This window comes from Miscanthus floridulus, chromosome 5 (genome assembly GCF_019320115.1).
Source record: "Miscanthus floridulus cultivar M001 chromosome 5, ASM1932011v1, whole genome shotgun sequence".
Taxonomy (NCBI): domain Eukaryota; kingdom Viridiplantae; phylum Streptophyta; class Magnoliopsida; order Poales; family Poaceae; genus Miscanthus; species Miscanthus floridulus.
This window is the reverse complement of record NC_089584.1, coordinates 86074015-86145759: the sequence shown is the minus strand read 5'-3', so window position 1 is coordinate 86145759 and position 71745 is coordinate 86074015. Positions and strand designations below refer to the sequence as shown.

Genomic DNA, 71745 nt, shown 5'->3' with positions numbered 1-71745 from the left:
TATTTGTCCCTACAAATATTGCAAAAACCTTATGGCATGGACAGATGTGAGTATCATCAGAGAACATTTGATTGTGCAAGGATTTGTGGAGGACTACATAGTGTGGATTCATCATGGTGAAACAACAATTGTTGATAATGACGATGATAATGAAGAAGACGATGCCGAAACCCTAGAATACATGTCCCAATACTTAGAAGAGCTTGATGTACAAATGGATCCTGAGTTTGGCAATGAACAAGGTGGTGATGCTGGTGGTTGGGATGGTAACGACTAAGCTGGTGCCAATAATGATGAGGGAGCACGTGTTGGTGATGCAGATGATTTGGAGGAAATGATTCGGGTCCTTAGACCAGAGATTTTACTAAAGAGCCCGAAAGGTCTAGAAAATTTAGAAAGGGTGACAAAAGCATCGAAGGAGGCTATGTATGGTGTTGAAAAGAGTTGTCCAACACATTAGACATTGCTACGTTTTGTGCTTGAGCTACTCATCCTGAAGGCTAAGTACGTCTGGTCAGACTGTAGTTTCAATGATCTATTGTGTCTCCTGTCATGGGTGCTGCCACAACCAAATTCAATTTCCACCAACACATACCAAGCGAAGAAGGTCATAAGTCCATTGATAATGGGGGTTGAAAAAATCCATGCATGCCCCAACCACTATATCCTTTTTCATGGCGAAATGTTCAAGTCACTAGATAAATGTCCCCGATGTTGGGCCAGCCAGTACAAGAACAATGATCTTTACAGTGGAGATGAAGCCTCCATGGGGAAAAAGAGGAATAAGAAGGGTATGAAAAGGTGGTACAAGAATCTCAGCCCCTAGAGGACACTCTATTAGGTAATGATGCAAAGTAGAGAAGAATTCCTGCCTTGGTAATGCGGTACCTGCCAATGATCGACCGCTTGAGATGTATCTTCCTAAACCCTAAAGAAGCCACACTCATGACATGGTGGGATGATGAGCGCAAGGTGGATGACGATAAGATTGCACACCCGGCTAATTGTAGTCAGTGGCAAAGGATCGATGAGAAGCACAAAGAATTCAGCGATGACCCAAGGAATGTACTGTTTGGCTTGAGCACCGATGGAATGAATTCCTTCAATGAGAGAATGAGCGACCACAACACTTGGCTAGTGATCATGACCATGTACAAGATCCCAACATGGTTGTGTTAGAAGAGAAAGTACCTTCTCCTCACTATTCTTATTTCTAGCCCTAAACAACCAGGCATTGTTATAGACGTGTTCCTCGAGCCTTTAATGCAAGAAATGGAGAGGCTATGGAGGCATGGGGATCCGATGTACGATGCGTTCCGAAAGGAGGACTTCATATGTAGAGCAATAATATTTGTTACTACCAATGATTACCCCACGTTGTTTGCTTTGTCTAGACAGATCAAACGGAAGACGGGATACTTAGTTTGCTTGGATGGTACTACATGGGTGTTCCTGGATGCATCCAAGAAAATAGTTTACCTACGGAACCGAAGCTTCTTAAAGACGAGTCACAAGTACCGTAGCAAATTGTTCTTTACATTTTATGACAACACCCCGGAGATTGAACCCCCTCCGGAGAGACGTCGTAACGGAGAACACGTGTACAGAATGGTGAAAAACATACGCATCGTCTATGGAAAGAAGAATCTAGATGGGACGAATAGAGATAGAAGCACACCTCCTATCGAAGGCGTACCTTTCAAGAAACAATCGATCTTCTTTCAGTATCTGCCTTATTGGCTAGACTTGGAGGTCCCCCGTGCCATTGATGCTATGCACGTGCAGAAGAATGTCTTTAAGAATCTCATTGCTACCTTGATGGACACAAGCAAGTCAAAGGATGGTCTGAAATCACGAAAAGACATGGTGTAGCTAAACGTGATGCCACAGCTTCACTAGGTACCTAAGGCTAATGGAAAATACACTCTACCCATGGCATACTTCAACCTAACACCAAAAGAGAAGAGAGCTATATGCACTTTCCTAAGGGGGGTCAAAGTCCTGATTGGGTTTTCAGCGAATGTGAAGAAGCTAGTGTCAATGAAGGACTTGTCAATAACACACTGCAAGGCTCACGATTGTCATGTGACGCTGACAGTGTTTCTACCTATTGCAATCAGGGCTATAAAGCTAGAGTTCTTGAAAATGGCCATCACCCGCATGTGCTACTTCTTTTTGAAGATCTCACAGAAGACGATTGGCGAGAAAGAGCTAAGTGACCTACATGAATTTGTGGTGGAGACACAAAACCAACTAGAGATGTGTTTACCTCCTGCTTTTTTTGATATAATGCCACATCTTATGATTCACATGGTTCATCAGATACAGGCGCTGGGCCCTTGCTACTTGATGAAATGTGGTCCTAAGAGCGGTTCATGTTGGTTCTAAGCCGATACGTGCATAATTGAGCATACCCAGAGGGCTCCATGATAGAGGGTTACAGTACTGAAGAAGTCATCGAGTGCTGTCAAGAGTACCTAAATGTACAGAAAGGGATTGGTAAACCTGATTCTCGTCACAAGGGTAGGCTGGTTGGGAAGGGCACCAGTGGTAGAAAAGTGTTCATCGACCATGATTATAAAAAAGTGAGTTGGGCGCATTACAGTGTCTTGCAGAGTACACAACTGATGCAACCATACATTGATGAACACTTGGCTATCATTATGGTGGAGAGAAATGGTCGTTCAGATGATTGGGTCATGAAACAGCACAAGCAACGACTAACTACATGGTTGAAGGACCAAAACATACCGCCTAGAGAAACCATAGACTCTATTACCATCAGTAGGTTGGCGGAGGGGCCATCGAGACAAGTGACATCTTGGAAAGCTTATGACATCAATGGGTACACGTACTATACTCACGCAAAGGATAGTAAATATGTGAACCAAAACAGCGACGTTCAAATACAAGCTCTCGATGGAGTGGGGCGAAAGATCCAATTCTTTGGCATCATTGAAGAGATATGGGAACTTGACTATGGAAGGGATATAATGGTGGCCCTGTTTCGATGCCGATGGATCAAACAACACCAACTAAACGAGATCAGATTGAGAATCCTAGACCTCGAGAATCTAGGCTACCAAGATAACCCTTGGGTGCTCGCTTCACGTGTCGCACAAGTTTTCTATATGCCTGACCCACAAAGTAACCTCTCCCGAAGAAGAAGACAAAGCACGGATTGCCTCTAGGAAACATCACATTATCGGAGTTGATGGCGTGGACGATGTTGAAGCTTACAATAACTACGATGAGATACCGCTATTCATAGACTTTCCTAAGAAGATCAGTGTTGTGGAAAAGAACCTGCCCAAAGACATATTGCCATGGGAACGAAAAGGTGTCAAGGGAAAAGTCGTTACAGCGGGCTAGCTAGTTGTTGAACGTGGAGTGTTTGTATAAGTGTGTGTTTGTAAGACTTTATTTATGCATGTGTGTGAGACTATATATTTATATATGTGTGGTAGACTATATATTTATGTATGTGTGTGAGACTACCCTTTGCAACATCTAGATGAACATATTGCAACATCCACTCTATTACTGCTAAAACAGCTGTAACACGCAGACACTTGAAACATGCACTTATTACTACTGCAACATGTTCGGACTACTATTGAAACACTTAAAACAAGCACTTAACACTTTATGAAATGAAGAAATGACCAAAATAGAAGTTGGAGATCTTGACGAGTTATACAACTTTTATATTCATCACTTTTACAGCTGAAAATTGAAAATCAGGTTTGAAGTTGTCATTTTCTAAAATTCAAAATTTGAATTATCCAAAATTAGTGACAAAGATAGATGACCAGACTAAAATGATAGAGCATGATTCTAGAAAATTTTAGGAAAAAAACCATCACATTTAGAGTTAGTATGAGGGAGAAAAACTAGTTACAAGTTTCAGCCACAGATTAAAAAGAGAAATCACACTTGTTCATCATTAATCATCATGAACAGTTGTGATTTTTTTTTATCTCTGGGTACAATTTGTAACTAGTCTTTCTCCCTCATATTACTATATTCATCATTGTTCATGACTTTTCTAGTTGAATCATCTTTTTCTTTATCTACATGTTGTAGAGTTTTCTGTGTTTTATTTGAGTGAATCTCTAGCTTAATGTTGGTTCTGTTTTCTGGCTAGGTCTGGTTCTGTTTTCTGGCTAGGTCTTGAGGTTGTTGGTTTTCTGCTATTGTCTTGCTTAGGATTCTAACATTTAACATAGCTGATACCTGACAAGTTATTGGATGATGTTGTTTTTTCGCTTCTAACATGTTCTTTTATTGGGGGCAAGTTCTTGTCATAAGGTGGATGTTTGCTCAACTGTGTGGAGTTCAATCATTCTTCGATGCCAATTTGTTATTTACTTCTGCACAAGCTTTGATTTGGACCTCCTAAACTGCAAGCTAATTTGGATTTCAACTTTGGCTTCATGGACCCCATGGTTTGGCTTATGTTATCTATCTTCTCCTGGTATGTTCATTCCGATGTCAAATGGGTATGTTCATTCCGATGTCAAATGAGTCTTTAACTTCTGTAGGGTCATATAATTTATGTGGCCAGCTAGTTCTGATTGTAAGCATTCAGGAGCTTTAGTTAATATGGACGTTGTGTAGAAGCATTATTTAGTTAATATGGATGTTGTGTTGAAACATTATTGCAACTTATATGACTGGATATAAAATTAGTCAAGTAAAAGATTAGATTAAAAACAGAAGTGCAACTAAGCATCCTTGGTTCTGCATCAAAGTAGACATATCAAGTTTTTCTAGACTCCTATGCTTGTTAATCCTAATTTGGGATATCATGATCTTTATTGTGTTCTTTATTAAGTTCAACTACAGTAATTAAAGTGTTGAAAATATCTGCCTGGAGCTGTAATTATTATATGATATGGATAGAAATTGGCATGATCCTGCTTATTACAATTTACTTATGACGTGTTCTATGGATCAATCGAATTATAGCAATAACTGCATATATATTGTTTTCTCTCATTCTAATCGCTTGGATGTCGTAATCTTGAATCCATGCGAATACTAGGTTTATTTTGGTACCGCATAAACTTGTTGCTTCATTCTTATAGACTGGTGTAGTTTTATTTGAGATTCTAGTCTGCAACAGATTAAATTTTAAATGTGTTTGTACATTCTCCCACTTTGTTTTTGCTGTTAATGTCATCTGTAGACTTTTGGTATTAATACCGTATGAATGTGTACTATTTTTTAGTTACTCTCTAGCCCATAAAGGTCATAGTTTTCAAGCCTTGTCTCTAACAAGCGCACACAATGTTTATTGAACATGTTATGTTGGTACAGCTTCACAGTTGAAGTTTGCTTTAGTTCTCAGCCTGTCATGCTGATCTAGTTCCATCTTTCTATTCATTGAACTGAAGTTATGTGGTCCCTCTTTTTTTGTATCTACATGAAGTAGAGACCTAGTTCCCTTGTCTTTCTATTCATTTAACTGAATTAACATGGTCCCTCTTTTTTCTGCATCTACATGCTGTAGAGACCTAGCTCCATATTCTTTGTGTTTGTTGAACGTAAGATGAAGTCTTATATTTCAATATCTACATGGTGTGGAGCTTGTGTTTTATTATTCCAGTGCATCTTTGACTTAATGCAATCTGGTTTTGTTCTCCTTAGAGTTAGAATTCTTCTTTCGTTGCTTGGCTTATGTTATTACGCCATTTCTTGGTATGTTTATTCTAGTGCCAATGAGTCTTTGACTTTTGTACTATGCTGTAATTTATGTTGCATACTAGTTATGATCGTAAATCATTTAGGAGCTGCTGGTAATGTGGAAGTTGTTGTAGAAGCATGTCCTTTGTTGTGTTCTCTCAATTCTATTGTCTTGCATGTTCAATTTTCATCCTCACTCGGGTACTAGGCTCTTCAGTCTTCTTTTTGAGTAAGCTAAACCATGGCTAGATTTTGCCATATATTTGTGTAGTTGCATCCTCTGTCTCCCTTTCAGACAGTACTGATCACATATGATTTATTTTTAAAACATACAACAAAGTAAAGTAATCAATGTCTGTTTATTTTATTTTGTTGACACATGAGTTTTGGAGTCTTAACTAAACTCTTATGGTACGTAGTATTACTTGTGGTTTCTAGTGTTTAGCTTGATGTGCCTAATCAACATTTGTGTTTAGCTCGATGTGCCTAATCAACGTTTGTGTTTTGTCCTTTATTTTATTCTTTTAACCTTGAATAACAAGGTTAATCTAATATTTTGTGATAATCTATGGTGTATGGTTTCTGCTAATAATGAGATCAATGCTGTTGCTTTTTGGCTATTTTTGCCATCAGCTGCTGCTCTATGTTTGCTAAGCAGCTGCTACTTTTTTTTTACCAAATCTCCCCTCTCCACTCCTTTGTTTTGCTGATAATGAAATTGTCCAAGTCCATACATTATATGGAATATGAGCTGATGATCAAGAACTTGTGAGGAACTTGGCATCATTATCAGCCGCCCCTACATTACCTTCTCCTAGTGCACATTGTAAAATAAATGCCAAATATGAAAGTTGGGTATATAAACGCTCAAGCTATAGCATAAACAATTTTTAATTACCCTAAACAGTGGAAAAAGATGGCTACCATACATTGCCCTTCGGGAAAAAGATGGCATCCGTGCGAAGAAACTAAGGCAAGAGTCCCTTAAGGTTTCGGCATACATTGCCCTAGCTTTTAAAAATCTTTAACAGCACTCTACTATATGGCTACCATACAACTTCGAATAAGTTCAACTCTATACTTAAAGCTTTGTTCGATATATTTTATTCGATGCAAAAGAGCTTATCTAGTTCTATGATTAAATTCATGTAGCGACCACTAGATTTGTATAGGCGTCGATGTCGGGAGGAGCATGGCATGGGTCTTTGATTCAATAGATAGGGACCCGGTGACATACAAAGACTTCATATCGATTCTCAAGACATATACATATCGACAATCCTCATTAGCTTATATATTTGTATACATACTTGTAACGTTCACTTTTGATACTAACAAGTTGTATTTGCTAAAATAATTCGAATAGGGCATTCAGGTTCTATGTCAATAAACATCACGGAAGGCATGATCCAATAAGTAAGGAAAGGCTAGCTATAAAAACACTATGTGCGGTAAGTGTAACTTACTTTAGTACTCCACTACATGGCTGTCAAAAGCATTACTTAATATTTCTATATGCAAAACACACAGTGCCCCAAGCAGAAGCCTAGGCGTGTACATTGTGGATACTATATATGTTCTATGATGAGTAACACCGGTGTCTATAGGAGACACCCCTTAAGGGTAAGTTTGAACCTCTTCACCCGTAGTATAAAAACTTCGCACATGATATGAAATACTAAATCGAAACTTGTTCTCTTGTAGTGGAAAGAAGAGAAAGAAATGAAAAGAGACCCATACAAGGATGACCAACTCTTAGAGCTCGTCGGTGACCTTTGCAACTTCATATTGGACTAGATTGTATACGTCAAAGGCACCTACCATGACCGAGATTCTGACTTACGTAGAAATCCTTAGTACCAACACCTTCATGAGACTGAAAGGCTAGCTCTAGGCCGTTGATAACAATGTGTATGGAATTTGACATTGGTCTTACCTTGTGGGGCGGTTTGGACTTGTGGAACGAATTAGACTTGTGAATTATGTCTATTTAATAATGGATTGTATATATTCTTATGAATTGAACTTATAATGGTAGTTTATATAATGATCTTGTGCTTGTGGTCAAATTTGAATTATATATGTGTGTGTGTTCTGGTTGAATTTGAATTGTAAATTTGATTTTTTTGAAAAAATGTACTGTAGGAGCGGTTCTAGACTGAACTGCCCCTACAAACAGGTATTATAGGGGCGGCTGGTATGGCTGGTACTACAACCGTCCCTACAAATTGATTTGTAGGGGCGGCTGATAACACCAGACGTCTCTACAAATCGATTTGTAAGGACGGTCTAGGAATCGCCCCTACAAATGTATGATTTGTAGAGATGATATGGTAGGGGTGGTTGGTCGAGCCGCCTCTACAAGGCCTCACCGGCCGCCCCTAGAAACCATTCATGTAGTAGTGTGCGCGAGCGGAAGCCCGAAGCTAGCGTGGTGGAAAGGGCAAAAAGAGGAGTGTGGGAAAGAAGTGAAAAGAATGAGCCGGGGCACGTTGATCGATCGGTGCTAGGTCTGGCATATATCAGTGCACTAGTATAGAAACAAGATGTACTCCCGGTTGGGAAACCCCTTCAGTCCCGGTTTCCCAACCAGGAGCACGAATCCGAGACTAAAGTGCCCCTCATTTAGTCCTGGTTTCTCGCCCGGGAATAAAGGTCCACCTTTAGTCCCGGATGGTAATACCAACCAGGGCTAAAGAGGCCTCCCGGCCTGGCCACGTGGGCCGGCCCTTTAGTCCCGGTTGGTACCGGTTGGTATTACCAACCGGGACTAAAGATTTTCTTTTTTTTCTTTTTTTTTGTTTCTATTTTCAATTGATGATTCGTTTTGGTTTTCGAATAGGTTTTCGAATATGCATTCTACGCTGCTAATAATATACGTATTCTACACGCTTGTAATGTTCGAACATTTTGTACAAACTAATGTATGAAACTAACATATATATTACATGCATATACATATATTGTATGTTATTTTATGTACATATAATATGTATGTATATATATATATATATATATATATATATATATATATATTACAAATAAAGCTTGCATTGTATATTCTATCATATCCTTGGGATAACAAATTCACTCCATCGGGTTTTGCTTCCATGTTTCGTTCATGTTATTGTAGAACTCGCCGGCGGGGTTTAAGACCTGGTCATTAAGAAATCCTGCTATGGTCTCTTGAATTGCTTTTAGTTGGTCACGTCGTATGACTTTTTCCTTCAACCATAGAATCTTCAATAAAAGTTAAAGGAAAAGTATTAATATATATATATATATATGTGTGTGTGTGTTGGTCACATGATTACTTATATATATGAGCAATAAAAGAAATTGTGAATATATGAATATATTTATATAACGTACTTTGAGGATCTCTTCAGGAGTTCTTTTTTAGTACGCCATGATGAACTCGCAAACATAGTATCCGCAGTAGTTGGTCCCCTGTTCTTGCCTCAGAACCCACTTTTACGAGAAAAAAGATCCGGTGAATTGAAAGCATGCATGGTGTTAATTGAATTATATATATATATAAATGTAGCTAGTACTTACTTTGTGTGCGATTACATCCAGTGGCGCTTTGCAATGTTTCATGTGGTGTTCCTCAATGAAACTTTTCCAAACACTGTGCCCAATAAAATAAAAAAATAATTTGGCCTTTAATAATTGTTGCAGTTAAGAGATCAGGGTATATATAGTTTCTAGAGAGACCAAATTACCCTTGGATAATATCTATCATATCTTGGTACTCTGTTTGCTCTTTTCTTAATGAGTCTAAGATGCCCAAACGACTATTGGTCATATCGATGACCATCAATATCTAGTGATTGTTGTATATGTTTTTATACACAAATATGATCGACATTAACTAGAGTCAACATATATATATGGGAGATAGCTTAGCTAGTAAGCAAATAATTGAACAAATGTCCATATGATCGACATTAATTATTTAACACTCACTTGAAGTTGTAGGGGAAGAGTATGTCCTTGTTTTGTTGGTTCACTAAGAACCTCATGAGATTTTTCTCGAGTTCAGCTTTCCATTCAGGCGGGGGATTAGGGTGTTTGAATACGACATTTGGATCAACGAAACCAACATCATTATCCTTTCTCTTTCTAAGTTCTGTCATCTCATATCTGTATATATAAAAATATAGTGTAAGGATATATAATTTATATATATACATGTAGCTTTATATATATATACTTTAATAGTAGAAAATAATCACACTTACAGACAACAGCAGCTAATGAGACTTTTGTCGAGAGAGTCCAGTTGGCATAGTTGGTGTAATTCTAAAAACTCGACATATATAACGTCATCACCACGGAAGTAATGTTGGTTTATAACTCTGACAGAAATAAAGGTCGTCCCTCCCCGTTCACACGCCGCCATGTACCACTTGTTTAGCAGGTACATTTGCGTACCCAGTTCACCTAAGGCCTCAGGGTTGTATAGACTCTTTCTATGTTCAAATTTCTTCCAAGGATCCATTTCGGAGTGGATGGTCCTTCAGCAAGCACTTGGGCAAGGTCCAAACCAGTATCCTCGTAAAACCGAACCAGGTCCTTAAAATCGACGTCTAGTAAGTCTAAGTTTGAACCATATTCATTACGAATGACAAGAGGGGGGACTAATTGTTGCGATTGTTGTCCGAGTTGTGCAACACTTTTCCCTGCTCTAGTCTTTTTCTGTGCCGCCTCAAATAACTTGGTGAGAGAGCGGTCGTAGTCCGATTTTGGCAAGGTCGTTTGAGATTCCCACTTTTTCTGGTCCACCTTCTTTCTTAGAAGATCTAGAGGTAGGTAGAAGTACGGTTTCTCTGGGTTCTCCCTCGCTTCTCGTTGCTTTCTTACTTTTTCAAAGAAATTGTTCACATCTTTGTGTACTGCAGCATTTAATTTGTTTTCACTTTTCTCGTAAGATAGTTTTTGGGGAATAACTGGATTAGAGGAGGCTTTCTTCTTTGCCGACTGGTGGGCCAACGGCTTTGTTTGTGGGGCGGACCTCTTAGGAGCTGGCTGCTTCTTGGTCATCAAGGGAGGCGGGGCAGCCATTGGAGACCTCCTTGGAGGCATTGGAGACCTCCTTGGAGGTGGCGGCGGTGGCAGCGTTGCATAATCATTGCCCGGAGCACTATGATGATCTAGAGATTGACTAATTGGACTTAGGTTGGCGGAGGCCCTGCTGTGTGAGTATAAAAAAGAATAATTAGGTATAAGAAATTATTATTATTAATCATGCATGTCAATAAAAAATTAGTGAAAAAATTGTTTCGTTCACTTTTGTCCGCACCTTTTGGAATATGTAGCTCACATGATATAAACGGTGCAGTGATGTCATCCACGGCGAAACGTAGCATTGCGTCATCTTGATTTGGCAACTCCGTAGAAGCGCAGCTGTTTTTCAACTGATCAGGGAGGCTAATATTAATGTTGATTCCTAGATCTGATGCCTGCCTTTGGGCACTCATTGCTATTTGCACTTGCTTTATGATTTCCTCCTGCATTCTAGCTTGCATGTCTTTTTCATGCTCCTGTGCTTGAAGCAACGCCTCCCGTGACTCACGAACATATTCCTCCAACCTGCTGATCCACGCTGCTTCCTCATCCTTCCTTCTATGTCGGCTTCTGTAGGTATCTCTGTCGTTAGGGAAACCATGCTCCCAAGAAATGTTCTGTTCTAAACCTCTCGTTCGGCCACTGTGTTCAGCAGTCCCGATGGCATACGTCAGTTCATCCTTCTCTCTATTGGGCCTGAATGCACCAATAGCTTTAGCATGTAGAGCATAAGAAAATCTTTGTGTTGCTCTTTCGAGTTTTGGGCCATGAACTAGCTTCCTGGTCTCTAGGTCCAGTCTCCTCCCATGAGTGAAAAACCAATTCTTCGCGCGTTTGGGCCAATTGAGTGATTCTGGTGTGATATCCTTGGCAAGAATGTCCGCTTCCATTTTTTCCCACTTGGGAATGGCAGTCGCGTAGCCACCTGATCCCATGCCATGGTGGTATACCTTATGTCGGGCATTCTCTTGGTTCCTTCTCACTCGTTCCTCACCCTCTTCCGATGTCTTGTACTGTATAAAATCATTCCAGTAGGGCCTCAACTTCGCGAGTGGGCCCCTAGTATTGAAATTGGATGTTAGGTTCTTCTTGACGTATTTCGTGTATAGGGATTTCTTCCAAGTCTAAAATTGTGTGGCCATCTTCTTCATAGCCCACTTTCGAACTAGCACCTTCAATTCATCATCGTTGATATCATCATAATCATCCGCTTGCAACGTGAAATATTGAAGGATAACATCCCAAATTAAATTATTATCAAGATCAGAGACAAAACTAACATGAGGCTCGTTGATCTTTTGCTTCCATTCACGAGCACTGATCGGAAGTCTGTCCCTTACAAGGTAGCCATAGTGTTGCATGAATTTTCTTGCATATGGACCAAGTGGTTCGCCTGTCTCGATATTGAATTCCGATATTATGTAGCGCCCCTCCAATGGCTTTTTCGGGCCTTGAATATTTTTGCTTTTCGCCGTTGTGGTCGTCGATCCAGAGGGCTACGTATAAAAAAAATAATAAATAAATATCATGTGTACACATAATAGATGATAGATATTCAAATATATATATAATATTCAAATATATATAAATATATATACCTTGCCAGTATTTTCTTGCACAATATTTTCTTGCTCATTTTCAAAAGCCAGGTATTGACTCCCGTCATCTACATCCTGCTGGTCACCATCGGCAAATTGAGTGCCGGTGTTGATAATATCCATTATTTCTTCATCCATGTTGTCTCTCGGGGCAGCCATCTAGCTTTTACACAACTAGATATATCTATTAAAAAATAAAAACCATATATCTATAAAATGGATCGAGTCATGTGCTTAAAATTAATTAAATAACTACACTCGAAATTCAAGTCTCCAAAACATAACTTTGATTTTTTATTTTCTAGAAATATTTATTGGCAAGTGATATATATAACAAATTTATATATATAACAATATAAATTTAAAACTCTCTAATATGTATAACTACACTCGAAATTTATTGGCAAGTCTTCATTTCGTCGTATTTTAGGTCTGACGCAATGACATAGACATAATTTTTTTCAAGACTACTAATTCAAAGTGATGAGACCATCTTTCGACAATGCCCATTCAAAGCGATGGGACCATCTATATTATGTATCATAATAGGGTGTTTTAGTTTTGTTAAAGTCTCTTAATTTTGACTAAGTTTAAAAAATATATCTTAAAATCTGTACCAAAAAATTATTGACAGTACACTAGTTTAAAATTGTAGCGGATGGTGCACTTATCTAGTATTGCAGTTGATGGTGCACTTATTCAATATTATAGATGTTAATGAGATATTTCATAAACTTAGTTAATTTTAAAATAGAAAAATATGACTTGCAGCAAATTAAAACAACAAACGCATTGACCATGGGCCTTTGGAGTTGCCTTCAAAATCTTGTCAGCACTTGGCTTTTCAATCAAACATCACATAAAACAAACATCCAAACACAGCGATTTCGACAAGACATCAAATACCATAAAATGAATCAGCGGCCAATTTCATACCTACAAACTGAAGCAACGCTATATTTTAAATATGATTTTCATACCTACAGTACAAAGCAGTGCATCGATAGTCAAATTTGACAGAGACGTGAAGACAAAAATAAGAGTACAAGACATTGAAATTGACGACATTGGCATGTAAATTTAGAATGCAGTGTTTCAATTTTTTTGGGGTTTTTTGAGACATGAAAATAAACACACACACATATACATATATATATATATAGACCATAGAATCTATCTAGACCGATGAAAGAAAACTTCTCCGATGACAACAAAATAGACTAAACTCTTCTAGACTAACTTTTTTTAACCAATTTCTGCTAATTTTTCTTATACCGATACACAACACATCAACAGACTGGAACTAGATACGAGTAATAGCATTAAGGTGTAAAACAGATGAACCATGTGCAAGGACGAAGCTAGTCAGTCGTCCTCGTTGGGCCTGCTTGCTAGGCAGAGCTCATGTAGCTCGTTCAGTATCCATTCCTCACCTATGTGGCCTCCGAGAACCAGGACCTTGGTGCTGCCAACCACGCAGGTGCTGTGCCCCCAGGCGAACTTGGGTGGCTGGCCGGGTACGTTCTGCGGCGGCGGCGGCTCACGGAAGAGGCGCACGGAGACGCATGGAAGAGGCTTGCGGAAGAGGCGCACGGACACGAGCGACGGTGACGAGGGCGGCGGCAGCGGCAGTGGCGATGGGCGACGAAGACGAAGAGTGAGGAGGAAGAAGAAACGGCCGCCTTATATAGGGGAGGGACCTTTAGTCCCGGCTCCTATAAACCCCCGGGACGAAAAGACCTTTAGTCCCGGCTGGTAATACCAGCCGGGACTAAAGGTCCCGGCTGGTAGTCCCGGCTGATTTTATGAGCCGGGACTAAAGGTGTATTTGGCAGGCCGCAAAAAATGCAGCACACCTTTAGTCCCGGGTGGTAGATCTACCCAGGACTAAAGTTGGGCTACAGTTTCACTTCCCGCCCGTTTCAAGCTCCATTTGTTTTTTTATATATTTCTTTCTATAAAATGTTAAAGTCTTGTTAATTGCACAGTAAATTAAATACAAGGCATAAAATTGTTTTAAAAGAATAAGGATTTACTTTTGCTTTATTGCACACAGGAAAATTGTGTGACCTAAAGTTTTTTGTTTTTTCTTATAAATATTGAAACATAATGTCATTAATAATTACTATTTCGTTAATGCGAAAATGTAGTGTTTAATTTAAATCATTAAAACTTTTGTTTTCGATTGGAAATTTGTTTTCACATCATTTTAACGTAAATCTTTTTATTTTTTTATCACTCATTGTCCAAAAGCGACATGGAAATCCCACCATCAAACACAAATTTAATCTGAACATAGAAAAAAAGAAAACACCTAATAAACATCTCTGAATTCACAATTATTAAATAATATCTCTAATACACACTATTAAACATCACTATATATATCAAGCGGGCACAGTAGTGAACTTCTTCTTAACGTATATCCCTTGGTTACGATCGCGCCGTAACCATAGAGTGTCCTCATTATTTAGCTGGATGCTTGGGTCTTTGTTCACTGTGAAGGGTGAAATTCGGTCATCCTTTTTTATAATCTTCTGATATGTCTGACTTGTCTTCCATTCCGACGATGTTTCTTTTCCCTGAAAGAACTATGTGGCGCTTTGGCTCATTGATTGGGTCGTTGTTGTTTTTCCCTCTCTTCGGTTTTGTAGACATGTCCTTGACATAGAACACCCGATTCACATCCTTGGCAAGGACGAACGGTTCGTCTTTGTACCCAATATTGTTGAGGTCCACGGTTGTCATTCCATACTGGTTGTCGACTGCTACCCCGCCTCCAGTCGCCATTACCCATTGGCACTTGAACAAAGGTACCTTAAAAGTAGATGCATAGTTTAGTTCCCATATCTCATCTATGCGGCCATAATATGTTTGCTTATTTCCATTAGGGCCGGTGGCATCTATGCGGACACCATTGTTTTGGTTGGTGCTCCTTTTATCTTGGGCTACTGTATAAAATGTATTCCCATTTATCTCATACCCTTTGTATGTGAGGATATGCCACGATGGCTGTCTAGCCAACAAATATAGTTGCTCATCAATACTCTCATCACCCTGACATTCTTTTCGCAACCAGTCGCTGAAAGTTTCCATGTGCTGACGCATAATCTAAGCTTCAGACTTCCCTGGAAACTTGGATCGGAGCAACTCTTTATGTGTCTCGATATACGGATCCACCAAGGTGGAGTTTTACAGAACTGTGTAGTGTGCTTTATTAAAATAATTGTCCTGCGTACCAATATATGGTTTCTTCCCTAGTGTCCCGTTTCCACTTAGTCTCCCCTCGTGTCGCGATTTAGGAACACCAATCGGGTCAAGGTCGAGAATAAAGTCAACACAAAACTCAATGACCTCCTCTGTTCTATAGCCCTTGGCGATGCTTCCTTCTGACCGAGCACGATTGTGAACATATTTCTTTAGGACTCCCATGAACCTCTCAAAGGGGAACATGTTGTGCAGGAACACAGGACCGAGAATGCTAATCTTCTTGACCAGGTGAACTAGGAGGTGTGTCATGATATTAAAGAAGAAAGGAAGGAACACCAACTCAAAGCAGACAAGACATTGAACCACATCATTCTGTAGTTTAGCTAGATCCATTAGATCGATTGCCTTCTGAGAAATTGCATTGAGAAATGCACATAGCTTCACGGTGGCTAGACGTACATTTGGAGGTAGAATTCCTCTTAAAGCTACTAGAAGCAATTACGTCATGAGCACGTGGCAGTCATGGGACTTTAAGTTTAGAAATTTCTTCTCTAGCACATTTATTATACCCTTTATATTCGAGGAGAATCCAGATGGTACCTTGATGCTTGCTAGGCATTCAAACATGCTTTCCTTCTCTTCTTTGCTAAGAGTGTAGCTAGCAGGACTTAAGTAATGGCGTCCATCATCTGTCTTCTCTGGATGCAGGTTGTCTCGTTCTTTCAAACACCGCAGGTCCTATCATGCTTCAAGTGTGTCCTTAGGCTTCCCATACACACCCATGAAGCCTAGCAGGTTCACACAAAGATTCTTCATCAGGTGCATCACATCGATCGCGCTACGGACCTCTAGGACTTGCCAATAGGGTAGCTCCCAAAATATGGACTTCTTCTTCCACATGGGTGCGTGGCCGTCAGCATCGTTCAGAACAGGTTCGCTGTCATGTGCCTTTCCAAATACTACTTTCACATCCTTGACCATATTGAGTACATCCTCACCAGTTCAGTTGCCCGGCTTGGTCTAGTGGTCTGCCTTACCTTTAAAATGCTTGCCTTTCTTTCTTAGGGGGTGATTCATAGAAAGAAATCGACGATGGCCAAGGTACACGACCTTTCGACATTTTTTCAATAATATACCTTTAATGTCATCAAAACAGTGCGTGCATGCATTATATCCCTTATTTGATTGTCCTGAAAGATTACTTAGAGCAGGCCAATCATTGATTGTTACGAACAACAATGCTCGCATGTCAAAGTTCTCCTGTTTGTGCTCATCCCACACACGTACACCTGGTCTGTTCCACAAAAGTAGAAGTTCTTCAACTAGTGGCCTCAGGTACACATCGATGTCGTTGCCAGGTTGCCTTGGGCATTGGATGAGCACTGGCATCATAATAAACTTACGCTTCATGCATAACCAGGGAGGAAGGTTGTAGATACATAGACTAACAGGCCAAGTGCTATGACTACTGCTCTGCTCCCCGAAAGGATTCATACCATCCGTACTTAAAGCAAACCTTAAGTTTCTTGCGTCATTTGCAAACTCTGGGAATTCTCTATCGATTGCTCTCCACTAGGACCCATCAGCAGGGTGTCTCAACATATTGTCTACCTTACGGTCTTCTTTGTGCCATCGCAACAACTTTGCATGGTCTTTGTTTCTGAATAGACGTTTCAAGCGTGGTATTATAGGAGCATACCACATAATCTTGGCAGGGATTTTCTTTGTGGGACATTCGCCCTCAACATCACCAGGGTTATCTCGCCTGATCTTATACCGTGATGCATGACATACCGGGCATGCATCTAACTTCTTGTACTCCTCGCCACGATAGAGGATGTAGTCATTAGGACATGCATGTATCTTTTGGATTTCTAATCCCAAAGGGCAGACTACATGTTTTGCTTCGTACGTAGTGGCGGGCAATTCATTATCCTTCGGAAGCATCTTCTTTTGGATTTTCATTAACTCCCCAAATCCCTTGTCAGATACACCATTCTTTGCCTTCCATTGTAGCAATTCCAGTGTGGTACCCAACTTTTTCTACCCCGCATCACAAGTTGGGTATAGCAATTTCTTGTGATCCTCTAGCATGCGCTCGAACTTGATCTTCTCCTTTTTCACTTTTGCATTCTCTTTGTGCGTCACGAATGGCCTGACCAAGATCATCAGCGGGCTCATCTTTTGCCCCTACCTCTTCTTTAGCTTCTCCCATTGCAGTATCATTGAAGACACCATATTCAGCAATAATGTCATCATCGTCCCATTGTTCTTCTTCACCTTCTTCCATTGCAACCCCGGTTTCTCCGTGCTTCGTCCAACAAATATAGTTTGGTATGAAACCTGACTTCAACAAGTGTGAATGAAGACTCCTTAAGCTAGCATATTCCTTCAAATTCTTACATATGGCACATGGGCAGCACATAAAACCATCGCGTTTGTTTGCCTCGGCCACACGTAAGAAAGAATGCACGCCCTCAATGAACTCTTGGGAGTGGCAATCAGCATTGTACATCCAATGCCGGCTCATCTGCATTACATGACATACATACCATATTAGTTAATTATACGACATGCATGCCACCACACAAGGTATTCATTTATGAAAGTCTCGCTACAATGTAGACAATCCCAACTACCACTAAAAAACTAAAGCTAAAATACACTTCAGCAGCATAAGGATTTCGCGACTAATCCCAACTAAAACAGACAGATCATGCATTTGTTCAACATCTATGGGCTTCTTCCGCGGGATCACTGCCTCATCAGCCGCCTGTGCAAGAGAGTTTTGCACGTGTTCAACATACTCTTCCTCCCAATACCAGCCTGAACATCCAGTGCCATCCCACTAAAATTAAAACAAAAAATTAGAACTTTAATCACAATCATCATGAAAATAAGTATAAATTAACCATAATCATCAAATGCAACAAAATAACTCACATTGCGATCCGGACACTTGTAGAAGATACAGCCCTTGTTGGGACACTCCTTCCTCACCCGGTACTCTATCACAATCTTTTCCTCATACTTGCCGCATGCAATGAGAGTGAGGTCCGGCCTCAGTCGCTTTGGAACCCGATGAGAGGCCGAGGACCTGCAAGCAGTTGTCATCTACTCTCTATACTCATTTTTAATATAATATAAATTTCTCATTTTATAAACAAATAAAATTAAAAAAACTCTAAAATTCTCTATATCTCTAAACCATGAAGTGTGCTATGCATGCTAGAAATGAAAGTTGAATACTAGTTTTGAATAACTACTTTAACCTTCCTTCATCCAAATATGCAAACTTAAAAGTGATTTTGAGCTTAAATGGCTTAGAAATAAAAAAATCCACCATTAAAAACCACATATATCTAGTCCACAAAATGAGATATGCTACTGATGAAACATGAGAGTATAAAGTTGGTAACATTTAGAACTGAAGAATCGATGGTGGAATCGAAGAAATCTTGTGATTACCGGCGATGAGTAAGAAGAGAGGTCGGCGATGAAGCAAGAACACTGAGCTTGAAGTGGCTCGGGCTCGGGGAGGAAGAATGGGTATATAGGAGGGGATCTTTAGTCCTGGTTGGAGACAGCAACCGGGACTAAAGGTCCCTTTCTAGTCCCGGACGGAGCCTCCAGCTGGAAGTAGACTTTTACTCCCGGTTGGAGGGACCAACCGGAAGTAAAAGTTAACCTTTAGTCTCGGTTGGTAGCTTCAACCGGGAATAAAGGTCTCCTGCAGCAAAAGCCTGCCGCAGTAGCCGTTGGGCAATGACCTTTAGTCCCAATTAAAACTATCAACCAGGACTAAAAGTTTCTCTAGTCCCGAACACAAAAAAATAAAAACTAAAGCCAAATTTCAAAGTGGTTCAAAAGTCGACGTCCCATGCATCGCGCCCGTACGAAGGCGAACTTGTTGTACTGCGTTCCTATGTGACCGATCACTGATGCATGCATGGAGTGTGAAATTTTTGTATTTTGGTCTCTTTTGAAAACAATTTTTAGAAAAATACCAACGCCAAAACATTTTCTGAAAATAGACCATTTTTAGGCGTCTTAGCACATGACGCCGAGATATGAGGCTCGGCGTCGTGTCACACGACGCCGAGGTATTGCCACGTCACGGACGACCAGGGTCGTCGTCGACACATTGGCGCGTGGGTCCGAGACGTCGGCATCGTGTCAGCCAACGCCAAGTCCCCAACCTCGGCGCGGTTGGACTGCGCGCCGAGCTACTGGCCACATCCGAAGCGCGGCCCAGGTGGCCCAACAAAGCACGGTGGCCCAGAAGCTCGGTGTTGGGTCACTTAACGCCGAGCCTCCAGACCTCGGCGTGGCCCGACTCAACGCCGAGGTCTGGACCCTTTAGGCCGCGCCGAGGCCCCTTCTTCTTCCTCCCTTCATTCTGAAACCGCCGGCCTCCCTCTCTTTCTCTTCTCCCCCGCACCGCCAGCAAACCCTAACCTCCAAAATCGACCCCCGGTGCCACGATCTCGGCTCCCGAAGCTTCCTCGAGGTAATGGTCCCTCCCCTCCTCCATTCTATCCGCGTAGATGTGCTTACATTGTCCCTAATCATGTGGAATCATGGTTGTTTGGTGATTTGGTATATTTGTGTTTGCATTTGCAAAATGTATGGCTTAGGATGATTGAGTGCATTGTTGTTTAACTGTTTTATGTGATGAACATGTTAGGTTAGTTTGGTTTCTAGTTATTTTGGTCATTAGGGTTATTTGTTTATTGTAGGTGTCATTAGGGTTAGTTATTTGTTGGTCATTAGGGTTACTATGTATTTTATTTATTTGTCGGTCATTACATTTCAATTTGTTATGACTAGAAATGATTATGTTGTTGGGGTTGAAAAACGATGAAATGATATATTTTAGTTTCTACTTATTGGATTGAAATATATTCATATGTTACACTACTTGTTGTGTGATGGTTGTAGATGGATAAATTAGTGAGGTTGCATCATGGAGGCCGTATTGTTAAGACAAGAGATGATAGTTTGGAATTTCTGGACATGTGTGAGGAGTTGTTGATTTTTTCTGAAACACCATCTTTGACCCAGTTAGTGGAGCGAGTGAAGGTTATGTTAGGCTGGAATGAAGGAGATGTGCATGTTCAGTTTGAAGGTGTCATAGATGTTGGGTCATCGAAGGGTCCTCGGATCAAGCGGTTGCTCAAAATTACAAGCGAGACTGAATGGAATGATTACAAGGCAGTTGTATTGGCCTCAGAAGTGCGATCTTTGGATTTAGTAGTAAGTAAGGAGTCCGGCTTAGGAAATGATAACTTCGATGCATGGCCATCTTCCCCCGCTCACATAGGTTATGGTCCTTTGCCTGAAGAAGAAATACTTGTCACACAACTAGGCTACGGTGGAGATGAGGAAGAGAATCCGGTTGCCGATGGTGAGGCCAATCATGATAGTGATGAAGAGGATGATGATTATGTAATTGTTGATGCAAAAGAAGGTTTGGACGACGCTAGCGGAGACTTTTCTATTGAGGATGAGCTTAGCGACGAAGATGATCTTAGTAGTGAAGAAGACTTTGGTGATGCTAGGGCTACGAACCGTTTTGACATGGAGATAGCTGGAGATGATGAGTCCTTCGTAGAGGAGATAGCCGAAGACTCTGATGACGATCGCCCTGTTGGTCGTCTGAATTTTAGGGAAATAGAGATATTGTCTAGGGTCTTGCCTTGGAGAGATCCACTAGTTGGTGATTTCGAGGACCTTAGCCATGGTCATAGGGCAGTAGCTGATGGTGGGCCAAGTGATACAACTGTGCCTGATGTTAGCGGTTGCCTCATCATACGGAAGGGCATATTGTTTGCTACCATGGATGAGTTGAAATCATGGTTGCAAGAGTACTCCATTGTACACAACCGACCTTTTAGGGTCATCAATTCATTCAAGGAGAAGAGGTACACTGTTGCTTGTGAAGAACAACAGTGTGGTTGGAGAGTATGTGCTAGGAAGACGAAGGCAGGCAAATGGAAGATACCTCAGTGAAGCAACCACATGTTTGTGCCACTGCTGAGGCAGAAGAGAACCATCTGCAGCTCAATTCTAGGTTCATTGCAAGGCAATTATGCCCCGTGGTGAAGCATATGCCAACCATTACGGTGTCTGCGTTGGTTGAGATCATCTTCCAACAGTACAATAACTATGTCAAGTATGGGAAAGCATGGAGGGCAAAGCAGCGTGCACTGGAAATAATATTTGGAAATTGGGAAGAAGCTTATGAGCGCCTCCCTGTAATGTTGAACGCAATGAGGGCTGTAAATCCTAGGATGCACTTCGAGTATTTACCTAAGGAGGGTGAAACAAGGAATGGTAGCCAGGTATTTGGAAGGGCGTTTTGGGCGTTCGGGCAGAGCATCGAAGCATTCAAGCATTGCAGGCCCGTCGTCTCAATTGACAGGACCTTTCTTACAGGGAAATTTGAAGGCACAATGCTTATTTGTATTGGGACAGATGCAGAGGACCAGCTTGTGCCATTGGCCTTTGCGATTGTTCGGAAGGAGGACACGGATAGTTGGTGTTGGTTTCTCAGGCTAGTAAGACAAGTGGTAATTGGTCTGGGACGTGATGTTTGTGTGATATCCGATAGGCATGCTGGCATTCTGAATGCCGTAGAACAAGAGATTCCTGGTTACGGCCAAATACATCACCGGTGGTGCACCAGACACCTTGCTCAGAATCTTATAAGGCATGATCACACAAAGGACAACTTCAAATTATTTGAGGAGGTTTGCAGGCAGCAAGAGGTTCAATTATTCAAAGACAAGTTAGATGCCCTGAAGTTAGCCACAAATGTTGATGGCAGGCAATTCTTGAGCGAGTTGATGGCGTCGAAGGATAAGTGGTCACTTGCATATGACACGGGTGGTTGGAGATGGGGCTTCATGACTAGTAACATGGCGGAGATGTTCAACAGCCTTCTAAGAGGTTGTCGTGGTCTGCCTATGACTGCTATTGCCTCATTCACCTTCTACAAGTTGAATTCTTGGTTCATTTCGAGGAAGAAGCATGCGAGGTCTCTATGGACAGCAGGCAAAGCTTGGCCACTTTTAGCATCTCAGGAACTAGCTTTCTCAAAGAAAAAGTCTAAACGACAGAAGGGTTCATGTTTCGATCCGATCAACCATGGATATGAGATTCTAGAGGGTGGCGGAACTAACATTGGTGGTGAAGACCGGGGTGCTCGAAAACATAAAGTAGTGATCAATGAGAACAAGTGTACGTGTGGAAAACCGATCATATACCATAGGCCTTGCTCCCACATGATTACAGCCTGTCGCCTTAGACGTGTTGACCCTGAGGTCCCTCCCCGTATGGCCGCGGAGTTCTCTTTGAGGAACCTAATGAGCACCTGGAATCCTCAGTTCGAGCCATTTCTTGACGAGAGTCAATGGCCTACTTATGATGGCCCCAAGTATGTGGCTGATCTTGGTTTACTCTGGAAGAGTAGAGGACCTAGGCGGCGGAAGCGGTTCAGGATGGACATGGACCGAGCCACGAAAGGTAGATCAACCACGAGTAAGGTTGGGAGACATTTTGTAGAGGACACCCAAAAGAGCCGTTGCTCTGGTTGCCATAAGTCGGGCCACAATAAGAGAAAATGTCCTGAACTACTTAGACAACAGGTATCCACCAAGCTAGCTACTAGAATTGCTTTGTGCAATGGTACATTGGTTTACTTTTATTTTTTTTATTTTTATGTTACTTCGTACCACATACACATGCTTTAACTTATACTAATGGTTTGGCATTGCTTATGTTGCAGGATGGATCGGTTCCCCCTTCTTGATCCAAGGTTCGATGAGCACCACCGGGCTCGGAGGATCGAGAACGGAGAGGTATATTCAATAATTCGTATGAAAACATTGCATTGTTCATGTTTTGCTCTATAGTCCATGCTCTTTATAAAGTGACATGAACTAATACTTTTTCATGCTTGTCTTTTTTTTGCAGGTTTTGAATGTGCTGAGGCCAATGACACATGAGGCCTCTACGACCATGGTCTACGACGAGAGGTACACACCCCTCCTGAAGCTGGCGAACCTTGCTACCATTGCTCGTGTATGTCGTCGAGGCACGCCACCTTTCAACCCAGCGGCGCTGACGGCGTTGATAGATCGGTGGCGTCCGGAGACACACAGCTTTCACCTACCATGCGGGGAGATGACGGTCACTCTCGAGGACGTTGCCATGATCCTTGGAGTCAAAATCCGAGGATTCCCAGTGACAGGAGACACGGAGTCTGAAGGATGGCAGCAGCGGGTTGAGCACTTCTTGGGACGGCCCCTAGCGGCAGTTGAGGCTGGCAAGAAACGGCGCAGCAGTGGGGTGTCCCTGAGGTGGCTTCGTCAGCAGTTTCAGGAGTGCCCACCCAACGTAGACGCCGAGACCGTGACATACTACTGTCGGGCCTACGTCCTCCACATGTTAGGTACGGTTCTCTTCCCTGACGGCACTGGAGACACGGCATCCTGGATGTACATCCCGTGCCTTTTGAACTAGGAGGATGCCGGCAATAGGAGTTGGGGCTCGGCTATACTTGCCTTCCTGTACCGTCATCTTTGCGAGGCTTGCTGCCGTCCTGGAGGCGCGCACGCTACAATGTCAGGGTGCATCACACTGTTGCAGGTAATAAAGCAAAGTTGTACAAGTTTCCACTACAATTCAATGTTTTTTCTTAACAAAAGTGATTAACATTCATGTTTCCACTCTTTTTTTATAGATTTGGATGTGGGAGAGGCTTCCAGTTGGGAGACCGCATCAGCTTGATCCCCCACAACCTTGGTTTCCTCAAGGAGACGCAGTTGTCACCCCTACCGTGGCACACCTCTACGAGCGAGCCCACGGAACATACCACGTGTCACGCCACGCGTACATCAGCTTCACCAACGAGCTGGACACCCTTTTGCCACAGCATGTAAGTTTCCCACCCTTTTGTCCTAATCGAGGATATGTGCACAAATTGAGCGTCAACTAGTTGATGACGACGTTGTGTACAGGTTCAATGGCGCCCATATCAGTGGAGGCAAGTAACGGATCTCAACTTGAGCGCCTTGTGCATGGCAGACAAGGACGTCTGGACGATGAGGACCCCCCTTATTTGTTTCTATGCAGTGGAGTACCATCTCCCTCACCGTGTAGCACGGCAGTTTGGTAGGCTGCAGCCTTCTCCACCCGATGATTTCTCCACCGGTTGGCAGCTCCACAAGTACGTAACATGCAATATTTTGTTCGTTTCACATGAAAGAATCATTGAGTAGGCCTTCATATTGCCGATTTGGTGTAAAATTTGCAGGTTCAACAGACAAAAAAATAAGAAGATCACCAACTGGCAGCTGGAGCACCAGCGCTACATTGATGAGTGGATGTTGATGGAGCAGAACAACATGGGCATCCACGCCATCCATCGTGACAAGGCATTCCATGATCACCTTGTTTGGTTTGGTCAATGAACAAGGCTTCAATTGAGGCCCGCTTGGACGAAGCAAGACATTGCTGACATTGCGAGCGAGGATGAGGGCAACAACCCATATGACCAAGCTACCCGAGAAGGCAGGCAAGTTGAGATCGCCCCTGCGTTAGCCAGAGCTGTAAGTGATACAACTATTTCCATCTCTAAGGTCTTTACTGTGATGGAGACTTAAATTATTGTTTTTGTTGCATAGAGCATGGAGATAATGAGGACAGTGGCCGACCAAGGAAGGGCATTGATGATTCCTGTGGGCGATCCTGATGAGGCCTCCATGTTACGACAGCACATTTAGGTAGTCTCCTCTCATTCAGTTGATGTTACATCTTTATATAGTTTTGCGACCAACCCCACTTACTAATAGTGCTTTCAAAATGCAGCGTGCCATGCATCGCCTACGAAAGGTAGCTGCACGCCTTGGATGTAGACGTTCCCCGGATGTGGCAGTCCCACAACAGCTTGGTGCTGGACCTTCTACTGCACATGTTGGAGGGACTTCATCTTCACATGGTGCACATGGTGGCAGGACTTCTTCTTCACATGGTGCAGCAACTACTGCAGAGGGTGGTCAAGGACATGGTCATTATGATGATGAAGATGATGAAGGACAGGGAGAGTACTATGATCATGAGTATGATGAGATTGGCATGTCCCAGCTTGGAGATGCACCCCAAGGAACTCAAGGCCCCTCCGGTTCTGGACGTCCATAGAGGACGCTCAGACCAGTGGACAGGTACACTCCAGGTACCTATCCGTTTGGGAGGGGAAAGCGTTACGCTCGCCGTCCACGTTAAGGTACAAGGAGCGATAAAAGATCCAAAGACTTCATATGCTTTATTTTGTGCATGGACTATGTATGCATTGGACCTTGTACTATGTTTGGACTATGTTTGTTGATTGATGAAGCATATGTATGGACTATGTTGGATGTTGAATGTGTTGGACTATGTTGGATGTTGAATGTGTTGGACCTTATGTATGTACGGATGTTGAATGAATGTGTATGTCGGTGTGGTCATGTGTTATGTGAATGTGTGGAACGTCGCCATGTTTCATGTTTCCAGCTATTAAGGGCCTCCGTCGCAACTCACAAGGAAGAAGGGGTGTCATCATCCCCATCCTCCATGTTACGATCAACCTCTATTGGATCCACGGTGACATGGCAAGCACGCAAAGGGGACAAAGCAGCTTAGGAGAGTCGAGGAGCTAGTGAGCTCAGGTCCGTTGTTGGCACAAGGTCATCGTCGGCTGATTAGAGTAGTGGGCAATAGTGAAGCAAATCGAAGCAAATCGTCGGATGATATATTTTGGTGAACCCAGGAGCTCGGCGTTTAGTCATTTGACGCCGACCCCTGGTACATACTGGAAACCATTGCATCAAAGCGCCGAGGTGCCCAACCTCGGCGTTTAGTCATTTGACGCCGACCCCTGGTACATACTGGAAACCCTTGCATCGAAGCGCTGAGGTGCCCAAGCTCGGCGTGCGGTAAATTGACGCCGAGCCATTAACCTCGGCATGGGACGACTAGGCGCCGAGGTTAGGCCCAAACCGGGCCACGGCCGTTGCCAAACCCTAGGGTTGGCGTGGGCCAACTCGACGCCGAGCCTCAGCCCAACTCGCAAACGGCCGAGCCAAACCCTAGGGTCGGCGTGGGACGACTCAACGCCGAGCCTTAGCCCACCTCACACAAGGCCGAGCCAAACCCTAGGGTCGGCGTGGGCCGACTCAACGCCGAGCCTCCCAACACGTAAACGCCGACCCAAACCATTTGGTATATGTTGCGATCCTATTTGCATGATTCAAATGAAAAATCTTTCTCAACGATTCCTCTTCGACTAACACGAGTTATACTAATAAAAGTAGACATGCTATATTTATGTTTGTATGTTTGTTCCTGCAGGAAAAACCAAATGTTGGTTCGATTTCAATCCCCTATTTTTAGAGAGACTCAAATCTTTTTTTCAGTTTGGGAATCAACCATAGTACATGAAACTTAGAGGTAGGTAAACTGCAATTTATGAAATAGCGAATGCACAACGATTACACTCACATCAAAAGTAACAATGGCATGTCGCAAACTAAACCTAGCATGCCTTAGGGGATTGAAAGAAACAAGTGATACAGACATTGCAAAGGGTACACACTCACATAAAAACTCATACAAGCATTCCACATTCGGATTGACTAACAAAGGTTGGTCCTAATAATGCTCCCACATATTGAACTGAGTTGCGCCTTCCCCATAGTATCCTCCAGTTGACGGAGGCGGTGGTGGTGGCGGTGGCGGTGGAGAAGGAGGTCCGTCCTTCTTATGGTACGGGCACTCGCAGTTCGGATTATTGCATAGTGCCTCCTCTGCATCATTGATGTTGTCGTCGTCCGACTTGTCCCTGTTACCACTTCCAGGGCCATACTCTAGGTCAAAGATGCGTCCCTGTAGATATGTGATGTACTGTTGATGGGTATAGATAGGAGGAGGGTCGACCCATCTAGTGAAGCCACAGTTATCTGGACAGCTTGAATCCTGAAAACCCATCTACCAATAAGTACTACTAGAAACCAAATGCAAATCTAAAAAAGGAGAGAGTTCAAAGGCAATACAAATCCTCGCGGGCATCTGAAGAAACGACGGCCTCCACCGTCACAGTCGTTGTACATCTGCACAACACAATCCAAACCGTGGCGGCATTTTGGCCAATCTTAAATGCGCTTCTCGTATGATCTAAGAGGTCTCTCACGGGTGAAGTCACTCTTCCTCTCCAAAGGAAATTCCTCTATTGGTTCTTCAAAAGAATCAGGACCCAGAGAACCCTCCCACACAATCGGAGGTCCCTTCCTCACCCCCTTTCCTCTCCCTCCGCCGAAACCCTTTCCACTCGAGGAACCTCCGCTCGACATTTGCTAAAACTAAACCAGAAAACAAGTTATGTGGATGTGGAGCAAGACATGGAGCACTATATATAGAGATGAAGGCAGGGTCACCATGAATGCTACTTGACAAAAAGCATGTGTGCGTACTCATTTATTGAATCTGCAAAGGCTAGATGCTTCATCTAAAAAGCCTACAACCATGACTGGTCATTTCATTTGAAAAGGCTATACCTGTGTTTTGTCACTTCATCTAAATGCAGTACATCACTCTGATATTAATTCATTGCGTATACGGATACAACAGTAAATGAATCTAGGCTTTTCAGTGAGTTTTCAAATAGACTTGTAGCCCTTTCAGTGACTGCAACAGTACTTGTAGCCCTTTCAGTGACTGCAACAACACAAGTAGTCTTTTCAGTGATACAAACAGTACCACTACAGTCTTAGGATAGTTAACGAAGTACAGGGCATAAGACCATCTGAAATAAAATCATAGTGCATTACAACATAATAAAAAAAAGTCCAGGGAATAAGTTCATCTAAAATCAAAGCAGAGTGCATTACAACATAGTAAAAAAAAGTCCAGGGCTACACGACATCGCTCGTGAATGAACCAAATACCTACTGAGTGCAACGAGGCCACTTTCCCTTCCTCTCGGCATCGGGATTCTCCTCCATCGCTGCCTTCGCTCGGCGCACACGCTCAAGCTTCTTCTCCCTCTCTGCCCTGTACACAGCAACACGCCTCCTTTCCTCCTCTTCCTTATGCTCCTTTTCTATAGCCTCCAGTCTGCGTCTCTGCTCAAACCTCTCCTTAACCTCCGTATCCCACTCCTTCAGGCCTTCTAGACGCTGCTTGTCCGACTCCTTGATCTCAGTGTCAATCCACTGCTCAAAGTCACAGTGGTGGAACGGTCTGCAAGAAAAACAAATTGTTACAAAACAAATAAATAAGCAATACTTAATATCACAAGAAAATTAATTAACACAATAAAAATTCCTCACAAACGATGCACGGCGCTGTTGCTTTGTAGGTTCCCATGCATAATTGGGACACATCCAGTACCTCTGTCTATATGTTTCCTCATCTTCAGAGATATCTACCTTGCAAGGATCACCACAAAAGCACATTGGTCGAGGAACACCTTCAGGGAGAGGCTTTAGGTCGTAGGGATTTGCCCTCTGGCGACCATAGCTACAATTGAAAGAATTTAGTCATATTAACGGAGAACCAAACCTAAACCTAGGGTTTTCTATTTGTTGCACAGATAATGAATAAACATTGGGATTACCTTGGAATACGAGCTTTACCACGCATTGGCATCCTAACATTACGTAGAAAAAAAATCAATCCAAAGTACCTTGCAACGAATGTAAAGGTACTAACACTAAATCACCATACCTCCCAAATAAGCTTTTCATTACAAACCCTAAACAAATTTGAATCCCAACAAACATAAAATTTAACTCAATGATTATAAACCATAACATATACAACAACAACACCAACAACCATACATTTGGGTCATTCAATCATTTGAACCACCATACATTGCACGAATGACATGAACATGAACCAAACCTATAATGCCAAGTTCAAAAACAAACGAATCTAAATGGATGAATTGAAAGAGGGGAAAGAGGAGTACCTTGGCAAAACGCCTTGGTCATAACAAATTGAAATGTAATGACCAACAAATAAATAAAATACATAGTAACCCTAATGACCAATAAATAACTAATCCTAATGACACCTACAATAAACAAATAACCCTAATGACCAAAATAACTAGAAACCAAACTAACCTAACATGTTCATCACATAAAACAGTTAAACAACAATGCACTCAATCATCCTAAGCCATACATTTTGCAAATGCAAACACAAATATAACAAATCACCAAACAACCATGATTCCACATGATTAGGGACAATGTAAGCACATCTACGCGGATAGAATGGAGGAGGGGAGGGACCATTACCTCGAGGAAGCTTCGGGAGACAAGATTCGGGCACCGGGGGTCGATTTTGGAGGTTAGAGTTTCGTGGAGGCCGTGGGGGATTTGGGAGCCAGCGGGGGAATGGAGGAGGGGAGGGAAGAAGAAGAAGGGGGCCTCGGCCTAAAGGGTCCAGACCTCGGCGTTGAGTCGGGCCACGCCGAGGTCTGGAGGCTCGGCGTTAAGTGACCCAACGCCGAGCTTCTGGGCCACCGTGCTTTGTTGGGCCGCCTGGGCCGCACTCCGGATGTGGCCAGTAGCTCGGTGCGCAGTCCAACCGCGCCGAGGTTGGGGACTTGGCGTTGGCTGACACGACGCCGACGTCTTGGACCCACGCGCCAACGTGTCGACGACGACCCCGGTCGTCCGTGACGTGGCAATACCTCGGCGTCGTGTGACACGACGCCGAACCTCATATCTCGGCGTCATGTGATAAGACGCCTAAAAATGGTCTATTTTCAGAAAATATTTTGGCGTTGGTATTTTTCTAAAAATTGTTTTCAAAAGAGACCGAAATACGAAAATTTCACGCATGGAGTCGACGTCCCATGCATCTCGCCCGTACGAAGGCGAACTTGTTGTACTGCGTTCCTATGTGACCGATCACTGATGCATGCATGGACAGATGTACTGCTAGGATTGGATACATCGATGCCCAGCATTGTCCGTGTCCGTCCGCCCATCTATCACAGCCAGCCTCGTTTGATAGCTATGATTATGAACTGGCATGTTCTTGTGTTGACGAGCGAGTACGGCATGGAACATGAGGATCGGACATTCGGCCCTCCTCCTGCAGCTAGCTCTGTGCGTTTCACAGGCCTCGAGGGCTGCGCCTGCAAGATCAGGGCCGGGACCAGACCAACGGTATCCATAGAGTTCAGGGCCTGTTTGGAATGCGGGATTTTTTTTCTATTCCTGCGTTTTTTCTGTGAAATTGAACTGATTCCTGTGAAATTCCTGTGTGATTCCTATGAAATTCCTGCGTTCCAAACAGGCCCTGAGTGGGACATTTTACGTACTGGCATGCATGATTGTGGCTGCTCTTGCTCTAGGCCTTGTTTAGATTGCAAGTTTTTTCACTCTCTCTTCATCACATCAAATCTTTGGACATATGCATGGAGTATTAAATGTAGATAAAAAAATAACTAATTACACAGTTTGATTGTAAATTACGAGACGAATCTTTTGAGCCTAGTTAGGTCATGATTGGACAATAATTGTCAAATACAAACGAAAGTGCTACAGTGCCAAATACTGATTCCTGACCACCATCTAAACGAGGCCCTAGAACTCTTATTAGTTGGTACCGGTACTTTGTAGTACTATATATAAACCGCGGTGGTGCTGTGAGAACTCCGATCCGTCCAGTGGCGGAGCCAAGCGGGGGCTGGCAGGGGCCATGCCCCCCCCCCCCTAATATTTCACAACAAGAAAAATTAGTAGTATGACTTAATATTTTTTATTTATATTAAGAGAGAGATTATATAAAATTCTTGTCATTTATACCTATTAATATCTCCTAGATAATATAATCATACAAAACATAATTAGATAATAAAATTATCGCAATGAAAAAGACCGAGTCGGTACTCAAGATTTACAAGTCACCATAAACGTCTTGCTGTTAACGGGCATGTCACTTGCTACTGAAAAAATAACGCCTTAGATCCTAGGATACATATAAGAAATTGCGAGCACATGTTCAAGCCAATGAATTAATTCCGACAGTCATCACAAGGAATCTAACGAGTTGAGTTGCACTTAGTTTTTACATGTTGTCTCTTTTGACCGGCCCTCCCTAAGTATAATTCCTGACTCCGCCACTGGATCCGTCCATCGCTTTCGTACACGTTTTGCTAAGGTATGGTCGATCGTGCGTGCCGACCCGATCGATCCGCTGTGTGTGGTTGCGCGTCTCCTCATCAGTGACAGTGTGCTTGCCATCGAGAAAAGCTCACTTATTTTCCGCCGGGCAAGGGAAGGGAGAGCGCACTTTTCGTACCGCCGGCCATCACAAGCTGGCGCGCGGGCTGCATCGCATCGCACGATCGATCAATGAGGGCAAAATGATGGAGCAACGCGCCAAGAATCCAACGCGTTCGATCGCCGAGTGGGAAGAAGCTACGTAGTGCGACGTGATCGAGAGCTGCGTGCCGCTGTTATCTCTTCCCACCAAGAGCCGCCGCCCGGGGCCGGGCGCGCTACCTTGTACATGCTGTGCATTGCAATTGTGCCTGACATCTGTCTTCAACTCTTAGCTTGCTTCACTGTCGGCACGCAACGGCCAGATCGATCGATTAATCTGCAATAATAATGTGGATCGATCGCGCTACACACCCGGCCATTGGCCGCCGGTCCGCGATCGCCTGCGTTATCTTGTGTTACCTACGTAAAAGTACAATATATAAAGCCACCCATCGCGTGCACCCTTTTTTGCCAACAAAGCGCGCGTACATGCTGTAATTAATGTGTGTATGTACTCCTACTAGTAGCTAGCAGCTCAAATATATATATATATATTGGTCCATGGAAAACGTTGCATGCATGCGGCCAAGAACACGCCTACACGTGTATGTACTTTCCCGGCAGCAGGCGTCATGCAGCATGGTAGGCCGTAGGCCAAAACGCAGAACGGCATATACATGCATATCCGTTTCGTCTCCACCAGATTGAGGCCGGGATCGGGGCTGAATGAAAAGCGCTAGATGCATCCAGCTACTTAATTACCTGATAAGATCAGGTACCGTATCAGATAGGCCGGTCAGAACGTTCGGTGCAGACATAGTAGTATATGCATGCATGCGTCAATGGTCACCCGCTTATGCATGGTACCGAACATTCGCATTACCAGCAGCTCGATCGAAAAGAGGCTTCTAGCTAACATCATCATATCGATCACCAAGCTCGCCCGGCCCTATGGTGGCTCTTCCGATCGCTATGGATCGACCCATGGCAGGATATGATATGCATGCACACGTTTCCCTTTAGTGTTTAGCACGGTTTCTTTATTGTATCCATCGGATCTCCATTTCCAAATTAAAAGGGTTAGCATGGTTAGGAGTAATTAACCCCAGATGCGATGTTCTTCGGATAGAATAGTCATGTACTGTGTGACTAAATAAACAATACTCTTGTGTGATAGCAAAAGGATGTGCAGTATTCGTACAATATCACAATTAATATTACTAGTAACTCCTAAAAAGGGTTAGCATAGTAACTTAGGAGTAATTAATACTAATCCAGTTGCCATGTTGTTCCTATAGAATAGGCATTAAGTAACTGTCTGGCTGGCCTTTGATCTTTCGGTCGGTTTCGGTACATGTCTGGTTGAAGAACGTATTGCGTCGCCCACTTGGGAAGATGAATCTCGCCGCTGGACGCTAGTAGTAGCTTTACCGGCTTTGGATGGATGCCCCTGGAACCAGTTGTCGCGCAACGCAATGCCAATGCGACGCCATCCAATCATCCGACCATCAGGCGCTAGCTGCGCATGCAACTGCGCCTGCAGATCGACACAGTGTTGGACTGTTGGTGTTGGGCGATACAGAGGCAGATACCGCCGCCACTAGCTGCCGCCTTCCTTCCTTCACGGGTCGGGTCGGGTACTCGGGTCTGGTCTCGGGTGCAAGTGCGACGACGACGACGCGGTGGAGTCGGACTCGGACGGCTCTTGTGGTTGTGGAGTGCGGCATGCAGCAGCGCGCCGTCGGTCGCGAGATCTCCTGGCCTGGTAGAGTAATCGTTCGTTGGCGCGAGGGCGCGAGGCAGCTCGTCAGACAGGTCCAAGAATTGCGACCAGAGCAACAAGAAGCTAGCGATGAGCTGTCGGAAAGGTGCAGTCGAGTGCGTCGGTCGCGACTTGCGAGTCTGCGGATCGGTCGTCCGGCGATCATCGAGTCGAACGCATCATGCAGATTACAGGCGGCTCAGCAGCCAGCAGGGAGAGTCTCGGTCCAAACATTGCAACCGAGCTAGCTAGTGGTCTGTTGGAAAAGGTCGAGCGTGCACCTTCAGCCTGCAAAGCAGAGCGCATTTTCACACTGTTACTATCTCCAACAACGGAACCCAAATACCACCAGACTCATTTCACGTTTGGGTAACGCTACAGGCAAATGTTTCAATACCTATTTTTTATCTTCTTCGACAACAAGACTCAAAAGAAAACCCTTTCTACAAATTGGTCTCCAGGAGAGAGGATATTCATATTTAGTTCGTGCCTCTCCTGACACATAAAATTGGTCTCCTATATAGGTACTCTGTTGGAGACCGATAAGTACTGTTGGAGACCCATTTTACGCTTGGGTGCTCTTATGCGTCTCCTATTGGAGACGGTCTAAAGATAGAAGAAAGAGAGTGCATCAGCTGATGAGAGAATGCGATTTGTCAGGTAGAAAGAGCAATGCACTACTCGAGTAGAGGGCCGGTTCCTTTAATTTGTGTGGTGTGAAGCGACCGTGTCAAACATGCATGTTCTGTGACTGTGTCGATAGATGGTTGGATCCATTTTGGTGTGCATGTGTTTGCCGGGTCGGAGCAGAGGCACTAACGGGCTGGGGGTCCATGGTGACCACCGCCGCGTCGTCGCACCAAACACAAGCGCCTAGTGGCGCCTTTTGGTGCATGCGCTCATTGCTTCCTCTCGTCCAGGAAATAGTGGCCATCCATGGCAACAGACCATGCACAACGCACCGAGCCCTGCCGCGCCAGCCATACTAGCTGCCAGCTTAGCTCGGAGCTAGCAGCACCTCGTAGCCGTAGCCGTAGCCTTTTTTTTCTCTCGTCGACGTCGCGCGTCAGGAGAAAAAATCTCTGGCCCGGAGGCACAACGACCGCTCACAAATTAAAACTTTTTACTGGCACGGTCCTAGCCGAACGTACGACGAAAAAGAAGATTAAACCAACAACAACCAACCAAGCCCTCTTTTTCCCCCGCCGCGCGATCGACGACGACCTAGCTAGCCGGCCGGCCGGCCGGCGGGGTCTAGATCCTTCCTACTATCCTACTTGGCGCTCACGAACGAGGAGGACCCGGCGGCCAGGCACACTGGCCGCTGACAAAGATACACACACGCGCATGTGGCGGCCACCACTCGCCCGCCCGCGCTGACGTCGTGACCCCGTAGCAGAGCACTCGCCCTGGCCGCTGACAAAGATACACACACGCGCATGTGGCGGCCACTACTCGCCCGCCCGCGCTGACGTCGTGACCCCGTAGCAGAGCACTCGCCCATGTCGCGCGCGCGCACGTACACCTCGTCGCCGGCCCGGCTGGCCCGGCGGGCCCATCGATCGTGCGTGACCTAAAAATCCTTGCTAGCTAAATCGCTCGGTCGTCATTGCCCATTGCCCATTGCCCATGTACCTGCATACATGAGGCTCTCCTGTTATTCGTTCCCTATAAAAAGCGCCTGGGGGGTCATGGCTCCCGAGGCGTGAGAGTGCCTGACGCACTATAGCTAGCTAGCTAGGAGTACTAGCCACACCGCCAGCAACTTGCTGCATTGCCTGTTGCTCGCCCCAGCTCCACCACCAACCAACCGCCGCCGGCAGCGGCAGCGGCAGCCGCAGCCGCGAAAGCTCCCTCGCGCAGCCCGGCACCGCCGGGTGGCCCGGCCGTCCGGATATCCCGCGATCTTGTGTTCCTCGCTCATAACAATATATTTGATTTGACCACACACATTCTCCGGCGCCGTTTCCGCACGCCGCGGCCGCGGCAACGTACCGCAGCTCCTCCCGCGGCGGGCTGGGCCGCGCTAGCTTGGACTTGCTGGAACCAACAGAACGTACGCCAAGCTACCAGCGCGCGGCGGCCGAGCTTGGAGGCTAGCGAGGCAGGTACTACTACTGCGGCTACTAGCAGGCGGACCTGGCCAGGTATCAGGTATGTACGCACGTCATATGCACCCCTTTCTTCCTTCCACCAGATTTTGCCGTGATTCGTACTGCTTTGTTTGTTTATACATGCTCCTCCGCAGCGCTATTCTACGCCCTAGCACCACAAGTCAAAACTGATAAAAAAAAATATACAGAATAGTACTGAACCGCCTTCAGTATCACTCAGTACTACACCCAGCACCATGAAATACTGAATAATACTGAAACACGACTACTGAACATACACCTAGGGTAGAATAGCGCGTGTAAATTAACCATATATATATATATAGGGTAAGGCTATTCTGTAGCTGGCCATAGAATAACTTATTCTATAGCCATCTTGATTTACGATAATATTTGTACCAATTTACGATAACATGAATATGCATTTACGATACTCGTGTTACTACAACTCACGGTGATATTTACGATAATGTTATAGTAAATCACTTAGTAAGGAATTACTGTAATCTCGTAAATTAGCATGGTAATTATCGTAACTCAAAGTGGCCACAGAATAAGTTATTCTATGGCCAGCTGCAAAACAGTAGTTATATATATATATATATATATATATATATATATATATATATATATATGGTTGATTTATTGTGAGAGAAAAACATTGTTCCGACTAAAAAAAACAATCTAAAATGTATGAGTATGGATTATAACACAAGCGAACAAAGCCTTAGTGACGTGCCATTGTAGGATTGTGTACGTGTTTCTTCTTCTCCAAATAAATTAAAGGAGTTTGGTCGAGCTGTGTACGTATCTTCTCCAAACAAATTAAAGGAGTCTAGTTCGCTCCAGCTGAGGTCGATCGGTTGGGTTTATTAATTTCGGTAAGCACTTGATCGACCTGACGCTTAGTTAAGTGCGTCGTACGTACGGCAGGTACCCGGCCGTGTGATTAAGTAAGTTACTGATGATGATCGCGTGTTTGTGTTTATTAGCTGTCCGCAACTAAGGAGCGCCGCCGATAGATACGTCTCGTGTTCTGCACTGCAGTACTGTACTATATTAGTACTAGGCTAAGGTGATACATATGCACAGTTGTACACTGAATGTACCGGGTAGTCATGGTTCACAGGTTCAGATACGTCCCGTTCGTTTGACTTATAAGTCGTACTTTTTCAGTCAACAAATAATATTTTTCTCTCATAACAAATTAGTCAACAGTATTTTTAGTCATGGCTTATCAACCAAGCGAATCGAGATAGTTGACACAGGAGTATGCTGACACACGAATTGCTTGGACGCACTCTGGTTGCGCCAAAGGCAGGGGATAGTTGTCACCTGAGAGTGCCTGATTGATTGTGACAGATGGAGTTACCAAAGTTATCCAAAAATACAAAAGATGGGCTTAATTTCCCTAATTTGGGATAAAAGAGTAGCATACATCTCGCCGGTAAAGAACCTACTTATACTATAGCTTAGTCAAACTATCTCTAGTTTGATCAGATTTATAGAAAAAAGAGCGACAGGTATATTATAAAAGTATGTATACATATATGGCAAATCTAATAATACTCATGAAGCACTCCTTCCGTTCTAAATTATAAAACGTTTTAAATTTTTTAAATACATTATTTTATTATGCATCTAGACATAGTGTATATTTAAATACATAGCAAAAGTTACGTGTCTAGAAAAAACCACAACTTCTTACATATAATTTAGAACGAAAGAGTATATCTCATAAATACTTTTTTATAGATGGTTTGACTTTGACTTGATACTATGTTAGAATTGTATTTTTTTTCCAGACTGAACAAAACCCTTATGGTTCGACTAACGTTGTTATTGTGGCGAAAGGAGCATATCACATATCTAGTATATCACATAGGAGCATGCTCTTTGTTATTGTGGCGGTATATTGGGTATTTTTTATTGGTGCCATTGCAATTTTAAAAGTTTGGAGAAATACCATTACTGTTCACCTATTTTAAAGGATGCCATTACAATTTTTTGATTCATTCAAATACGCCACAGTGTACGTTTGGGAAAGGCTTGGACCCCACCTGCAGACGTACCAGACATACTGGTATTTTCGTCTAGACGATATTGCCCTCAGCTACTCCCCTCCTTGCAGTCACTGACGCGTCGACCCCACTTGTCATCCCCTTCCTCTCCTTCTCTTACCAATAATGGCCGTCGCAAGGGGCTGCACATTCAGGCCAGCTGCTTGCCTGCCTCCTCACCGGCGCCGCCGGCGTGCCCGTACCCATGCCGGGGCCAGCATCGGTGCGCTCCGAGGCGTGCTCATGTAGGCCATGCTCACCTTCGCGCGGCCATGGCGGAGCGGAGCTCCAGGCGCACGCGCTCGCCGTTGCCATGGCTAGCCGGGGGCGAGGTCGACCACCATCTGCGTGACAGCAGCCCCACGGCCCCTGCGCGCGAGACCGGCGGTGGCTCGGTAGCTCGCTCGCACGCTTGCCCGGCAGCATCGCGGCGGCCTGCCCGCGCGTTCGCCGGCCATGGCGCGGCTGCCTTCTCGTCCGGTGGTGGCGCAGCAGCACGCAGGCGCGAGCCTGAGAGTGGGCGAAGGATGGCAGCGCGTCGCAGGCGAGCAGCTTCTTTTTGGTTCTCTCTCTCTCTCTCTCTCTCTCTCTCTCTCTCTCTCTCTCTCTCTCTCTCTCTCTCTCTCTCCGAGCTCGCGCGAAGCGCCGCCGAGCAGCAGCAGAGCTCCGGCCAGCCGCTGCCATTCTGCGAGCGCCGCCACAATCCCGGCCCAAGCACGCCCCCATGATCCACCTCGACCTCCCTTAGGTGTCGGCGCACGTGCACCTGGAGCTCCGCCCCAACATGGTCGCGTGGGAGCTCCGCCCCGCCATGGCTGCGCAGGAGCTCCAGCGAGGCCCCTTCCCGACTGCAATTTTCACGGAGCTCACCTCCTCATCGGCGCCACCCCGCCTCGACCTCACATCCACGCTCCTAGTCCTAGCGGCGAGCGTCGACGCAGCGGCACTGTCTGTGTCCATGTCCGTGCAGAACTCGTGCTCGGTGTTCGGGCGCGCCGATGGCCACGCGCAGCTGTGGCAGTCGAGCGTGCAGGTGCCTCAGCTGCTGGGGAGCCTGCTGGTTCCTGGTCATCGGCAAGCACGGAGGTGAGACCGAGGAGGCAGGGCGGCGTGGACGGGAAGGAGAACCACCATTGGTACGAGCAGAGGAAGGGGATGATGAGTGAGGCCTACACGTCAGTGACTAGGATGAGGGAAGTAGTTGAGGGTAATATCGTCCATATGAAAATACTTGAATTCCCCATATGCTGTAGGTGGGCCCAAGGGTCCCAAAGACGTATAGCGTGACATTTGTCAATGAGAGGAAGAATTATAACGGCGCCCTTCATAATAGGTAAATAGTAATGGTACTTTTTCAAACTTCAAAAATTACAATGGCACTAATTCAGATAACCCTATATTAAAATCTATGACGGCGGGTGATTCCGCGGCCTCCTAGCGTGTGTTGCACGATGACTTCTTCAATAATTATGTGGCCCTCGCGCTGTGCTGGCAGCCAAAGCAAAAGCCTCTCGCTCGTTTCGCTAAGGACAATTTTAGCGTACAAGATTTTGATACTAGCAATATCATAAACTATTTCTTGAGCTCAAATTGCTCCAACACTTTAGCTAACTAAAATTTCTAACAAATGATCACTAAAGATAAATACTATTTCCTATTAGTTACTCCTTCCATCCTATAAAAAATATCCGAGGAATCAGACATTTTTAACTTTGACCAAATACATATAAGAGACAATTAATATTAGTTAAAAAAAGACAATTAATATTTATTATGTATAACAAATATTATAAGATTAATAGTTGAATATATTTTCATAATAAGCTCATTTGAAGATACAAATATTGTTAATATTTTTTACAAATTTATTCAAACTTAAAAACGTTTGACCTATACAATACCCTAGGCAACTATCTTTCTGTATAGAGGGAGTAGCATGCATGATAACATCTACCACCCAAACAGCAATGAAAACACGTGCAAGGATAAAATCAGTGTAGCGAAGTGCGCTTATCCTTTAGTATTCATTCTGTTAAGTTTATCTATGACGACGTTGATATTTGGCACACCAAAATGGTAACTTTCAATCGTGTAACATGAGTTTGAATAAACATAGAACGATGGAAGGTATCCAGCTGAGATTTGCATGCTAAATCTTCCTGGTTTACTCAGTCGGGGGGAGATCTTAATTCCAGGTCTACTTCCATGACAGTAGCACTGACAGAGACAGTGATGGCAGATGCGCTGCTGGGTCACTCTATTTGCTCATGTGTGTGATGACAGTTTTTCAATTAATTAGAAATCTGCATGTAGCAGTAGTTTACTTGCTCGCTGGAACCGAAAGTGAAAAATTAAAGATGCTAGAAAGTAGAAAGACAGGGTAAGTACTACGCGTATACGAGGCTAATTGGTCCCATGTGCTCTTTGTCGGTTAAAATAGCCACCAGGCAACAATATTTAATCTACATATTTAGCTTTTCTAAAAATTGCATGCATGCATATTCGTTCCTTGGTTTTTTTTTTTTTGAAATCCTACGCATGTGCTCGATCACCACATTGTCGAAGACTGGAATTATCTTAAATTTCCTTATTGGGCCTGACTCTTTCATGCATCATGATGCCTAGCGTTCCACTCTCTTGTCTTTATATACGGTCTGTTTTGTTTTCAACCTTGTGGTCAAACAAATTGTTTGCGTGTGGTTGGTCGGAGGGCTACTTTTGCCATCAAATTCAAACGAAAATCAAATGGATGTAGTCCTCCGTTCATATAGTATTTAGATTTTTCTAGAGAGCTTATGTATCGCTTTCCGATGGATTTAGTTTATTTGGTCTCATACATTTCCCTGGTGAGTGGTGACTGGCAAGATCTTATTCTAACACGGCTAGCTTCCGAACACGCACCAGTAGCTTTCATGTTCCAAAATGTTTAAAGCATTTTTTATATATATGTTGGTTAGCCACCAAGTACACAGAGCCACTGTTTCTTCTCAAGATCGATAACTAGCAGGGCATCTATCTATAATCAATCTCCTATTTTTCGATAGATTACATACATATTTTGATCACTATTGGCGCGCGGTGTTGCTGATTTTATTCAGTTTAGTTATTCCCCTATTCCTTGTCAGTGCATTATGTTAGCATCGATCGATTCCGAGAGCTCAGTATGGAATTTATCTAGATACATAAGTAATTGGTTCAGATGCCAGCAACCGACTGCGCGCAGGCGCAGCCGGTCTTCCAGACAACAATGCATGCATGGTTTAATTCCTTCTTCGGCATATTCAAGATTCGAATTTGGTGGGGAAAGAAAATTGCTGGAAATTCGTTCCAGGAAGCTCCTAGCTAGCTCAGCTCGTAGAAAAGAAAGCATGCATGATTGCGCTGGAAATTCCGAGATCGATTCTCTTGAAACAGTGAATTTAACTGTCCATGCATCATTCAAACTAGTGGTACGGTTTTGAGGAATTATCGGAATAATAATATATAGATATGCTTTTGAGTTCTGACTGATCATGGGCAATGGCAGTGTGTACGTAGCTACCTAGCAGTAGCAGCAAGTACGTTGTACGTAGCACGTACTAAGCTAGTCGTCCTGGTTTAAGGAATTATTGGAATAATATAATGTATTAGAAATGCTTCGGTGTTCATTGCCAATTTGACATGGGATCAGTGTATGAGCGTACTTGTATAGCGTATTAAGGCCCATGCTCCGTATCCAAGAGGAATATGTGGCGTGAACTAGAAAGCACTATTTAAAAAAAAGAAGAAGAAGAAATAACTGAAAGCTCTAGCTAGAGCCCCTGTTAAAAAAAGAAGATAAAACCTGCTTATTTCCTCAAAAGTTGATCAGGGGTTTCTCTATCTAAGTGCACCAAAAGATTCGACGTCCCTCGAAGTCGAAACCTGTTTAATTTCTTATAACACTACTTAAGAGGAAAGATAAGTTTGATCACGGTCGTCACACGGTCAATCCACTCATTTCACCTATCATCTTCAAGTTTTTACACCCTAGCTAGTGTCACGGAACGTACGGCATGCTTAACCAGCCAATACTTTTGAATCTATCACCATAGGCGCATAGGCCCGTGCACATTTTGTCGCTTTTGTTGACATTCCGTCCCTTTTCAAATATATATATATATATATGATCTTAGAAAAAAAAATATACGCTTACTTGTCTACGATCGCAAACTGGAAAATAGTGCAGCCTACCGAATCTAATGTTCCTGGTTTTTCAAAAAGTTCCAAAGAAATAGGGCTCACCTCCTTCACATCGCTCTCGCGAAGACCCCGATTTTCCTTCCGGTAGATACCGCCAATATGGGACTGTTAGAAAAGAAAAATAAACCCGTGGGTATATAGTGGGAAAACAATTCTCTTTATGTGTTGTGGACTTGTAACCGTGTGTTTGGTTTGGGAACCAAGTGGGTTGGGTTGGATCCAACCTAGTTTTCTGGAATGGGATGAACCTATCTCGTGTTTGGTTAAAGGGTTGGGTTCAACCCAGTTTTTTGTTTGGTTGGAAGGGTCGAGAGGTATGGAATGATGACATTTTGACACCGTTAACATTAGCCATTAGTGGGGCCCATCTGTCATCCTCTTAATTTTCTTTTTTAATCCCATCACGTTATCCTCTTCCCTGGGCCACGCCAGAACACATCACTAAACCTACCATAGCCGCCACCGCCACCGCCCCGAGCCTACGTCCCCGAGCACATCACCAGCTGCCGCCAACTCCCCGAGCCCATGCTAGCCCACCGTGGCAGCCACCGTCCCGAGCTCGCCCGCCACCGCCCCGAGCTCCGAGCTCGCCTGCCATGGCTGCCACCGCCCTGAGCCCGAGCTCGCTCGCCATGGCCTCCATCGCCCCTAGCCCGAGCTCGCCTGCCATGGCCGCCACCGACCTGAGCTTGAGCTCACCTACCATGGCCGCTGCTCGCCCAGATCCAGACGCTGGAGGAGCGTATCCGCTGGGGCCGCGAGTGCCGAGGACGGGAGAGGTCGCGACGAAGGGAGGGAGAAGGAGACGGAGGTCCACGGTGTCGACTTGGGTTGAGCTCGTCCGCTCGAATTGAGGGGATCGTTCCAACCCACCAGTGCCGGTCCTAAGATTTTAAGGTCCCTCTGGCGATGTCGTCGCAATGGTCCCTCTTGATCATGTATGAAATCTTATAATATATAGGCACTAATTTTACTTGCAAAACAAAAGCAAATTCAGTAACATATTTTGAATTTAACATGTCTGATAATTATCGAGGAACAATGTAAATTAAGCAATGTATTTGTAGGTGTATGAAAATTCCAGGAACAATGTAGACTAAAAAACAATATATTCGTTTTCTTTTCTCACCCATGACAAATGTTTCTTAGGTAACATTCTAAAATTCTAACACCTAAATTAAAAGAAAAATATGCCTATATGGGTACAAAGTACTAGAAGTCTAGAATACTATACAAATAATTAATTTGGATTAAAAATAAAAAGAAAAAAATATCTTGGGCCTAAACAACTGATCAATGATCGCAATTCGTAAGAAGCCAAAAATCAAGATGTCGTCGTCGTGGAGCCTTGTCTGGTTGCCGTCCTCGTGCGCCGTGTTCATGTCTCCGATAGTCTAGCTCTTCGCGGAGGCGCGGCTCGCCAACTCCGCCTGTGTAAGGCGCACATCGTGAACTCACGATCAGAGTGTGTTGTGTGCAGAGTGACTCCTCGCCTCCTCTCTATCCGAGGGCCGTGGAAAAAGGAAACTAGGAAAGAAATGTCGATGTTGTCTTTTGGGGCCGTCTAGCCAGTTTTATGCATCTATTCTCATTAGCTTGCTAATGCCTAATGGACTATAAGATCTAGAGATTTATATATCTGGGCTTGAGCCCCTCCTCCACGTGGGCCCTCGGCCATCGCACCTGATGCCCTATCCATAGGGCCGGCACTGCAACCCGCATCTAAAGATATATTCTCTCCTGGGTTCGACACAAACCTACATGGCTCCTCAACCAAACAGCAGACCATCCGGGTTCAACCCGGGATATCCCACTCCAACTCACAATCAAACACACGGTAAATGAACCAAATCTCTCCTATGAATTCGTGGCGCTAGCTGGTATTTTCAACTCTGCATTCCTAGAGTCTCCCGGCCCTAGCACTCCGTACCGTACCACTGCCAACACTGCCGCAGGAAAGCAGAAAACACGTGGCTTTTTCGTGCGGGCTGAACCTTTCCTTTGGTTCGCGCCGCTGGTCAAGGTGATGGTGGGGGGTGGGTGGCTGGAAGCGGGACCTGGACCCGGACCCGGCCACACCCTGGCTGTGGCAGGGAGCCCGTGTGGAGGAAGAAGACCCAGAGCGCGGTTTGTTTGACTCGCCACCTTTCTGGCACGGTAGAAGTAGTACTATTTCCCAGCGAGTTCCACCCCTGTCCTCCATTCCATGGCAACGGACAGCGGAGCCATTTCCGTCGAATCCCATGTTCCGTTTTTCTTTTAAGAAAAAAAAAGGAACACAGCACTCGGCCTTGGCCTGCTTGCCGTCTATATATGCTCCTACTCTCCAGGCAAGGTCATTAGCAGCTCATTCCTACTAGCTTCCTTGCATAGTTCCATCCACCCGGCCGGTGCTAGCAAGCTAATTAATTAGGTTTGCTGGCTGCTGCTAGTGGTAGATCTCCTCCCTCTCATCATATCTCTCGTGGCTTCTACTCCACTTCGTTCCCCTGCCGACCACGTCCAGCTTGGGACCTCGAGCGAGGCCACCGTGGAGCGACGCTGCTCAACTGATGACCTGAAACACCAAGGTATTGTTGGGGATGAGCATGCATCTGTCCGCGTGTGTAATTTCTGCATGGTAACATGGCATGTGTTCAATCGGTTTGAGTTTTCGCTAGAGAAAAGGAGCAGTATGCATGCAGGATTGCAGAGACAAGTCCATGTCCATCCGTAGAAACTTTAGAGGGGATCTTAGCATCCGCACGGCTGTCCTGGTGAGTTCCGTGCGTGCGTTGTTGCATGGCTTCATGGCTGTATAGGAGCTAGCGTACGCATGAGCACGGACGGAATAGCTAGCCAGCATTCCAATTCCATGGCTGTGGGGTGTGGCTGGCATCGAGTCCAGGCAAGATTGTGCGGGTCACACCTGGGGGCGGTCCAATCCGTCAGTGGACACTGGACAGGCACACGTCAGTCGCTGCCTCGCCGCGGTGGACGGCGACGTGCCCCCTGTATAGCCTCTGCCTGTAGAAGCTGTTAGGTTTACTGGTTTGTGTGCACTAGGACACTCACTGCTATAGCCACAGCGTTTAACAATCCTTGGAGACTGCGACTCCTGCAACAGAGGAGGCAGCCAGGAGAAGCGTACAAAACCACCAACACGTCGTGACGCATCGATCCCATGGACGTCACTTCGTGTTTGTCTGCGTAGATACGAGAGGTTGATGCGGGGCAGGTCAGGGCAGGTGAAAAATAGCTGTCCGTGATTGTACTTGTTCGGGTTCTGCACGAGTCCGTTCCGAGCCAGCCATTTTTTCCCCTCCTGTCTACCTCTCGGGATTGAAAGGACTGCCATGTCAAGCTCCCGCACTATTCCTCAACCCAAGCGCGTCCCATCCGGCCATCCGGCACAAGGAATTCACTGAAAGGCTCCCTCGCCGCCCGTACGCCCCTCTGCCGGCCTCTGTTTGGGCCAAGCGGAGCGCATGTCACTGGCTCTTTTACGGCCACTGCTCACAGAGTCACAGTACTGTGACATCGGAGACCAATTTGATCTTTTGTATCTATCTAAGCGCCGGGGAGGTAGTGTCGAATTTTGACAAGAAATGTGTGGTGAAATTTTGTAATATTCAACACCAGATGGCGACAAAAGCCCCGGTCGGCAAGGTCTCCTCTCCTCTCCGCGCCGAAAAGGAGTGCCCACCTGCTTTGCCTCCTATAAAACCGGCCGCCCTCGAGCCCCGCCGAGCTGCAGTTTCTCTTGCAGCGGCCTGCTTCGCTCGTAGGGAACCCAACCCCGGTTGCTTGCTCATTACTAGAGTACTCCAGAAACCGCTGGAATTTTACCTAGTGAAAAACAACAAGGTGAGCACCGCTAGGAGTGAGTTTCGTACTAGACTAACTAGATCGATCGAACCGTAGATATGGCAAGCATCGCCGTACGGGATTGCCGAGCCGTGCTTTGGCCGAATTGGTGGATCTGGTATTGCGATACTAGCTTGATGTTCTTTCTTCTTCTTTCTCCCGCTATTATTCTTGGATTTGACGACACATGCACCTGTCGTGTGTGATTGCTAGACATGCATCTCATGAATGGTGTTTGTGTGTGCGCTGCAGGTGCCTTGAGTTTCGGTACGACGATGGAGTTCATCGGCAGCAAGGACGTGCAGATGGCCGGGCTGAACACCGAGCTGTCGTCGAGAGAAGACGACGCGCTCCCGGCGCTCCTGATCAAGGTTCCGACCCAGACCATCGCGGGCTTCGACTGCGTCGGCGCGGACGCCGACGCCACCGTCTCCCTGGACGAGCTGGATGACAAGGTGGAGGAGCTGCAGGGACGCTCGGGAACCACCAAGGATATTGTCATCAGCATCCCTGCTGCGCCGGCGAGCGCGCCACCGCCACGCGTCGCCGTCGCTCCCGCGAGAGCCTACGACGACGACGCGCGCGTCCCGTACTCCGTCTCGCTCAGCATGCCGGCGTCGCCGTCGGGGTTCCACCTATCGCAGTTCATGTGCGCGGATCACGCGCGCGCGGCTCCGGCCGACGACGTCCACCACCACCCGGTGGCGGTGGAGGAGCAGCAGGTGGCGGAGGCGCACTCGCCGCGGCTGATCAAGCAGACGCGGTTCCACTCGCAGCCCATCCTGAACCTGCACCCGTCGTCCAAGAACGCCGTCGACGAGGCACGGCGGTGCGACAGCAGCAGCACGCGCGACAAGCGGTTCGACCCGTTCAAGACCTTCTCGGGCCGCCTCGAGCGGCAGCTGTCCAACCTGCGCGGCCGCCGGCAGGAGCCCGTCGACGGCATATCCCCGGACTCGAAGATCTCCGAGGAGGAGACCGACCAGGTCCCCGCCGCTGACCGCTACTTCGACGCCTTGGAAGGCCCCGAGCTCGACACGCTAAGGGTAAGCAGCCCTTTTCTTTTTCGTTCATTTTGATACACAAGTAACACAAGCTTCAAGCTTGACGACGACGTGTGGATTTCGTTTCTGGACGACTGGTGGAGTGGAGAACAAAAGATCTGAGCGACGCGAGCTTTCGTCGTGTGTTGCAGGCCACGGAGGTGCCGGTGCTGCCGAAAGACGAGAAGTGGCCATTCCTGCTGCGGTTCCCGATCAGCGCGTTCGGTATGTGCCTGGGCGTGAGCAGCCAGTCCATCCTGTGGAAGACGCTGGCGTCGGCGCCGCCGATGGCGTTCCTGCACGTGAGCCCCGTGGTGAACCACGTGCTGTGGTACGCGGCGCTGGCGCTGATGCTGCTGGTATCCGTCATCTACCTGCTCAAGGTGGTGTTCTACTTCGAGGCGGTGCGGCGCGAGTTCTACCACCCGGTCCGCGCCAACTTCTTCTTCGCGCCGTGGATCGCGTGCCTGTTCCTGGTGCTGGGCGCGCCGCGGCTGGTGGCGGAGATGCACCACGGCGTGTGGTACGCGGTGATGGCGCCCATCTTCTGCCTGGAGCTCAAGATCTACGGGCAGTGGATCTCCGGCGGGCAGCGCCGGCTGTCCAAGGTGGCCAACCCGTCCAACCACCTCTCCATCGTCGGCAACTTCGTGGGCGCGCTGCTTGGCGCCAAGATGGGCCTCCGCGAGGGCCCCATCTTCTTCTTCGCCGTCGGGCTGGCGCACTACATGGTGCTCTTCGTGACGCTCTACCAGCGGCTCCCCACCAATGTGACGCTCCCCAAGGAGCTCCACCCCGTTTTCTTCCTCTTCATCGCCGCCCCCAGCGTGGCGTCCATGGCGTGGGCCAAGATCAACGGCCAGTTCGACACCGGCGCTCGGATCGCCTACTTCATCGCGCTCTTCCTCTACATGTCACTGGTACGTGTCGTACTCCGGTTCATGACGCATCCACCACGTACCTAGCACATTTGCCTCTGTTGCCGCCCGTTGATATGTTGATGATATCCCACTATCCCAGGCGGTGCGCATCAACTTCTTCCGGGGTTTCCGCTTCTCGCTGGCGTGGTGGGCGTACACATTCCCGATGACCGGCGCGTCCGTGGCGACCATCACGTACGCGACGGAGGTGACCAACGTGCTGACCCGGGCGCTCTCCATCGGGCTGTCGGGGATCTCCACCGTCACCGTCGCCGGGCTGCTGGTGACCACGGTGTTCCACGCCTTCGTGCTCAGGGACCTCTTCCCCAACGACGTGTCCATCGCCATCACCAGGAAGAAGCCCAAGTTCAGCAAGATCCTGGCGCACTTCCGCTCGTCCAGCTCCGACATGAAGGAGCTCGTCTTCTCCCTCTCCAATTCCAAGACGGCGGCGCAGTCCGACTCCGGCGACACCGAGACCGACCCGTCCGTGACCGCCAAATCCCGAGCCGAGCCGTGACTAGCGGCTCAAGCCAACTAGGAGCCGCCTGCTCGCGGTCTCAACTCTCATTGATAGCTGCTAGATCCCTTAGCTAGCTGTACATAGCGGGGTTTTTTTTGGATTCTGTTACGAAGGAGAAGGAGAGGTCGTCGCCGGTGAGCAAGTGCGCAGGCACGCACGCATCGATCGGCCTAAAGCTGATGCAGCAGTTGGTCGGCGTGCAGTGGATGGAATGATCGGACATACGAAGGGTATCCTTGGAGCATTTTAGTCGTGATGAGGATATAGCATGAGGAAAAACACTACTCCTACTAGTAGTAGATTGATTAATTAGTTTGTGTGTGTGTATATATATATATATATATATATATATATATATATATATATATATATATATATATATATATATATATATATATGCGCAAGTGGTGTGAACTTAAGTAAGAATAAACCATGCATGAACATGTTCTGTCCTTTAAAGATTTGGACCTTCAACTGTGGGGCACTCCGCGCACTGCTTTTGCCGTTCTGCGAGGCTAGCTTGGCCCATGCATGAGTGGATCACTGGAGATCAATGCCCTGTTCGTTTGGTTGATAAGTCATGGCCGAAAATACAGTTGACTGATTTGTTGTGAGAGAAAAACACTATTTATTGACTGAAAAGGTACTGCTTATAAGCCGCAAACGTGGCGCAAGTGTTTTGCTGACTTTAAAGATGTGCATGCAGCCCGTGGGCCAAAGGCCCGGCCTAAAGCACGGTTATTGGGCCCGATCCGAGCACAGCACGGTCCGAACCCTAACTGGGCCCGTGCTGGCCCATAGCCCGTAGCAGGCCGGGCTTGGGCTGAGGCCTCGGCCCGCTGGGCGGCACGACCCGGCCCGTTTTACAAGCGCCGGCCCGGTGGAGGCCCGGCAGCCGGAGGGGCTATATAACCCCAGTCCCCACCTCACTCCGCCAGTCCGCCCGCAGCCGTTCCCCCTCACTCCGCCAGTCCGCCCGCGTCCCGCAGCCCTTCGCCCGCGACCCTCGCCTCTGAGCTCTGTAACCCTAATCCCCACCTCGCCTCGCCTCTCGCCGCCAGTCGACCACCTCCCAGGCTACCGCTGCCGTAGTCCTGCACTCTGGTGAGGTCTCCACCGCCAGATCTTGGAGATACCCTCGCCTCTGAGCTCTAAAACCCTAACCCTAATCCCCACCTCGCCTCGCCTCTCGCCGCCGGTCTCCCCCGCCGTCCACCGTCGACCACCTCCCAGGCTACCGCTGCCGTCGTCCTGCATTGTGGTGAGGTCTCCACCGCCGGATCTTGGAGATACCTCGCCGAATCCCACCACTGTTGTCTCCTTCATCTTCATCTTCCCCGTCTTCGGCGATGATGGTGACCGCCGACGCCGGATGTTGAGATCTCCTCTTCTCTGATCTCTCCCCCCTCCTCGTCTCACTTCTTCCTCCCTACCTCTCTGACTAGTTCGACTCTCTGTCTCTCTCTGACCGGATCTTGGGATCTCCTTTTGTCTCCCCCCTCTTCTCCGTCTCGTCTTCGTCTTTTTTTCCATTTCTCCGGCGCCGGGCTCCGTCTCCATGCAGGCAAGTACCTCTAACCCTAACCCTAACCCTAGATCTAGTAGGCAATCACACGAACCCTAATCCATTTCTCGGTGTTTTTGGTTCGCAGGTCGCCGGTGTGTAGCTGGTGCCACAGGAGGCGTTGAGGGACGGTGCCGGTTGGGTGGGTGCCATCTGCCATGGCCGGCTCTGAGTCCGCTAATGGTGACGATGGTCCAACCATCAACGACGAGCTCAGGGCCACAGGGCAGATCCCCGATGACGAAGACGACATGGGAGATGCTGCTCATCTCTTGTTCGGTAGGAGTGCTGCTCCGACCAACCGAGACGATGCAGCGGCTAGTGCTGCGGCCACCAGCGATGCAGCATCTCTGGCTTCGTCCACCACTAGTAAGCGCCGATCCCCTGTCTGGGCTAACTTTGATGAAATCAATGAGATAGTGGACGGTGAGGTACGTGTTGTTGCTATTTGTAAGCTCTGTAAGTCTCGTTTGTCTAGTAAATCTGCTAATGGCACTGGTCATTTGAAAAGACATATGATCTCATGCAAGAAGAAAACAGAACATGCTAATTTGGTTCAAACTAGGCTTGCTTTGAATCCTGATGGGTCTTATAGGAACTGGGAATATAGTCCTGATGTTGCTAGAGCTGAGCTTTGCCGTTTGATTGCTAGATTAGATCTGCCTTTATCTATTGCTGACAATGATGCTTGGGATGATTACATTCAGCGTGCTCACAATCCTAGATACAAGAGAGTGTCTAGATTCACCACATCTAGAGATCTTTCTAAGCTTTTCAATGAAAAACTGCATCACCTAAAAAATGAAGTAATGCCTGGTGTGTCTTCTGTTTGTTTGACATCTGATATCTGGTCTGGCAATGCTAAGGAAGATTATATCACTGTTGTTGCTCACTACATTACTTCTGAGTGGGAACTGAAAAAAAGCTGTTATTGGCTTTAAACTGATTGAAGTGACTCATAGTGGTATTAACATTGCTGAAATTATTGCTGGTGTGCTTGGAGATTGGGGCCTACTTGACAAAGTTTTCTCTGTTAGCCTTGATAATGCATCTGCTAATACATCTGCTATGCTTACTTTGAGTCCTCTGCTTGCTGGTTACTTGGGTTATGATATTGATCCATTGAATCCTAGTAAAAAGATCTATCATGTTGTGCATCAGAGATGTGCTTGCCATATAATTAATTTGATTGTTAAATCTGGTTTGAAAAGGCTTAAACCACACATAGAGGTTTTTAGGACTGCAATTAACTTTCTGAATTCATCTAATCATCGCATTGCACAATTCAAAAACTACTGCATTGCTAAGGGTATGAGGCCTCGTAAATTTGCTTTGGATATGGATGTTAGATGGAACTCAACCTACCTTATGCTAAAACATCTCATGCCATATAGATCTGTGTTTTCTGTGTTCATCAATTCTCAGTCTGGCTATCCTCTATTGAATGAACAACATTGGTACATTGCTGACAAGGTGTTGCAGTTCCTTGAGTTGTTCTATGATTCAACTGTTGTACTTTCTGGTGTTTATTACCCCACTAGTCCTTTGGTACTGCATCACATACTTGAGATTGCATACTATCTGCATGAATTTGAACATGATAATACTCTTGCTGCTGTAGTTGTGTCAATGAAGAATAAATTTCTTAAGTATTGGAAGAATATACCACTGTTATACTCTTTTGCATTTATTCTGGACCCAAGGGCTAAGTTGAAAGGTCTGGGAAATATGCTTGACTTGCTTGCTCTAAGTAACAATATGAGTTACATTGATTACTTTGCTGAGGTTAAATCTGAGTTGCATAAACTCTATGGCAAGTATGAATCTAAGTTTGGTGCTGCTAGGCCAGCTAGAACCACCCATCCATCTGGACTGACAGGTAAGAGACAGCAGGCATGGGGCAAAATTTTTGGAGGATCAGTTTCTTCTGGTCCTTCAAGTGCATCTGCAGGATCTATTGTGCCTCCTGGTCTCTCTGAGCTCACTGTTTACCTTGACAGTGACAATGTTGTGGCATATGATGATGACTTTGATATCCTCAATTGGTGGCATGAGCATAAACTAACCTATCCAGTTCTCTGTACCTTGGCTAAAGATATTATGACTGTTCCTGTATCAACTACTTCTTCGAAGTCTACCTTTAATCTTACTGGCAGGATCATTGAGGAGCGGCGACGGCGATTGGGCGTAGACAGCGTGGAGATGCTAATCTGTGTCAAAGACTGGGAGCTAGGTGAAGCCGGTGGACAGCACACTGTGGAGGACAAAGAGCTAGAAGAGTACTTCAAAGAGCAGTACCTTGATGATGAAGCTGGTGGATCATCTACTGCTGCCCTGCTGGTGATGGTTGACTGCTGAGAGCTGAGAGTCTGAGAGGCTGTGAGTTGTGAGAGTTGAGACATTTGAGCTAGCTGGTTTGTAATAACTTTGAACAATTTGAACATTTTAATTTATTGAGCTGGCCGTACTCTTTTTCTTTCTAGGGTTTTATCTCACGAGGTGTAAGTTTTACCTAGAAAGGTTTTTAATGAGGCGGCATTGCACAAACAGCTTAAATCTTTTGTCATCTGGTGTTTCTGTGATTGTTGGATATAAATATGTGAACCTGTGATTGTTTGAAGTTTGAACCTGTGATTGTGCTGTTTGAAATATAGTGTTTACTGTGTAACAGGCTATGGGCTGGCCCGATGTACCAGTGGGATGCGGGCTACACGGGCTGGCACGGCCCGATATTCGGCCCACGGACCGTGCCTGGGCCGTCCACCAGGCACGGTGAACTGTTCAGGCACGGCCCGGTGGTCCGACGGGCCAAAAGGGGCCGAGCCCGATCGGGCCGTGCCTGGCCCGGGCTCGGGCCGTGCCGGGCCGTGCTGGCCCGTTGCTCATCTTTAGCTGACTTTGGCGGGTTTCTTTCTTCTGTTCTGCCAAGAAACGGACAGTGACCGACAGCCACACACACACACACAGAGCAGAATCAACAGCACGCACGCAGCAGCATGCTCCATGCATGCCATGCCTTTCGAGACGTCACTAGCAGCGAGCACGCCACCACCGAGACGCGAGAGAGATGGCCGTGACTGGACTGTCCACTGGCTTTCATGCGCCGCGACACCGCCCAGTGCGTTGAAACAGCCGAATTCCTGTGGAAACCTCGCGCGCATCGACCGGTTCAGGTAGTGTGTTCTGATTGTTTGCGCGTGACTGGTAGCGTTGTGGCGGGCGGCTCCAAGATGGAGATGGCGACCTCCCGTCGGCGCGGTACAGGCTCAAGGACCTCGCAGGACGCTTCGGTTGTGTGATTGTCCGTTCATGGAGATATTCACTCTCAAGCCCCCTCAACTTGCAGCATGCGCCGCCGGTGACTGCAGTTTCCTCCTGCGCATATTCTGGCACTTTGTTTGATTTGATTCTCGGATTATGCAATTGGATGTATGTATGCGTTTCTCTATCTCTCTCGGCACGTTTGCTTTCTGCGATCTAGCTGAGAGAGCTGAGTCAAACCTGAAGAGCTTGGTGATTGTTCCTGTCATTCGTCGAGCGTGACTTTAGGTTGCCGATAGGCTGAATGTGACAAGCTTCACTGCTTCAGCTCAGGTACAGAGCCCCAGCACAAGGTTAGGTTGTGGATTACTGAATTTTGTTAGAGGCTGACTGGTCCGTTGGCAGCATGCCGAGTTTCCAGTTAATGAGGTGCTTGTGTACATACCATATACTGTATGTATGTATGTATGTATGTATGATACTGAAATGAGAGATCTCGCTCCAAGTCCAAGTCGTGCTTTTTTTTTTTTTTTTTTTTGAGAAACTTCCATGCTAGGACTCCAGGATTGGGATACCGCACTTTTGGATCAGGAGGCCTTTGGGCCTTGTATCGTGTCCGTAACTGAGCCCACTTTGGACTTTGGTGAATCTACCGCACGTGGAGGCCCTTGGGCTGGCAAATTTGTACCTCCGCTTGACTTTGTTACTGAGCCTACGCAACAATTAGGCCCTTGACGAGAGCCTGCAGCCAGTCAGGGGAGCAGGGTTTGTACTCTGTAGAGCTTGGAGAAGTGAAATTTGCATTCTGCAATTCTTTTTGAACCTTGAGTAATTCGCGTCTTGTAAATGTCCCTACACTCGTAATATTAGTAGTTCAACAACACGCTGGGCAAATGGCAATACATATAATGCGAAAAACGGGGGGGGGAAACGCCGTCGACCTGAGAGCGTCAAAACAGTGACAGCCTGACAAGGGTGACAGTATGACACTATGAACGCAGTCGACAAGGGTGAGTATGTTTCACTGGCTTGATCGCCAACGGTACAAATCCGTTTCAGTCGACGTCTTGGCGTCCTGACCCTCTTGAAGCCAGTATGCACAAATGCTCCATAGAAACTGACAATAATTTGGTCAAGACACGGAGCTCAGGGCTCAGCATCATCTCCGTGTGTTGGTCAGACCAACTTCAGATTGCAAGGTCGGATCAGCTAATCAACAGCCCTCATGGTCTCATGGATCAAGCAAAGCTGCTAAACTAAAACGTTGGGTCCTCTTCAGCCAAACCACACAGTACATTTTACAGTAATACACGATCGACGGATCGAGCAGCCGATATCGCAAAGCTGATGACGGAAGCAGAGTAGTGTTTCGTCCCGATTTCCCGTGAAGCCAATTGAATGCAGGCAAATCCTCAGTTCATTCACTCCCCTTCTCCCCCATCCCGTGAGCAGCATTTACTGTCCCCCTGGCTCTGAATTCAATGCTCCCTCTGCGTCGCGTCTCTCTGCCCCTCTGACACTATAAAACCCGCGCGCGCCATTTCTGTACGTGCGCCTGGCTGCAACTTTTAGGCACGTTGTTGCGATGGCTTCTTCGGTGCTTCCTGCGTGGTCGTCGATCATGGTCCTGGTGGTGTTGACCGCAGGCGTCCGGCCGCCGCCGTGCTGCCGCGCCGAGTTCACGGTGGTGGTGCCGGACACGTCGGCAGCGGCGCTGGTGGACGCGCCGCAGCCGGGGTTCTCGGACCGGGCGCGCACCGACCCGGCGGAGCAGCGCGCCGTGCAGGAGGTGATGGCGGCCACGGGCAACGGCTGGGCGTGGGGCATCCCGGACGTGTGCCGGGGCCGCTGGCACGGCATCGAGTGCGTGCCCGACCGCCACGACGTCTACCACGTCGTGTCGCTGGCCTTCGGCGCGCTCTCCGACGACACGGCCTTCCCGGCCTGCGACGCGGCGACCGCCACGCTCTCCCCCGCCGTGCTCGCGCTCCCGCACCTCCGCTCCCTCTTCTTCTACCGCTGCTTCACGGGCAACCCGCAGCCGATCGCGGCCCTGCTCGGCCGCCTCGGCCCCGCGTCGTTCCGCTCCCTCGTGCTCCGCCAGAACGGCCACGTCGGCTCCATCCCGCCGGAGCTCGGGAACCTCAGGGCGCTGCGCGTGCTCGACCTCCACGGCAACCAGCTCACCGCCGCCATCCCGCCCACCCTCCAGTCCCTGACCCACCTCCGGATGCTCGACCTCAGCTACAACCGTCTCGCCGGCCCGGTGCCGCGCTTCGACTTCCAGCGGCTCAGCATCCTGGACCTCAGCCACAACGCGCTCCAGGGAGGCGTGCCGTGGAGCCTCGGCCAGTGCCGCTCTCTGCTCAAGATCGACCTCAGCGAGAACCGCCTCACCGGCACGATCCCCGGCGCGCTCGGCGAGCTGTCCGAACTTATGCTGCTCGACCTCAGCCATAACGCGCTGTCCGGCCCGATCCCGGCCGCGCTCAGCCGGCTGGCGTCGCTGCGGTCCCTGATCCTCAGCGACAACCGGATGCAGTTCTCGACGGTGCCCGACGGCTTCTTCACTGGGCTCAAGGCGCTGACCACGCTGGTGCTCTCCGGAATGGGTTTGGCCGGGACGATCCCGGAGTCCATCGGGGAGCTGGTCGAGCTTCGGGTGCTGCGGCTCGACAATAACCAGTTCACCGGCGTAATACCGGCGATCTTCCGGCGGCTGGAGAGGGCGAGCGAGCTCCGCGTCGACGGCAACCGGCTGGTGGGCCCGATACCGTTCGGCAAGGAGATGATGTGGAGGCTGGGCAAGAAGCTGCGCGTCGGCGGCAACGAGGGGCTGTGCTATGACACCAAGCAAGAAGGCCTCGAGGGCATCGTTGCGCTCGCCGGCGTCGCGGACTGTGACAGCGTCAGGAGTCGCACGACGCAGCACTTGGTCTGGAGCAATAGTACTGTAGTTAGCCGCCGCGGCGGTGTGGCCACCGTGACCTCATCAGCTGCTTCCGTCAGCCGTAACACCGGTGGTACTCGTGTGGAAACTACTTGGCTTGTGTTCGTATGTCTGCACCTTGCATGGTTTGTAGCGTTGTAGTTGCAATTGTAAGTAGGACGGCCAGGATGTGGTGATTCCGGAACCCGAACAGTGGTTGTAAAGAGCTCAGGGCATTTTTTTTATCAGGACAGTAAGAAGTGAACAAGGAATTTTGAACATGTTGTGCTATTACAAAAAAATATGATTTGTACAATCGTCACTATTCCATAAGTCTTCATGAAACATGATCAACTAGCATATAATTTAAATTTTTGATGTGAAATCGGAACAACCTAGCTCATACTATATAACCATTGTTATTATGATTATCAATTCTACCATGCCTTGTTTATGATATGCTTAAGATAGTCGTGAAGTGAAGGTTTTAATCTTACAATCGACACTAGGAATATTGGATCAGACCATGAGCGCAATTGAGTGAAGCTTATCAATCCAGCTTCCATCTGTGTGAATCATATTATTCCACTCTGAAACTTGTTTAGGTTCTACTCGTGCAAGTCTGTATTTTTGGAATACTATGTTGGCTAGAGGTATTGCTACGTATTTAATATTCAGAAACTAGCATCCACCTATGGTGCTTCTTTAGCCTGATCAAACAAGCAGCTAGCAGCAGTCTGAATTTCTAGATCGGTAATGCAAAGAGTCGTACGGCCGTCCGCGGCTCCGCGCCGGACATCAGGGTACCCGAGCTATCTATCCTATCCGTTTTTTTCGCTTAGTCGACGTAGATTAAAAAAAAACACGCATCACCGCGACCGCTCCGCCACACCTCCCGCACGTCTTGCTCTCCACCGCGCCTCCCGCCGGCCCTTCCTCTCCACCGCCGCCATGCCCGCACTGCCGCGCGTGCTCCCCCTGGACCGCACAGCAGCTGCCGCCTCGCCGTGTGAGGTCACACCCAACCGACTACTGTTGCCGGCTCCACCGCGGGCACCACTCGCCGGGGCAAAGCGTGTGCCCCTATATCGCCGAGGGCAGCATCGCCGCTCATCGGGGGCGCACAACCGCTCACCCGTTGTCATCCTAATTCTCCACCGCGACCACATAGCCGGATCCTGCTGTGCAGTGCACAGTCCGCCCGGCTGCCAAGCACATGTTGCAAGTGTATGTTTCAAGTGCTTCAGGTGTTTCAGATGTATGTTGCAAGTGTTTTAGATGGATGTTGCAGAGTAGATCTAGATGTTTCATATATTGCAATGGTTGTACACGTATGTTGCGAAGGTATGTTAGCAATGTTTCATCTGTGTTTTCAGACGTATATTGCAAGTGTGTTTATCTAGATGTTGCATATGTTTCACACATATGTTGTTTTTGTTTTTTCTGGATGTTGCTTCTGTTTGGAAAGGTTTTCAGGTGTTTTTTCAAGTGTTTTAGAAGCATGTTGCAAGTGCGTGTTTCAAATATTTCAGTTGTTTCAGACATATGTTATAAGTGTTTTATGTGAATGTTGCATATGGTGCAGTGGCTGCACACATGTTGCAAGCATATATTTCAAATGTTTTATTTTATTTTAGACGTATGTTGCAGTAAGCTCTCCATGTTGCAAGTGTTTCATGAGGCTCAGGCAGCCCCCGGGCGAAGGCGGTCCCCACGGGGCGGGCGAGCGCCGAGAGGCGCAGCACGGTGAGCAAATGTGGGTGCGTAGCATGGCACAAGCGCAGTAAGGCGTAGACGAGCAGCAGCAGGGCGCGGGCAAGCAGCAGCAGGGCGTGGGCAAGCAACAGCAGGGCGAGCAGGGTGCGACGAGCTGCAGGGCCGGCATGCATGCTCCAATGTGCATCCGTGAGTGGGGGCAACCAGAGGGAGCACGTGGGAGACAGACACCCGATGTGGGACCCGTCGCAGAGGCAGGGGTACTGGAGCGTTGCTGTTTTTTGCCGATCCGTTTTGGCCGCTGGCGGGCCCAGCTAACAGCCGAGGAGGTACGCTCCGCTAGCTGTTCGGGCCACATGTCCGCGAGTGTGCAAGGGCGAGTTGGCCGCATAGGCGAGCACATGCTGGGCTAAGCGGCGGGTGCGGCACGGGTGTTCGGACGCACGCTTCTATCCGGACGTCCGGGCGCCAGTAAGCCCGTTTCTAGATACTACTCGGACAAAAGTCTGAGCATGTTGTAACAAAAATCGTACTTTTTTTAGAATTACACAATACAACGTAGATGCTCACAATACGCATGTACACTCACCCCTACGAAAACACGTATGAAAAAAATCGCACTTTGTCGGACAGTGAATTTGCTCACTGGATTTTCAACGCACTGAATTTTTTCAACGGCTTTCATCAGTATAACTTTGGATTGAGTTATGGTAATTATCTTGTGTAGCTTTGCCTCCATTGTCTCGCACCTCGTCGCATATTGTTTGTGTGTGCTCTCTTGGGTTTGTTGTAGCCGGAATTATTCTGCCTCCTTTTAATAAAAATACGTTTTATATGGACACGTTCGCTAAAAAAATTAATCCATTATAGAAAATCAACGAAAATCCATATATTGTTTTGTTAGGGACGAAGTCTAGATGCCAACTCGCCATGCTTCTCTTTCGAATCAGATACACTCGGAACACGGCGTAGAAAATGTGCCTCCTTGCTGGGCTGGTCTTAATTCTCATTTATTTTCTTTACAGTTCGCAATTGTAAAAAATTGTTCAAACTTGCATTAGATAACTTCCTACCTGTAGGCTGAATTATTGGCAGCCTTCGTCCTGTTCGCTTAGTTTATAAGCCGTATTTTTTCAGTCAATGAATAGTATTTTTCTCTCACAACAAATCAGTCAACAGTACTTTCAGCATGACTTATCAGCCAAGCGAACAAGGTACTTGTTGTCGGTGTTTCAAGTAAATACCAACGAGTAAATTTGTATTATTGCCTGTGACCCGGATGATGTGCTAAAAGACACAAGATTTATACTGGTTCGGGCAGAATGTCCCTCCGTCCAGTTTGCGGCTGATGCTCGTGTTATTAGCACTGAAAGGTTCGTAGTAGGGGTTACAAACGGGCGAGAGAGGGACATGTCCCAGGTCTCTGATGGAAATGATGAATGGATGCTGAGAGCTTGATTGTTGCTCAGCTTTATGTGATGTGTGGTGTGTTGAATCGTGTCGTCCCCTTAGTGGGGTGTCCTGCCTCTCCTTTTATAGACCAAAGAGATACAGGGATTACATATGGGAGAAAGAAGAAAAACCAGAAGAAGGAGGTCCTTCAAAGATGACGGGTCTTCCTTTTCCTCTGAGCGAGCCCCGCTGATCCTGATAGGGCCGTGCTCTGGCTTTGTTCAGCAAGTGGTCACGTCCTGTCCCGTCCCGCCCCGGCGGACAGCGCGATGGACCAGGGTGCTGAACCGCGACCCTACGGGAAGCAGACGACGCAGTGACCCCACGTCCATTACTGTAGATGATGTGAGTTTTCTCCTGGACCGTAGTGATTGTCGTATGCTTCCGTCAGAATCCGTGCCCGAGGGCAAATACCGACGCCCATAACACTATAAGACAAATATCAGCGCCCACAACACTGTTCGGGCTCTAACATGCCTAGAAGGGCTTAAAGCGCCCTTCTTGTCATATCATGATGGTATTTTCCTACATGCGTGCAGGGTATGGTCCTCGGTATTGCGTTTGACTTGAGTACTCCGCCTTATCGGCGTGCAGGGTATGGTCCTCGTTATGAAGGAGTAGCGCACAGACGCCGGGCGAGGCGGAGCCAGCCCCTGGATGTCGGGGGAGGCAGAGTTTGCCCTCAGACGTCGGGCGAGGCGGAGGCAGCCCCCGGACATCGGGCGAGGTGAAGCCAGCCTCCGGGGGTCGGGCGAGGCGGAGCCAACCTTTGGGGGTTGGACGAGACGGAGTTAACCCTCGGTCATCGGGCAAGAGGTGTAGTCACGCTCTTGTCTGTTTGGAAGCATCAACGTTTGATGGTTATTAGCTCCTCCTCTTTGGGTACCCCAGTATTTGGTCCCCAACAGTAGCCCCCGAGCCCCCGGGTGATTCGGATAGAATCGCCCGGGGGTGAATTGACTCGCCAGAGGGTGCGCGCGGGCGCACCCGTCGGGTGTAGCCCCTGGGTGATTCAGATAGAATCGCCTGGGGGTGATTCGGACCCTTCACGGGTATAGCTGTGAGATTTGGTGGTTTGTTGTCTGGAGAGCTCAATTGGGATCCTGGTATCCCATTCACGGGGATCCAGCCAGGGTCAGCCCGGCTGAGACTCGATCGCAGACCGAGATTCCCGTGAAGCTCATGCGCCTAAGTTCTGGCCGTTTGAGGAGCCCAACTCTTTCCACCCTTTATCGTAGGGGTGTTTGGAGCTGCTGTTGGACCCGTTGATGGGCCAACCGTCGGACTCCTAGGCCCAGACGGGCCGTAGAGGCATTTTTTGATTCATTTTTGTCGTACTCGTAACGAGTCCCGGTCCGCTCGGGGAGGCGAAACGTCCAACGGGTTTTTTGAAGGAAAGGATAGGGATTGCGTGCGCAAATCCCGCGACGTCATGTTGTGATGGATTGTGGTAGACACGGAGATCTAGGCAGACAGTTGCCTTCCTCGCATCCATCACCACTATAAAACCAAAGGGTTCGCCCCTAGGGTTTCGTACTTTGCCTACTTGCCTTTGCATCTACAACCTCCGTCGTCAATCGCCTAAGCCTCCTGCATCCGCGTTTCTGCCATCGTTGAATTCGCAACCACCACTCCAATCCTCCAATGGAGCCATGGTGCCGCTCTGATATCACCCTCTAGCGCCTGGAGGGCCTCGTTCACCGTGGTCTTCTTTGCGCGCGGACCACCGCTGAGGAGTGGCGGCTGCCTGGTGATGAGGACGCGCTGTCGCCGCCCGACGGCTACATCGTGTCCTTCGCTCACTTCCACGAGTGAGGATTTGCCACCCTCACCCACAAGTTTCTTCGGGGATTGCTGCACTACTACAAGGTAGAGCTGCAGCATCTTAATCCCAACAGAATCCAGCACATTGCGGCGTTCATCGCCCTATGTGAGGGGTTCCTGGGGATTAGTCCCCACTTAGACCTATGGCGGTATTTCTTCGCCGTCACCCTTCTGAAGAAGCAGGAGAAGAAGCAAGAGCTGAACGTGCCGATGGGATGCGCCGGCATTCAGCTCCGCAACAACCGAGTCAAAGAGTACCTGTCGATGCATTTGTTGACCTCCAACAAGGGGTGACATTCACATTGGTTCTACGTCAAGATTGACGTAGCCGCCCCCTTGCCAGAGTTCATCGGGCGCCTCATCGAAGAGGTCCCAGAATGATGGAGGAAGTGGGGAGTCCTAGAGAAGGACAAAAAAATCTAGGACCATCTCACTGCCATCCGAATCCTGAAGGAGAGGGGAGTGAAGGGGTCGGGGATCGTCGGTGCCTACCACATGTGGAGGGTGGCGCCCCTGATGAGGCACACGCTCCCCCTGCACACGATGGCGCCCGGGGCATCACTCGACGAGATAGCACTCGCTGAGGGAGCACTCTCCCCCTCTGATGTGGCGCGGCGCATCAAGGAGGCGATGGAGCCTCCACGGGATGACGCCGACGCTGTTCTCGATTTTGTGTATCCGGTGCCGGGGCATCCTCCGATGTGGCCAGAACCAGGGTATATTGTTCTTGTAAGTTTTCTCTTCCTCGTGCCTTCTTCTTTAATTGGGCTTCTGACCCCTCAATATTGACATTGAGAGTGGGGGACCAGCCGAGGAACTTCATCCTCATGGATCTCCTAGCTCCGCTGCCGAAGGATCCATCCATGACAGCGGCTAACCGTGCCACGACTGAGCGGCAGCGGAAGGCGAAGGAGGAAGAAGCAGCAGAAGCTGCGTGCGTAGGAGTGTGGGGAGGAAACCGACAGTGATGATGATGACGACAAGGAAGAAGAAGATGAGATAGTTGTCGACACTATGTGGGATGACCTGGAGAGCGAGGATACGCTGACAGGTATCCACTTGTCCTTACAGGGACCCTTCCTATTTCATGCGGGGGGAAGTGAGTCTGTGAGGCCGGTGGAGACAGGCCAGACCGTCGGCCCGTCCTCAGAACCAGCTAGGGTGGGCGGATCTATCACCGCGCCCGAGGTGCCAGCGGAGGGGATTGGCCCCGCCACCGTGCCTCAAGAGCCAGCAGGGGCGGGCGGATCTGCCGCCGCCCCCAAGGTGCCGACGGAGGGGGGTGGCTCCGCCGTCGTGCCTCTAGATGCAAGGGCGGCTAGCCCCTCTACCCTGGAGCAGGGGGCGGGCTCATAATGGCCCCACCCCAATGAGGTATCCTCCACCCGACAGCGCCGATGTAAGTCATTTGACTCCTCTGTTTCCTCTGTTTTTCTCTGTTTTTAGTGTGACTCGCGCCTTTTGTTTTTTGCAGCATCCTAAGATAGGGCCATTCTTTGGCGCTGGCGCCCAAGAAGAGGTTGCCATTCAGGCGAGATGTCGGCCATCGCCCGACGTCGCTCTTGTTTCGGGCAGGAGCGGTGCCGGCGTCATAGCCTCATCAGCCGGTCAGGCATAGCCCGCGGTGGTGCTTGTGCCCTTAGTAGGACAAGCGGTCAGCGGGGTTGAGGGAACACCCTCGGAGGTCACCGAGCAACCGGCGATGGAAGTGATTCCGCTGCCGATGTCGGAGCGGACGGAGCTACCACTCACACTCGTGGCACCGACTGCTATCGGCATGACGCCGCCGGTCGAGGCCCCTCCGACACAGATGGAGGTAGTAGCAACTGTGACAAGCCAGGCGTAGCCGGACATAGCCTTAGCGGTGCTCGAGGAAGTAGCGCGATCTGCGCCACCGACGGCCCAAGTGATGGCGCCTGATGTGGGCTGGTCGGAGGGAGGTGCAGCCGAGGGATCCCTAGGCGCTGTGGCGGTGGTGGAGAGGACCAGCGGGGAGTCGCCCTGGGTCCTAATGTTGGGGGTTTAGCCACTGCTCCAGTGGAGGATCCGCAAGACCCGACGTTGATACTCTTCTCGCTCGATGATGGTACTAAGAGCATAGAGCGGGAGAGTCTCAATGAGGGGATCTTGGCCATGCTGGAAGCTTTGAACCAGGCTAGGGGCGTCCTGCATGACGTCGTCATTCCTACTGGCCGGGTATTCACTTAATCTCTCCTCTCGCTTTCTTCTTTCTTCATGTATCTTTGTGTTTTGACATTGATCTTCTTTTAGTCCCTTATCGCTCGTAGCCGGGAGAAATCCTAGTTTCTTCATGAGCAGAAGGAGAAATGGGACCACCTCGCCAAAGACGCCCGACTACGCAAGGATGTGAGCGCCCAGCTTGCTTTCGCCCAATAGAGGGTGGCCGAGCTGACTCCCCTGGCTGAGGAGGCGGCTAGTCTCTGGTTGTGGGAGGTCGAGGCCCATCGGGGCATGGAGGATGCCGAGAAGGTGTTCTAGGATCTGTCGATGAGGGCACAACAGGATGAGGAGGTGGCCGCCAGAGTCTGAAAGGAGTGGGACAAGCTGCTCCAGAGGGACACTGAGGCCTGCCAGTGGGTCCATGACCTCCTAGCCGAGGTGGAGAAGGAGCGGGAGCTCAATCTGGGAGTCTGTTTACACAAAAATTTGGAGAGAAAAACACGGAAACTCAAAGCTTCCAAAATTGTGTCGATCAAGGAACCGATTGCATAAGGATTGATATCAACCGATTCAGATACGACTCTAGAATCAGATCGCTTTGGATGACGTCAGCAGATAGCGATGATGTGCTACGGTTGGCGCCAAAAAACTACATGTCGGACTCTACAAAAAGGGAAAGATTAGGGTCCAAGTTATCTTAAATTAGGAATGTTTTCATCTATGCCAAAGATTGTAATGAGTCGTGTTCGAGTAGGATTCATGTCTAGGCTCCGGGTATAAATATTGGTCCCCTGGCTATTGTAAAGACACACAATCAATCCAATACAAGTTATTTACTTTTTTCAGCTTTGGCCACCCCTTAGGAGTAGGAGTACAGTAGATCTCAGCGAGTTCTTCAGTGAGCAGGGCTGCATTGGTCCGACCGACCTCCGGCTTGTCTATAAGTACCATCATGGCTTATGCTTCTATTCGTATGGCTGCATCAATCCGGTCGACCTCCACTGCGATTTTGGTATAAGCTAGTTATCGACTCTTGTTTAGTTCAAGTATGGCTGCATAGATCCGGTCGACCTCCACTGCTCGAACTAGATTAAGGTCAAGTTATCGGCCCTATCTAAGGGTGGCGTTCCTTCGGATAGATTCATTAAGTTACCGATATTGCTTATTGCTTCCATTATTTATTTAATTACAGCAATATCACTTTGCCCGATTGGGATTGATCTAGATCAGCCTTATATCTTGTTTAACTCATTGTTTGTTAATCTAAAATTGATCTAATCTGCACCTTAAACGATGAGTTATGTTTTTATCGGCTATTTTATGTCAATCTTAATCGTGCATAGTGTGCGGTTAAGTCATGTCTGATCTTGAATAGATTTATTGGCTAACGGAAACCATTCCATGGCCCGTTATCATGGCCTGTGTGATTCAACCTCACACCCGACTGTTAGCACCATAGAGTGGGGATCGTTACTTGGTAGATCTATTCTTGATAGGGCGTGACCTTAACTGTGCGCTATGCCTGAATCGACTGTTTTAGCCGATATCGAGTACTTTCACGAACAGTTCACGTCACGCGACTGTTGAAGTAAAGACATGTTGAAAGATGTGTTAGCCCTATGATCTTATTATTGTATTATGGCCTGCATGATTCTGCCTCATGCCCCACTGATATTAGTAATGAGTTAGGGTTGTCAAATCTATTGTTGTTTCTATGGCCTGCATGATTCTGCCTCATGCCCCACTGGTCATAGCGATAGATGAGATCTAATATGTTCATTAGATTCATCTTTATTAAATGGTTAAATGATGATGAGCTGCTTATTCTATATAAAAAGGGATTCAGTTACTTGCAGTTATTGGCTTAGCATAAATTAATTATTATTGACATCATTTTGCCATCGACTAATATTTGTCTAAATAACGATATTCATCCTGAATGATAAGTAATTTTTCTTACACAACCCCATGAGCTTTAACTGATTTATTCTTATGAGTATGCTAGAATCGACTATTTAGTCGATTTCCTTCCACATCGGCTCAGAGAGCCATACATTCGGGACTGTCTGGCAATACTGGCATGTTCCACCTTAAATTACTGATTTGCTTTCTCTCCTTATCAATTACAGGGCCAAATTGACTGGCACATCTCGGGACTAGTGCGCAGGATCGACCATCCCTACGCTGAAGCTAGGCGGATCTCTAGCTCCATCAAGCGGACCCTTCCGGCTTGCTCGTGTACCCTCGGCACGGGACAAAATTTTGTGCCAACACACGTTCTGGCACGCCCGGTGGGACCCCACAATCGTCATGGCGGTTCACAACAACAACGACATCCTTATGGTACATTATGAAGATCTACCTGATGAAGATAAAGATGTCATCGGCAAAGCTATAGAAGAATTTTAGAATAAGTGTTTGTTGTCCTACACCAAAACACGTGACAAGACAATTGTTCAAAAATATCCGCTGCCAAGAGTTCTATTACATGGGCAGATGATGCAGTTGAAGCTGAAGACAGGCGTTTCTTTATGGAAGGTGTAAACAAATCTGTTCGTGATGCCATATCAAGCCATAATGAAGCTTTCTTGGACACATTCCACAACGCCATGAAAGAAGTGTTTCATGGGTTTCTAGTTGGTTAGGTTGGGCCGACTTATTACAATATTCCACATCTGTCAACCCAAGGGAATAATCAAGTCGGTACCAGCCATCAAGAAGCAGCACCAGCTAGAAATGATGATGTCCAGGCAATTCAGAATTCTTCTGAACAAGCTCAAGATACTACTATGAATCAGATACAGTATAATCCTAGATCGTCGGTGTAGCATGTGCAACAGCCGGCGGGGCAAGGTCAGAACTAGGTGATTAATTTTGGCACATTGGGCCACATACCATCGTTGGCTCAAAAAATAGCACCATCAATTCAAAGGATCCATAGAGATATAGATCCTCATGTATATAATCAGAGACTTCAAGCAGCAAACTAGCAAAGGACCCAACAGATAGAGATTCGACAGGGGTATCATTATGGCACAGATTATAACACCCTTCACATGATTCCGAATCTAGGGTATCAAGGCACATGGGATTTCAACCCATAGATGGGTCAGCAGGTGCAGAGAAATCCAAATTCACATGCTGATGAGTTGTTGCTAAAGGTGACCGAGATGATGAAGAATTAGTTCAGTCTGAAGCCAAAAAGGCTGACCTTTTCATACAAATGCCTATATCTAGAATAGTATGATTTGGTCGCTCTTCCTACAAATTATAGGCCCCCGGAGTTTGCTAAGTTCACTAGCCAAGACAGCACAAGCACGATAGAACATGTCAATCGGTATCTTACACAATTGGGCGAGGCATCAGTTGAGGAGGCCTATCGAGTTCGTTTCTTCTCCCTGTCACTGTCAGGGCCAGCCTTCACTTGGTTTTCATCATTGCCAGTCAACTTCATCGCCAACTAGGTTGACCTAGAAAAGAAATTTCATACATATTTTTATACTAGGACTAGAGAAAAGAAGATTATCAATTTGACAACTATAAGATAGAAAACTAAAGAATCGGACACTGACTTTCTTCAGAGGTTCCGAGAGACTAGAAATTTATACTTCTCATTAAACTTGGCTGATGATCAGCTAGCTGCTTTAGCTATTTAAGGAATGCTACCAATATAGAAAGAAAAGCTGCTGGGGCAAGAATTTGACAACTTGGGTCAATTGGCTCAACGAGTGGTAGCGCTCAATAGCCAATTCCAGAGTATGCGCAGAGATACCCAATTCCAGAAGAGTACCACAGTAGCTGAGGCTTATAATCCATATTCAGTCGATGATGGCTATGAAGATGAAGAAGAAGAGGTTGCCATGGCTGAATGGAATTGGGACAAAAAGACAGTAATGGTGCCAAATTCTTGGGGAAGAGGAGTAGAGGAGAGCTACGACTTTGACGTTACAAAATCAGACAAGCTCTTTGATTTCTTGCTTGAGAAGGGACAGATCAAGTTGCCTGATAATCATGTTATGTTGCCCCCTAATTAGTTAAAGAATAAGAAGTTCTACAAGTTTCATAACGCTACTTCTCATTCCACTAATGAATGCAGAATTTTCCGGCCGCATATACAGAGAGCTATTCAGCAAGGAAGACTCAAATTTAATACACCTCGGAAAATGAAAGTTGATGATAATCCTTTCCTAGGAGATCAAAACATGGTCGATGCTAGGCTGCTTAAAGGAAAGACTAAGGTCATGACATCGACCAAATCAAGAGAAGCTAGAACAGTCGATCCCTAGATGCAAATATCGGCCGACGAATACATGGAAATTAAAAGATGTCACGACAAGCAAAAGAGCCGATATGAACAGGGAGAAACATCATAAGAACGGGCGACAAATCCACGAGTTACATCTCGAATTTTGTTGAATAAATGGCAGCAGTAGAAGGAAAAGGATTATCAGCGTTGGTTAGAAAAGCAAAAATACCAGCGTCAACAGGAAAAAGAGAGGTATAAAAGAAAGCAAGCTGAATTGCATTGGAATTGTCCTTTCTTCAGACATTACTGGAATGAAGGTTTGAAGTTGCCTACCAGGAATAGCTGTCTAGAGTACATCGATCAGTATTGGGAGTTTAGACAATCTCAAGCCAACCGCCAGTCTATCCATGCTCAAGATGCATATCATCACAATAACATGGATCGGCGCTTAAAAAATGGAAGTGTTCATAATCGGCTGGGAAAAAAGTTGTTGATCAGGACTGGGCTGATTATGAAGAAGAAGGCAATGAGAGAGAATATGTTTGGCAGGAAGGCCAATGATGTCCAGGAGGTTTGACAAGAAGCTAGAAGAGAAGGGTGCAACGCCTAAGAAATAAAGAGTTAGAACAGGCTCAGGTATCCGGTAAACCTCAAGTATGGCGTGCTAAGCAAACAGCTGATGGAAAGCAACCATCATCTAATATTCAAATAGCTTTTCTGTTACCATCAGAGTTCAGAGCTCCGGCAGATCAAGAAGTTTATTCAGATTTTGATGAATCGGAGTACAAAGAGATAGTGTTCAAGCTAATGGTTATACAACAGGCTATATTTGATAAACTAGTCAAGCATCGGCACTTAAAGGCTTTATATGTAAAATGTTTGGTTGATGGAAAGCCGATGAACAAGATGTTGGTGGACGGAGGTGCTTCTGTCAATCTCATGCCTTACACCACTTTTCGTAAACTTAGCAAGGGACCAGGAGATCTGATGGAGACTGACATGATGCTTAAGGATTTTGGAGGTAATGCGTCTAAGACCCGAGGGGCAATAAACGTCGTTCTTTGTCATCGATGGAAAAGAGTCATACAGTTTGCTCCTTGGTCGTGATTGGATTCAAGCGAACTGTTGTGTACCATCGACCATGCATCAATGTTTGATTCAATGGCATGGAGATGATGTCGAGATGGTTCGCGTTGATGAATCTATGAGCATCGCAATAGCTAATCCAGTCTTTTGGGAACTAGGAGATTTTGAATGCTTTTCTGGCAAGTTATGGGAAGGAGGCTTCATTAAAATCAGCAATGAAAGCCAACAACCGATGCAAGCGATCGGCTCTAAGAGTTTGTTTTAGTAAATAGTCACAGCTCCACGTCGGCCATTGGATTAAGGAAGAATAAGCACTGGTCCTAGAGATGGGCTTAGGCTGACATATGTGAACGCTAAGTCGAGTCATAAGTGCAATTTAGAGTTGATAGATCTATTAAAGGATGTTCTATTTCGCTTAATGGGATGCTTGACCTGGGTTGATCGATCGTTTAACCTTTTGTATGAAAAGTTCTGCAGCAAAAAATATTTAAAGGGATATTATCCTAGCATTTGATCAACACTTAATAGCTGATTCATTTAGTCATCGACTCTAATAGCCGGTACCAGAAAGGTATTGCCTCTAGTTCAAAAAAAAAATGAAAAGTCTTCAAAGACATAAAAGCCGATACGATATGTATCGCCTCTAGAGCAAGAAATAAAAACAAAGACAGTCATACACAAGGGCATTGCACTAAGACATGTTCAAAGAAGAGCAAAAGATTTCATTCATTTGTTCACCATAAGTACAATCTAATCGAAGACCTTGTTCACCACATCCTGAGCGGATGTGATGTCCACGATGGCCTCTGCCGCTACAACAAATTCTTCCATTAGGTCATCATGTTCCTTAGGGTCGTCGCCCATTGGGAAAGCGGTCTCCATGGCATGGAGCTCGTACCCAGTCTAGACTTGCGCCGTGGTCAGTGCCACCGGTGTGCCATGATGAACACCATGGAGGGCGATCTCCTGAACATGGGCTAGGATGTCTTGGAGACGAGCGTTGATGTGGGTACCCCGAGCATTGACGGCGTCCATGGTCATGTTTGCCGCCAGTTGGAGAGACTCCAACTGCACCGTCAGGGCTGGCAATCACAGGAATAGAAAGGCTATCAAGATAAAGCCAGTAGAAATCAGAGTGGAGGCATTTCTAGAATTCATCTTATTCGCCACCACGGCGTTGGATTTGGCCAGCCGCTCCCGAACGGCGCTGGCCTCTTCTTTGGCCGCGTGAAGGGCAGCCTGAGAAGCCCTAAAGTGGATCTCGAGCTTGCCGTTTTCCTGAGTCACCTTGGAATAGCGGTCTTGGACCGCCCTCCACTCTCGGAGGAAGCGCCAGGCATCATCGTCGTTGTACGAGTCAGAGGAGTCCAATGATGAGGCCAGCGTAGAAGATACAGCATCAGAGGGCTTGCCGGCCCTAGGAAGAGGACAGAGACTATCATTCAAAACAAATCTATAGATAAACTAGAACAGTTCGCCATCATAAGCAGAAGATGCTGATCTCACCTCATGCGTCAGAGGCGCTGATTCACCGGCATGTTCTCCTTCGGAACCTCCTCCGCCGCGCGCTTGCCGTGGTTCTCCTCGCCAGCCATGAAGTTGATCGGATCTACAGGAAGGGAGGAAGGCCGCTATAGAGTATGCGAGGGTGGAAGAGTGCAAAGGAACATGAGCGGTTGCAAGTGTAGATGTGTTCGAGGCCAGAGTCCTTGGCCGGTATTTGAAGCCACGGAACGAAGAGGTGGATGCCTCGGAACGTGCAAAAGGCAACTGCAATTAATAGAAGGTGAAGCACCTCCTCACTAATACCGAAGAGAATACGGCACTGGGTGACTAAGGACAGAAGATTGAAGGGCTCTCTTAATAAAGGCCATGTTTTCAGACCTAAATGGGATTAAGATCGGGAGTCTAGAATCGGCTATTTAGTCAGAACAAAGAAAAAACACAGTGAGACAACGGAAAGTGTGGTTGTCATTGGTTCTACACAAGACACATGTCGATACATGAATTACAAGTCTAGAACATCCTAGATCACTTTCAACACTTTCAGCCGAATAGCATCAGCCTCTGCGATCTGTTGTTTATCTTCTTTGGTTGATCCAGGAATGCTCTCGAGGCTACTTCGGATGGTTGTGCCTTCTCTGACTTTGGCCAGTAGTTCCTGTTTCTTTTGTTGAATGGCATCAGATATTTGAGCCAGGGTGGACTTATGACGAACAATGGCAGCCTTCACGTTTTCTAGCTCCTTCTCAAGTTCTGCACGCCTGGCTTCCAGTTGAGATAATTCTAGGTCAATACTAAGGGAGTTCTTCAAGTGATCAATCGACTGTGACAATTGTTTAGCCTCTTGCCTATTAGAAATCCCCTTGGCCAATAAAGTTTCATGATCAGACAGATTCCTCTGAGCCTATTTAACCATTAGGACCTGATCTTCAAAGATAGAAAAAGGAGACAAGACTCTAGAGAGAGCTGGGGATGGATTACCCTTGATGGCCAAGAAGACTCTATGCATTGGATCAGTGTCTTGGACCAAATCGGCTATATTTTTCTCAAATATTGGCAGAACATCTCTTAGCAGATTTTTGGTCTCTTCTGGCATGGTTTCCTTAGAGGAAGTGGCTAACGAGCTGATTTCATCTTCATCAAAATACTCCTCAAGATTGAAAGAGTAACTCAGGGCTGAAAGATTGAGTGTCTGTGTATAAGGAAATCTTGATTAGGAGGCTTAAATAAGTTCATAATAAATGGATGGCAAAGAGAATATAGTACCTTCTCTGCAGTAGCCTCTACCAGGAGAGGAAGAACAGCTGATGATGTACCAGTGATGTCTGGTTGAATCAGCTCTGAGCTCTCAATGTTGACATCTACAAACCTCAGGGAGGATTTTTAGTTCATGTTTGTTGTAGAGAAATGAGCTAAGCAAATGAGTTTCTTACCATCAGTTGTGTGTTGAACCGGGGAATCGACAGTTTGGATATCAGCAATGGTAGGATTATTTTCAATAAGGAGACTGTCAGACTCCTGCTTCTGCATAGGTGTTTCCTCAGGAAGTATTTGACATGGCAAGGAATCAGATGAAGGATGGAAATTGAATAAAATCAGG

General features: G+C 46.7%; 4 protein-coding genes across 7 annotated transcripts; all 4 read left to right on the top strand.

Annotated features, from left to right (window-relative positions):
* Positions 1 to 20053: 20053 nt before the first annotated feature.
* Positions 20054 to 24092, top strand: LOC136454871 (protein MAIN-LIKE 1-like). Its single transcript, XM_066455120.1, has 3 exons — positions 20054 to 20076; positions 23356 to 23428; positions 23544 to 24092. Exons 2-3 carry the CDS (start codon positions 23357 to 23359, stop codon positions 24090 to 24092), a joined length of 621 nt encoding a protein of 206 aa, XP_066311217.1. The 5' UTR covers positions 20054 to 20076; position 23356.
* Positions 24093 to 35378: 11286 nt separating this feature from the next.
* Positions 35379 to 48700, top strand: LOC136452510 (S-type anion channel SLAH2-like). 4 transcript variants are annotated; one of them, XM_066453121.1, is made up of 4 exons: positions 35379 to 35810; positions 46150 to 46943; positions 47093 to 47860; positions 47961 to 48700. In XM_066453121.1, the coding sequence occupies exons 2-4, from the start codon at positions 46173 to 46175 to the stop codon at positions 48378 to 48380; spliced, it is 1959 nt and encodes a 652-aa protein (XP_066309218.1). In that variant the 5' UTR covers positions 35379 to 35810; positions 46150 to 46172; the 3' UTR covers positions 48381 to 48700. The 4 variants fall into 4 exon arrangements, with proteins under 4 accessions (XP_066309218.1, XP_066309221.1, XP_066309219.1 ...); XM_066453124.1 differs by lacking the exon at positions 35379 to 35810 and adding an exon at positions 44469 to 44621; XM_066453122.1 differs by lacking the exon at positions 35379 to 35810 and adding an exon at positions 45784 to 45897.
* Positions 48701 to 50105: 1405 nt separating this feature from the next.
* Positions 50106 to 52305, top strand: LOC136454870 (zinc finger BED domain-containing protein RICESLEEPER 2-like). Its single transcript, XM_066455119.1, has 2 exons — positions 50106 to 50797; positions 50910 to 52305. Exons 1-2 carry the CDS (start codon positions 50106 to 50108, stop codon positions 52303 to 52305), a joined length of 2088 nt encoding a protein of 695 aa, XP_066311216.1.
* Positions 52306 to 54793: 2488 nt separating this feature from the next.
* LOC136452509 (protein TOO MANY MOUTHS-like) lies at positions 54794 to 56299 on the top strand. The gene has a single exon (XM_066453119.1). It carries the CDS (start codon positions 54794 to 54796, stop codon positions 56297 to 56299), a length of 1506 nt encoding a protein of 501 aa, XP_066309216.1.
* The last annotated feature ends 15446 nt before the right edge of the window (positions 56300 to 71745 follow it).

Coding starts and splice junctions, on each gene's coding strand:
- LOC136454871 (XM_066455120.1), top strand. CDS start 23,357: ATGGATCGGTTCCCCCTTCTTGATCCAAGGTTCGATGAGCACCACCGG. Junction 23,429..23,543: donor GGAGGATCGAGAACGGAGAG/GTATATTCAATA, acceptor TTTTTTTTGCAG/GTTTTGAATGTGCTGAGGCC.
- LOC136452510 (XM_066453121.1), top strand. CDS start 46,173: ATGGAGTTCATCGGCAGCAAGGACGTGCAGATGGCCGGGCTGAACACC. Junction 46,944..47,092: donor CCGAGCTCGACACGCTAAGG/GTAAGCAGCCCT, acceptor CGTGTGTTGCAG/GCCACGGAGGTGCCGGTGCT. Junction 47,861..47,960: donor TCTTCCTCTACATGTCACTG/GTACGTGTCGTA, acceptor CCACTATCCCAG/GCGGTGCGCATCAACTTCTT.
- LOC136454870 (XM_066455119.1), top strand. CDS start 50,106: ATGGCCGGCTCTGAGTCCGCTAATGGTGACGATGGTCCAACCATCAAC. Junction 50,798..50,909: donor TGTTTGACATCTGATATCTG/GTCTGGCAATGC, acceptor AGTGACTCATAG/TGGTATTAACATTGCTGAAA.
- LOC136452509 (XM_066453119.1), top strand. CDS start 54,794: ATGGCTTCTTCGGTGCTTCCTGCGTGGTCGTCGATCATGGTCCTGGTG.